At 41.3% G+C, this 72,089-nt stretch overlaps 1 protein-coding gene across 1 annotated transcript; it reads left to right on the top strand.

The window, feature by feature from the left end:
* The first annotated feature begins 12,551 nt into the window (after window positions 1–12,551).
* On the top strand, window positions 12,552–56,608 carry LOC126095486 (myrosinase 1-like). The gene is made up of 7 exons (XM_049910276.1): window positions 12,552–12,687; window positions 19,469–19,599; window positions 32,848–32,985; window positions 39,763–39,910; window positions 47,441–47,556; window positions 56,275–56,409; window positions 56,498–56,608. The coding sequence occupies exons 1-7, from the start codon at window positions 12,552–12,554 to the stop codon at window positions 56,606–56,608; spliced, it is 915 nt and encodes a 304-aa protein (XP_049766233.1).
* The last annotated feature ends 15,481 nt before the right edge of the window (window positions 56,609–72,089 follow it).

Genomic DNA, 72,089 nt, shown 5'->3' with positions numbered 1-72,089 from the left:
CTGCGCATGTATTAATTTCCCTTTTGTATGTGTAGTTAACTTTTATTTCAGAAGTTGGATTATGTCTTTATGCGACATCGCCTCATCCCAGTATCTCGTCTTGTTCAAGTACCATTCAAAATTTTTCCTTAAACTGCCATTCTTAGCGTTGTATGGTTCACGATCATGTACTTGTCTGTGAAGAAGCTCCTTATTCGATGCAGACAAGTACTTGTTCAAAGAGAGCTATCTTGAACTATTTTTAGTGATAGATAATTTTGTTTTGCGTCTGTAGCCCATATGGCTGCATCTCCTAGTATATATGCTGTTACTAATTTAATTATGTTCTGTTCACTCTACGACTGATGTCAGTTACCTCTGCATCCTCTTACGAAAACAACTGGTTGTGGAGATTTGTTCCCTGGAACGCACTTCTGTCTTTCTTCCATCAGAGTGGCCGACAAAGTCTGTCCAACACCTGCTAGTGTTCACTGTGTATGTCACCTATGTGCACCCTTAGTGGTGATGGCTAATGTCTGGTGCTTTTGACTACTGGTAAATCTTGCTACAGATGACTAATCTACGCATTCACTTTTTCGTGACATTATTGTATTTCTGTTAGAGTTACTCTTTGATTAGTTATAATTCCTTCTTTACGGCATCATTCGACGCGCTGCATTCATACACGAATTCTTGGCTTTCCACCTGTGCAGCCACACGTAATTCACTAATGAGTGTCTCATTTATGTGTGCCTCTTGATTTAGCAACCTAGATGAAAAGTCGTTTTCAAGCACTCAGCATCGCCTATCATAGATTTATTTATTACCTTTCTCACTTGCACAACGAAATTTTGGATTTGGTCTAACAGTTACAGAACAAAAGTTTCACTCTGCAGTGGAGGGTAACTAATATAAAACTTCCTGACAGATTAAAAACTGAGTGCCAGACCAAGGGTCGAAGTCGGGACTTTGCCTGACGGGAGCAATTGCTCTGCTAACAGTCACCCATCCACGATTCACGACTCCCGCGCAGAGCTTTACTTCCACCCGTACCTCGTTTCCTACCTTCCTCACTGCACAGAAATCTGGCAGTTGTTGCACAGATGTTTACATCGCGGACTGTGCAATCTTTAACACACCGACTTCGTTAGAAAATTGCTTCATTGATCATACTGTAATTTCGTGCATTTTTCTCAACTAAGTTTTGCGTGAACCGTTAGTGTAAGACTTTCGTCAATCTGATGCATATGTTCTTTTTCTACCTTATCCCGTGTTAATTTTATCTGCTTTGACATTTTTTGGATACTCTGTCTAGTGTTAATTTAATCTGATGTAACTATTCTCTGCATACCTGGCCAGAATTCTCTTTCATATGCGTACCCACAGGTTTTGTTAAACGTTCGAAATTATTTTACATGTGGTCATGCTGTCGTTTGTCACGATTCAGAACTATTCTTCATAATATTTTCTAATCTATTTTATAAAATTGTGAACGGAACTGTTACTGGAGACAGTTTTTGAACGGTTTCAGGTCAAGGCAGATGTACCTGACTTCTGTCTCACTGTCTCACCGGCTGCCGCTCCTGTAATTTCGACATTTTGTTCAATCATGTCGCCGTTTCCGACATTTCTTTGTGTCAGTATTTCCTCTACGTGTTTATTTTATCCATTCTACCAATTTTCATCATAACGAAACTACATATTCAAAACTTTAATCTCAATAACTCTACCTATGTTTACGTGCGTATGAACAATGCCGTTATCAATTATGAAATGTTTCACAGGACTTTCCAGCAGAAGCGCACCACATTACGAAATAGATCAAAGTTGCGCCGACTTTTAATTCTGCGCGCTACAAAGGCGGCCATCTAAGTGCCACGAAACTTGAGCGTACAGTAAGTACAATTTCAATATTTTTAATTACCCATTGAAAAATTTCTTGATGGGTTATGATACAGTAGAATCTCAAGACTGGTAACTCAAAAAACAAGTGGCTAACCAAGGATGCCCTCACTTGGTATTTTTGTTGGTTATTGCGATGGCTGCAATATGTTTTCGTAATACTGGGTATTCTCCCCTATGAATTTCAACACAGGCATATGTTTGTCTCTTTGGAATTCCTTTTATTCTTACCTTTCCCGTGGGATTTGTTTGTATGTTTTTCCTTCTTCAGGCTTCGTATCCAGCGTAATACATTTAAAAGAGAAAGTATTTGCAATACTTGTACATACAATTAGTGCACTCGCTAGTTTCCGGTTGTAATGTAGCTCTCCCTGGTTGAAGAAAAAAATTTGCAAGAATACGTAGTTGTTACCAAAATAAATACATTCCAGTTACGGAAGACTTGCCTCAGAAAACGCACTTCACAACTACGATAGCACGTTGCGGTTACCAGTTTCACGCACATCTGAGATATGCTTTATTTGGTTAACTTACATACATCAGATTTAGTGTCTCACTTGTTACATCGGGCGGCCGGAGTGGCCGTGCGGTTCTAGGAGCTATAGTGTGGAACCGAGCGACCGCTAAGGTCGCAGGTTCGAATCCTGCCTCGGGCATGCATATGTGCGATGTCCTTAGGTTAGTTATGTTTAATGAGTTCTAAGTTCTAGGTGACTGATGACCTCAGAAGTTAAGTCGCATAGTGCTCAGAGCCATTTGAACCATTTATTTTTCTTACGTCCCGATTTTTTTGATGTCGTCTCGATGTATCAGGCCGTAGCATTGACCGTCAGAATATTTTATATTGAGTTCCATTCGGAAAATGGCAGAAAGTGTGAAATCTGACTTCACAGAAAAATTATGTAAAAGTTTGACTTCATACGTATGAAATCGTAAATTAACCCGATGGCTGTAAGCCACCTACCGTTTTCCTTCCAAACAATGTGTGCACAGTCATGATACAAAGATCTCAAATGTTAAAACTCTGAATCATTTCCAAAGGTCTCTAAAATGACTGCTGACAAATTTGCAAGATATTAACTTATTAATGACTAATTATTAATTATTAATTACAAATTACATAGAGCAAGTAAACATACCTCTGCTCGCTGAGGAAACACAAGGAAAGAAGTAGTCCATATCAGGAGAGGAATACCATCCTCCCTACCTTCGTTTTAAAAAGAAAATACATTTAGATACAAACTTCGCTGGTTTTTAGAATACACAGTCCAGAAATTTATGTTTAGAGTTTGCTCTACTTTGGTTAACGTTACATATATTTTCCAAGACACCACACGCATACGGCATGATTAATTCGTCACAGCACAGAGAAACAACGAAATTTTATACATTTTTCACAAGAGTCGTTCCACAGTCGTTTGCCGGTAGAGGGCTCCGGACTGCATTGTGTTACATGCCGGTGTGTAACGCACTGTGTCGAAGCGAAAGAAATAGCTTGTTGCTACCGAATTTGTAGTCATCTGCACTTCGAGATCCCTCTCCTTCAAAATGGCAACCACACACGAGCACAACGACGTCTGAAATAATCCGACGCCTTGTCTTCACTGCCATCGATTATCCCCCATCCAATCCCGACTTGACCCCATCCTGTTTTCGTTGTTTACAAGACTATGAGAACCTTCGAGGACTACATTTTGATAGCGGTGCAAGCAGATGTGAGGTTGTGGCTTCGTCAAAAATGTCAGAATATCCGCAGTGACGGTATCGACAAATTGGTATCTCGTTCGGTGGAATGTGCTCGTCGCCATGATAACTATCTGAAGAAATAAATTTCTAGACATGAATAATAAAGACGTAGATTGTTAATAACGTTTGTTTTGCACTGACGGAAGAAAGTCGCAAACCGAAGGAGGAGTTGTGCGACCTGAACGACAGTCGGTAGGTGTATTTCTCCGTATGAAAGATAATGTCTATTAAAATTTCGCGCCAGTCGCATTATATTGCCGCTAATGGCGCCAATTTGAGGATGCAAATCAGGTTTGTTGTAAGTACAGGTTGCTACGGTCGTCAGACTTAGTTACCATAGACACTCGATGTGATGAGTTGATGTTATTTAAGAATGCCTGATGTCGATAAATACGCCATTTATCAACAACCATTGAGTTTGAACGAAGCCGTGTAATTGGGTACGAGAAGCTGGATGTTTCTTCTGCGATATGGCAGGACTTGGCAGGAATGTCCCCACTGTACCTGATCCTTCGCAGCGGTGCTCACGAGAATGCACGGTCGAAAGAAGAGCGGGCTACGGATTTGTAACACTTTGTTGTGTCACTTTGGTGCCAACTGCTACTCAAACCTGCTGCTCCAGATGGAGTGCAATGCGTCTTCAGTTATTTGAACCTGTTTGTAACAGGCTTTTAGTTTTCCGTGATCTTTTAACATGGCCGTAACAATTGGTGACAGTGTTGGCTTAACAGTCAAACATCGGTGGATCGTAAAAAATACAATTTCCTGTTTCCCTCGCTCCCAGAACAGTTCTCAGTCAATTTCCCGTTAGATGCTGATTTTTCTCTGTTTTTTCCTTATTGCCACTTAGCAAGTTTGCTGCAGCTGTCCGTTTTCCGTGATCGAGCTATTCTCTTAGTTAAATTATCATCTAATTCACTGCCCCCACCACTGTATGTCTGTGAACCCGTCCTCAATCTACCTGCCATTAGCGCTTTGTAATCGTCTGCTAGTGGGCCGTATTCCTTCAGTCAAAAATTTTGGCTTACGTATCCAGTCGAATGTCAATCTGCCCTCTGCCAGACAGCATCTGTGCCAGTAATCGTTAGAGTGCGTATTGATTCAAGCGCATTTATAATGGTAAACTGTTCCGCTTCGTTGTTCGAGAGCTCATTATCGAGCTTGAGCTTCAGGCTGATAAGTATTGACATTCCTGAGTTCGCTCTGTCGTCTGATTTGCCTCCATCCGTGTTTACGTCAAAAGAGTAGTTTTTTTGTCTTCTTTGTTAGTGATTATGGAAAAGTCTTGTGCGTGCGGCACGCTTTTGTATTCTGGGGCGATGTCTGTAGTTTGCTTGACGCCTTTGAAGTTGACTATGTGCTCTTCAGATACTGTCCGACCTCTGTTAACTATGAGTCTAATTTATTCTGCTGCCGTAGATGAATAATTAAAGTCACAAAGATATCTACATCTACGTTTAAACTCCACAAGCTTCTTACTGTGTTTGGCGGAAAGTATATTGTGTATGAATGTTAGTTGCCCACTTCCTGCTCCAGTCGCAAATGGCACGCATGTATAAAAATCGATGGGATATCGTTGTCCGAAATCTAATCTGTCTAACATTACCCTAATTTTCTTTATGCGAGATAAATGTAGTTGGAAGCAATATACCGCTTGACTCTTCTCGTAAGTTACACTATCCGAATTTCAACGACAACGTCTGCCACTGTAGCTGGATAAGCGTAGCAGTAATGCTTTCCCGTATACCACTTGAACCTGTAACGAGACAAGCAACTCTCCATCGGATCCCCTCTATTTCTTGTATCTTTTCTTTCCGTAGTGGTTCCCGGACTGATCAGCAGTAATCAGGTATTGGTCGACCAATGGTTTTCTTAGCTATCTCCTTCGTGGATGGACCACACTTACTGAGAATTCGTCAAATGCGTCTAAATCTGGAATCTGTCTCAGCTGCGTCTCATTTTGTGAGGTAGTTGCACTTTAAATCGCACGTACTCTTTCCCCTACCTGTTTTCTAGTTAATTCCAGCGTTCTTTCTAAGATTGTATAATCATACAGTAATGGGGCTTTCTAACTGTTTATGTGCCGTATGAAACACTTGTTTATGTCGAGTGTAAACTATGAATCCGAGCACCAGGCGTTGATTTGTTGCCTCCCCCCCCCCCCACCTTTTTCATCGATTCTCACATTTGATGTGCATGCTGCATCTTGAAGGTATTTGTAACTATTGACTATAATGTGTATTGTGTGATTCTTTTAGTGCCTCTTGAATGTCCCCCCGCCCCCTCAACCAGCATGATACTTATTATGATGAAAGTCTATTCTGCTAAATGTGTTCCAAAGGGTCTTGTTTGGATCAATTATAGACTTTGTCTACAGCGGCAAGTTACTGTCATTACACAAAGAGGATGAGAGGGAATGAAATTCTGTGGAAAAATGGTTCAAATGGCTCGGAGCACTATGGGACTTAACTTATGAGGTCATCAGTCCCCTAGAACGTAGAACTACTTAAACCTAACTAACCTAAGGACATCACACACATCCATGCCCGAGGCAGGATTCGAACCTGCGACCGTAGCGGTTGCGCGGTTCTAGACTGTAGCGCCTAGAACCGCTCGGCCACTCCGGCGGGCGAAGTTTTGTGGACAAAGTACTTCGCTGGGCCAGGTTATCGCTCGGTGATTAATTCGCGTTACGTAACCTTGTAGGTACTGGCGAAATCGCTTGCGCCACACGTGTGTCTCGCTCATAATTTTTCAGAGGCAGTATCTCAGAACTTTGAATCACGGTCGAATTATCTATTAACGGAGAAAACTCCCAAGTGTCGCAGGAAATGTAACAGCCTACTTACAGTGTTAACTCTCTACATGATAAACGACGGAAGAGATATATAATAAATAATACACGATAGTTCAGAACCTGTCTTTCAGTATGCAGTACAGTGAACAGACTTTTCCGTAATATTTATTCCTGTTGTCCGCAACTATTAGTACTGGAAGTGTGGCGGTTCGGTTATTTGGTGCGATTTGCTGGGAAGTGGGTCCGACTGCTGTCTGTTCGATACTCCCGTTTCTGAGCGCTTTATTAAACATGTGGTTCTGAGGCAGGTGAAATGTCCATCAAATGAACAGCTGATAGTTGACTAAAGTATCTAATTACGGCCCTAAATGTGCATCTGACTGGATCCTAAATAAAGCTCTTCCTCACCTAACCAAGTCGGAGTTACATGGCACCATATTCACGTAATAATCTTCACTTCAATAATAATCGTGCACTACCTTTAATATACTGAAGGTTCAGGCAGTGTCCCGAACTTTCTCAAAAAAAAAGAAAAATGACGTAATGCTGAAATAACGTACTTCAATAAACAGTCTTAGGAAATAAACATTACAGGCACTGCGCCTCGTTAACTCCTGGCTATCCTTTAAATATTTCAGACAATTTTAACGAGGCGTTCATTCAAATAAGCTGGCCGAGCATAACTAAAATCATTACGTCAATCTGCTACATACACACATCAAAGACAGACGTATTATAGAATGTAACTGAAATGTTCATTCAATGGTGATGGCCCCTGGACGCTCCTTGCCCTCATACCCAGTGTCACACTTCCGTCTCCACGCAAAATGCGGATACCAGATACCTGATTCACCAGTGACTCTAATTACTTTGTGGCGGTGCGTCATTTATTATACCATTCATCAAAATGGTTACTACGAGATTCATCCTCCACTTGTATCTTAATTCTGACGTTCATAAGAATTTTTCCACGTCGCCCTAGATTTATTCCTTACTTTGAGGAAAGCAGAAAGGCTACTGGTGAGCCGATATTATTAGTGTAATATCACACTGTGAGAAGAGTACAGACCTGAAGTGTTCTTTTTTCAATTGGTGCCACCATTTCGCAGTCAAATAGTCGAACAATAGAGTAGAACATACATACAAATTTTATTCTATTAGAAGAAACCGTTGCTGTACATATCAGTAAACGACACTGCACCAGACTATGACCACAAGACACAAAGGAATGAAACATACTAGCTGCCAGTGATCATTGATTTATATCAATGGAGCAAGTGGAAAATTTTTGCCAGACGTGGACTCGAACTCAGGTCTTCTGATTACTTTTTCTTTTTCAGAGGGGTGGCATCGAAGCGATGGCGGCGGAAGGGGGGGGGGCAGAGTGGGCAGGGGTCCTAACCTGAGGCCTGGCCACAATGTCCCGCTCGCCAGTCAAGGTATCAGGGATGGTGAGAAGAAATTAACTGTGGGTGTTTTCTACGTATTTATTTGTCTTAATATATTTGTAATTTGTATTTACCTTATACCACAACGAAAATAAATGTACCTAGCACCGCACCGTGCTCTGAGTAAACAAAATAAACATCTCGGTACTTTCCTACCACCGAGGTAATATATGTGGGGACACGAAGAATGTGCTTCGTGCACGATGCAGGAGGGTGTGTTGCTACCTTCCTTAAGCTTCGTCATCCAGGTACGTCTTCACGCATGTCGTATGTTATTCCATCGATAAGCGGACATGTTCTTATCAGCTCAGTCAATGGGGGTATTTTCCTAGCTGTTGATGATCCAGCAGCGTGGAGGGTCGCGTAGGGCACTCCCTCAATAATTAGAAAAATATTGCCCATATTTGGGGTTCAGTGCAATTTTGCAATGACGTTCTTGTAGGTAGTTACAGAAGTCTAATACATCTTTAGGTCCATCGTGAAATAAGAATTGTACCGCGTGCCCACTGACTGCATTGGTTTTGGTGCGCGGGAAATACTGTTCATCCGGAAATAGTAGAAGCCGAAATGTGATGTGTTCCGGAGTCAGTCGTAGAAAATACGACAAAATTTGTCGCACCAAGCGCGATACGTCTTCTGCCGCGCCACATGTGAGACGGTGCTCATCTGTGTCCAGTATACCGTAATCGACTCATAGAGGCGGGTCCGCCAAATTTATTTGGTTGAGGCCAGATCAGGTGATCTATTTACCGATGACTGTGAGGTACCATGTGGATCGGACGCCTGTATTAAGTATAACCTCGTGTATCGTCCGCCACATAACCTTGCAATTAAACTGAGTGTTTTTGGCCTCCACCAAGTTTGGTGGGCGCCTCTGCAGTAGGACGCGATATACATATCCCTCGCCGACGCTTGTTTTGTTGGTGGTACTGTGATACGGACGTAACTGTGTTCAATGTAAAAGTTCCCCTTAGTAGTGGAAGGGTGGGGGTATGTCTTGCGTCGTCAGTGGGGGAATAAGTGAGGACGGATCTAAGGACTCCAGCAGCAAATCTGTCAAACTTTCCGAGTGGTGGCGCCAGAGCTTGATGTGCGAGCTAACAAACAGGGTTATCGCTCTTTCATGGATATGGACAACGCCAAGACCTCCCCTTTCTGGCGGAAGGGTCGGCGTCTCATAACTGATTTTGAAGAGCATGCCTCTACTGACGTAGGCTCCTAATGCCGCTAATAAAAGTCGAGCCATCAGTAATGGTATTGGAAGGACGCGCGCTATGTGTGGAAGGTGCGATGCTAGGTAAACATTGACGAAGTGTGTTCTTTGTAGAATGTCGACGGTCCGCAGACGAAGGCTGGATATCTGGAACCGAATTTATTGTAATACCTGCCGGTACTTAAGCGCCTCAGCGCGCCGTATATCGCCCTGAAACTGTGTTCCGAGACATTTGATAGTGACACTGAGCTGTACGGGGTCGAAACAAGCTGGGGTCAACCCCTCCACCATGGCCATGGCGATCGATTTGGTGACGTCGAGACTGCTGCCGGAAGCCACACCGTATGTGGTAATCGAATCTAGTACGCTGGTTAAATCGTCGCGATTGCGGAGCACGAGAACCAGATCGTCTGTATATGCTGTACAGCGAAAAGTGCCGTCACATAAGGTGAGTCCGGTGACGTATCGACGGTGACCGCGGAGACTAGTCAAGTGCGCTGACCACTACACCATTCGCACACAGCGATCACCATAACCGCACTGACAATATTAGCGCGCCTCCCTTCAGACCGAAATTTTCAAATTATTACACACGCCACTGACGTAGTGCCCCCGTTCATTAGCTTCATTACTCGCGGCATCTCCCCAATTCACTTAAGAATTAGAGTTTGGTATATATCTGCAATGAAAGGATCATTGGAACTCATTACCTTAATTAATTATACGTATCGTGTCTGTTCTTTCGGTCTTGTTTGAAAGAACAGACACCAAAAATAGTATAGTATGACCACAGCTATCGCGTGATTGAATGTCGTTTGGTGGCAGTGAGGGTACATGGCGTGGTGGGGTAAGTACATAAATGGAAAAGAAACTACTTTAGGACCATTCTAGCGACGGTACGAGCCAAAAATACACTGACATAAGCGACGTTAATAGACGGTGGATAGCTATAGCCCTGCGCTTTGGGAGAACATCTCAGGAATAGCGAAGCCAGTTGGTTATTTGCCTCCTACTGTCTTGAGCATCTACGGAAAGTCGTTGAAATATGGGGAAACTACGGGTAGGTTCATCACAGAAAGTGGAAGCCGGAGATTTCCCCACTTTGTGGTACAGGATAGGCAGGTATCTGTGGCAGATCTGACCACAGAGTACAGTGCTGGTGGAAGCACACGTGTTTCGGAGCACATCGCTTAATCCACACTGTTAAACGTAAGGCTCCACTACAGACGATCCTTATGTCTTCCATATTAGTTCAGTGACATCATAAGCTACTATTGCACAGGATAACAGAGATTTGACAGCTTATCAGTAGAAACAAGTCTCTCGTCAGGTGAATCAAGTTTCTTGCTCGACTAGATCGACGGTCATGGTAGGATACAACGTCACCCAGACAAACGGCTGACGATGGGAGAAGTATTATGCGATGAGGAAAGTTCGTCTAGCCTTCCATGTGACCTATGGTAGTAATCTAAGTCATAATGGCGAGAGTGGATTACGTGAACAGCGTTACTGACATCATGCACCCCTTCATTCCTGATGTGTTACCCATCGATGACGGCATCTTCCAGGAGGATAACAGTAACTCTTACAAGAGCAGAATGTTGCTGCTGAGGTCAGAGGAGCGTGTCAGAGAAGTCTCATTGGTGTCTCAATTTAAAAAATCGCCTGATCTCAAACCAGTAGATATATCTGCGTCGCTATCAGGTGGCATCTGTCCCACAAACAGCCAGTCCATACTTTGCTGGAACTGTGTGACTTGTGCTTTGACGTCTGGTTCCACGTATTTTTCAGAAACCTATCATAAACTTGTCGAATACACGCGATGCACAACTGGTGCTTTATTATGGTCCAAAGGTGTTGCTCTGAGCACTATGAGGTCATCAGTCCCCTAGAACGTAGAACTACTCAAACCTAACTGACCTAAGGACATCACACACATCCATGCCCGAGGCAGGATTCGAATCTGGGACCGTAGCGGTCACGCGGTTCCAGACTGAAGCGCCTAGAACCGCTCGGCCACAGCGGCCGCCCCAAAGGTGTACTAACATGTTATTAAGGAGGTGGTTATAATGTTTTGGGTAGCCAATGTACGTCGTTTTGTAGTTGATCCACTTTTGACCAGTAACGGACTGGAAATATCATTCAACGAGGCTAGACGCTAGGCAAGCTATAAGCTCCAACGACTGCCACTAAGCCAATCCTTCGACAGCATGCGTGACTTTGTACGCTGACGGACAGTGGGAAGAGAGTCTCGCAATGTGATTGTTACTCAGTGAGTGCCACAATCACTGGTGAAGAAGATGGAGCTAGCTACTGTTTGGAGACGTCTTAGCTTCTAAAAATTCGATGGTCTGTTGCCGCGATGGGTGACGGTTTTGGACATGCTTTTCCACCTGCAGTTTATTTCCCTCCTTGAATCCTCTTAAATCTCCAATTATTTCGGTATGAAGGAGAAAAAAGTGGTTCAAACGGCTCTGAGCACCATGGAACTTAACATCTGAGGTCATCAGTCCCCTAGAACTTAGAACTACTTAAACCTAACTAACCTAATGACATCACCCACATCCATGCCCGAGGCAGGATTCGAACCTGCAATCGTAGCGGTCGCGGGGTTCCAGACTGAAGCGCCTAGAACCGCTCGGCCACTCAGGCCGGCATGAAAGAGAAAAATAAGCTGCAAATGGGAACCCTTGTCCGAAACCATTATCCACCAAGGCAACACAGCATGACATTTCTAGGAGACAAGGACTGTCTACGCAAAAGCTGGCTACATTTTCTCCATTGGCGATAGTGGCAGTCACTGGCTATCACTGGATAAGGAATAACATTGCCAGACGTTCCACATACGGGCCGTCAGCGTACGAAGTCACGTTTGCCGCTGAAGGGATGAGCTAGTGGTAGGCGCCGACGCCTGTAACTTCGACGACCTCTAGCGTCGTTAGATGACGTTTCGGACACGGGTTACTATTCTCACCTCACCTCTAATTTTGTCGTAACTTTTCTGGGACACACTCAGTATATAAAGGAATCCGAAATCAAAGAACTATTAACGCATTAACAATTGTAAACGGACGACAGCCATCATGTACAGAGTGTTGGGAAAATGCTATTATGATTTCTCCATATGAAGTATCTTCAAGGAACTTTCCCAGAAATATGTAAAGATCTTACTCATAGAAGTACCAGGCAAGTACTTTAATAGAGGACAGAAAATCGTTTTACGATGGATGTGTAACAAGATCTAAAGTTTTTTCAGGAATGAAGTTTATTCCTGTGGGTCTGATGGATATGCACAGGACTACAACAAACTCTGTGGGCGGTATAAACAGGTATAAGATTCGTGCTGAACGCTGGCATAATAATGACGTCAGTAAGCAATTGTGGTAATAGTTTGTTACTATCATCATAATGGTCACAGAAGTAAAATTCGTAACGATTGACTAGACAGGCATACAAATTTAAACCCATGTTGGAAAATACTACAAGTGATATTGGAAATCCTGTGGCATCTGAAGGGCAAATATTGTACGGAGATGAATTACTTATAGGATGTTTCAAAATGATACTTAAATACTTCGAGGTTTTTAAAGGTATGCATCGAGGTACGTAGTTGCGAATACATTTCTGAAAATATCATCCTAATAAAAAGCATGTCTTCCGAAATATAGGGCATTGTAAACTTCCAGGACAGATGCTGGAGGATTCTAAACTAAGTACTTTGTGATGAAGAACTACATGTCATGAATATTTAGCTATTATTGAAGTAATCAACGTACCTCCTACAGCAGTAACAAGCCCAAATCAACTGCTCAAAATGACGACTACGTGTCGTAAAACATGCATTCCACTGTAGTCTGTTGTACAACGACACAGGCATCTAGGAATCTTAGCAGTCAGTTCATCCTCAGTTTATACTGAACGATGTCACTTAGTACTTGAGGAAGATATCCACCGGTGGTGACAAGGTATTGTTCTTCACAGTAGCCTCTAAAATGTCGATGCAGAAACTGCTGCTTCATTTGCGTTGCTCATTCAAAAGCTCAAACCGCTGGAATTACAGTATTTATTTCCTACCATTGCTTCTGTATCTCATAACCTTTGGGATTCTCTGCTGTTAGCGTAATTTTTACCCTATTTGTTCGGGACGCACTATATTTAGTTGGACGCTAATTGATATGCCACTTAAGGGGGTCGTATTACAATCTTCGCCAGTGTACATTTCGGCACTTTGTAGGTCTTCAAATGCAGCAATAGAACTTTGAGAAATTCGACAGTTTTCACTGATGTAACAGAAAGAGAACATAATGGACTTATATGGTCATGAAATTACAAGAAACTGATATTAAAAAGTACCAAATAATGCCTTTCCCAGTCCCTAATGTTCAAGTAAATAAAAGAAATACAGTAAGTGCTCAATACCTAGAAACTAACCACTATGGCACTCACTTCATGACGTCTGTTATTAGGTAAACAATGTCCCACCTTTTACGTATTCTGCCAAGTTAGTGACAGTCTACAGCCTAGAAATATCTCCTGAGAAAGAAGACTAGAAACTCAGAGATAGGAGATGAAAATGGTGTTCTCTATATTTAGGATGCTCTCTAGGGTCCTTGGATGAAATTTCGTGACAGTGGCCTCAGTTTCTTTAGCGACTTTATATCTTAAGGTTTTCCAGTACCATTCTGAAACAGCCAGCAAAATGCCACGTACAAAAGGAGTTTCTTGTCTGTGCCTACCAGTCTTATAACCACTTTAGTACTTATTGCGTGAAGGCTGCGTACAGTAGAGGTAATTATACAGAATGAGCATACAATGCGAAATGTCATGCATTGCCTTCTAAGTATCCCAACACTATATTAAACTCCCATGTGTATGGGTGGAGTAAATGCATAAATCCAGCAATCCTATAGATCTTACATAATTACGTTTTGGCTCAAATGGCTCTGAGCACTACGGGACTTAACATCTGAGGTCATCAGTCCCCTAGAACTTAGAACTACTGAAACCTAACCTACCTAAGGACATCACACACAACCATGCCCGAGGCAGGATTCGAACCTGCGACCGTAACGGTCGCGCCATTCCAGACTGAAGCGCCTAGAACCGCTCGGCCAAACCGGCCGGAAATTACGTTTTCCTTGCCATATACGAATCTCAGCTTTATGTACAATAATTACAGAATCTGAAGAAATGCATTAAAATCTGTCCCGCGGCCGGGACTTAATCCAGGTCCCCTGCTTTCTAGCAGATGTGTTAGCCATTTCACTACCGTCACAGTGTATATAACACAGGCGCACAGACTGCGTTGGTCCAATGACTTCCATAACAATAACTTCAATTCACGCCTTCAGCCTATTTTCACTTTCTTAAATGGTTAGTATTGCCGAGGCGGGATTTACCCATTATGTAAAAAGCTGGGGGCTATCCAGTACCGAAGAGCCTCAGCAAACATGACGATTTAAGAAGAGGAAAATAGGATGAAGGCATGAACTGAAGTCTGTGTTAGGGAGAGCACTGGATTAGGGTCCTCTGTGCAGCTGCTTTACCTGCACTGCTACAGTGGTGTAATGGCTAACACATCTACGCAGTAAACAGGAGGACTGGCTTCAAGTCCTCGCCGTGGTAAAAATTCTGGTGTATTTCGGCAGCTTCTGTCATTGTCCAACAATTTTGTTATTGTGAAGGTCTTAACTGTAATATTGGCTGACAAACACAACATTGTCTAGGTATTCATTTTGCCAATTTTCTATTAGAAATTAAAACAAAAAGATAACTGTATTTGTAGTGGAATACCGAAACAAATTCTTTTCCATGTATTCGTGAAGATACCTTTCAAATTATATGTAGAGCAGCTGTACATAGAAATACACACCTTGCTCAAATGTATAAGTACAGTATCACAACCAGTTTCCGTACACTGGCAGCAACTGCTTCGCACGTACACAGTGCGATTTTGTAAACGTCTATACGGCAACGCATCTCTGTAGTTTATACACATGGCTACTACGTTCGTCTACAGCCGCTCGCACTTCGCAATTGAAAGCTACTAAAAGAGCTTTCAAATGTCGGGGACATTCTTATGCTGACTCAGCCGTAGCAGCTGTAGCGTTGTGAGTATGTAGGAGAGTGATGTGGCTGCCCAGAACTGGCAGGGGGTAGGGTGAGTTTGATTGTATTGGCCAGGGCCTCAGGGAGTGGGGTGGCCACCTTAGCCAAAGTGCTGCGGCTGGGTAAGCCTGCATGGGTCAGCCAGGTGAAGAGTCGAGCCAATCCCACTATGTGGAATTTTGATGACTGTAGGTCGTTTAAGAAGACAGACAATACTCCAAGAAATGGCGGAGCATCGCACAACCTTAAGGCAGCTAAGTTACAGCTCTTTGAGATTCGACAATAATACACAGCCAAGTATTAATGCAAATTTAAATACATTGGTGACCTCAGATAAATTAGGCACATCCAAAGCAACAACAATATTTTCAGTATTTTCAATACTGTGGAAGTTAATATTTCACAACGAATAAACATTTCCACAATTAATCTCTGAATTAATAACCTTCAAACACTTCATGCATTTCCAGTATACGATATTTCAGATAATAGGATTGCCCTAGAGTTATCATCTCTCAAAACTTAGAGATCTGTATCTATTTGATATCTTGACTTATTATGTTTCTTATATATTTCATTATGCAAATGTTGTTAGACCATCATATCTTCCTCAATTACTCAGCAAATGAATAAACATTGATACTTCATATTTGGTATACCTGTGTATTTCCTTAATGAATGGATTACTATTTTTCCAGTAACTTTATTAAATATAAGTTACAACTGATAATACAAAATCATGGTAACTGAGGGCGCAGCCAGTCACATGTGTTACCTGAAAACACTTTTCTAAAAGAGTGCGAAAAGACTTATCTGGAAACAGGTCTAAATAATTGCTTAAACAATGTTTAACGATAGTCTGCTGCCATTAATTATGAGCACACTTACTCAAGAAAACTGGCTTATCTATTTACGAACAAACTTAAATTTATATTTATCAAGAATAGTCTGAGTGTGACTGAATGTTTGTAACATTTCATTCCTTAAATATTCTTTCAATACATTAGTTTAGCCTGGTAAGTGGTCAAGTTGAGACAAATCTTGCCTGCAGAACTTAAGAACAATGTATTTTTGGCGGGAATGGACTTGAGCCAATGGAAAAGAAAGCGGTATTGGAACACTAACGGAGTCAAGTAGAGTCTGGGACTTTTTCGAGTGCAGAACTCAAGGGATTCATTCAACACTTTTACGCTGTTTGCTTAAAGGATGCAGACATACCTGTGGTAATGCGTGGCATTTGATCATTTAGGTGACTGATTGTTGACAGTGAATGGCCACTACCGTACTTTAACTTCTTATGTTACTTATTTTTCGAGTGCTTGAATGTCCTCCACTGTAGGATTCAAAATTTGTCCGCTTGTGTTACACAACTGAGGACAGACAGTGTATGAGTTCCTCTTCTTTGTATTTCGTGAATCATCATACCGAACTCTGGACTGTTTTGAGCTGGTGAATATTTCGTCTAATGTGATTGATAAACTGATTTAGTTTCCACGTATATTTGATGACCATTTAGTTAGGGGATTGTGCTACCTTTCTCGTAACGCTCTAAATATAACTTTACTGCATTTTATAAGCGTGTTTCCTGTCTACATTTTAACTAAATATCGTAGGACCACTTCTCGTTTATTTCATATGTCCTGTCATGAATAAACATTATTCAACGTAATTCCCTCTCGTCTACATCGATTACAACCGTTAGAATTGAACTTTTGTTATTAAGATATTTACTTAACTTCCGTTTTGCATTTCTGTGTATTATATTAACTCGCAATTCTATCCGATACATAAAGTACTTTAGTGCAGGGTCACAGCTACGAGGTTACTATTTGCATCGAATTAGCTAGGGGGATGAAGGTAGACGTATGTTGCTTTACCCTATGACTACACCGAGCTCTTCTTTTTAAACAGAGCCGCACTTACCCACGGTAAACCATTTACCACAGGTAAAGAGCAAACAGGTTTTCTTCTATGGACCGCTAATTAGAAAATCATGTTCACAGCAGCAGTGGACTTGAGGTACCATCGCACAATGCCTTAGTAATAAAAAATAAATGTACCAAAATTTCATCCATGATGCGGCATTTTTTCGCTCATTTCAGTTTTTATGACGTTGTATCTCTTCAACTATGTGTCATATAATGATTTATTTGTGTAGGCACGGAATATGTGGATACTATCTGCAAAATATATTCTGAACAGAGTTAGTAGCAAAGAAGTGATAAATTTAAAGGCAAAGGCTATACACAATGCACCAGCTTTTTCGTATCTCGAAGGGTTTATAACATCATCCCGTGAATCACCCCGATATAATTTTGGTGGTGCATTTAACGGCATATGTAGATACTGTCTGCAAAATGTTTTCCGAATAGAAATAGTAGTAAATGAATAATAAATGTAAACGTCATACATGACGCAACACTTCTCGAAGCATTTAATTGTTGATGAAGTTTTATCTACTGAAACATGATCGGTATCTATTTGTTACTCTGCAGTAGTTGGTGACTGACAGTAAAATATATGTGTACGAAGTGTCGTTGAAATCGGTCAAATTGTTTAAGAAGAGACGTGGAACATACAAACATAAACACATACACACTTACAAGTACATACGATGGGCAGTAAAATGAAAATCGAATACCCGCCATTATGTGACCGTGGAATGATTCCATTCAAAAGTAATCACCACATGCGTTAGGAATTTTATCCCCCTGGGAGAAGAGCCGGTCAATTCCGTATTCGTGTAGGATGTTTGACTGCTGACAGTTCCACATCCGCACCCACACTTGCATATTTCCAGCTGAAACCGACGGTCACGTGTATCCTTCTTCAGGCCTCCAAATATGTGAACATCGCATGGTGAGAGTCCAGGCTGTTCAAAGGATGCCGCAGTGATTCACAATCAAACTGCTGAAGGGCGGCCTTCATTCAGCTGGTGGTGTGAAAACGGACGTTGTGGAATGTAAGGGCCATCTAGACGAGCGTGAATCCACAATAAATGTGCAATACTGTGAAGACACTCAGCAGGAGCTACGACACGCGATGAAGTCGAAACTCCCAGGAATACATCCTGTTGCATCATTACGCCCACCACATACTGTCACATGGACGACGGCCAACCCTCAGCGGTTTGGTTGGGAAACACTGCAGTATCCCCCATACAGCCCTGATCTTTCACCGTGTTATTTTCAGGACTTTGGCGACCTGAAGAGACATCCTTGGATGTCGTTTTCATGCGGAAGTGTAAGAGCGATACTGGGTGATGCGAATACTCGTACATCAGCGGCCAAACTCTTTCTACTAAACAGGGATTGATCGTTTCGTCTCCTAGTGCAATCAATATCTTAACATGTACGGTGATTGCTTTTGAGTGCGTTCCACGGTGCTCTTGTGGCTTGTGTTTGGTTTTCATTTTACTATCCCTCATTTATCCATTTATATAACATGTGTGGATTAAAATTTTTTTAGGATAAGGTGTTGCAATTAAAATATTACTAAACAAGTACCCGATTTATGAAATATAATGACTCTTTATTTTTAGGAAACTGTCCGTTCATAGAATTTTTATGACTCACACAATTGTTCCAAAACTTTTAGCCAGTTGTTGCCTTTTTAATTTTGAATTATCATTTAGCTAAGCGATCAGTCATTTATTTCCAAGTAATGGTTGGCAAACTTCCTTTTTCCCAGAATCAGCGTTGCTAATGATCGGACTTACGCATGATTCCCACGAGAGTACAATAAGTGGAACTGATAAGAAAGTCTCTGCTGATATCGCTGTGTAATCCACAACTCAACATGTTACTTCAGTACCTCTCCGATAATATCGCTAAGAACATAGGCAAACCCTAGAGTAATACGCTGATCAACGGAAGATAAAAGAATATTAACTGATGTTATCAACTTCCGGATGTACAAACAAACGATGAGGTTGCTGATCACTTTTACGGCTGTGTCAGCCGTTGTTTCCGCACAGACAGCCTCTAATCGATTCCCGGATGACTTCATGTTTGGAGCTGCAACATCCGCATATCAGATCGAAGGAGGATGGAATGAAGATGGTGGGTTCAGATGCATGAAGTGTATTCATCAGCAAAGTGGCAAAGAAGGAAAAAAGCTATGTATTCGAGCACGTGTCATTAGATTTAGCGTTTATAAAGTGTGTGTTCAATATACTGCTTATTGTTGCTTATCCAAGAACCAGGCAATAACCTACTCTATGACAATACTTAATAGATGTGTTACTTATTGTGATGTTGTTGTTCGCATGTACAGACAAGGGAGAGAGCATCCAGGTCAACTTCTTCCACAACCATCCGCTACTCATTCTAGAAGACAACGGGGACATTGCCTGCGATTCTTACCGTAAGTACAAGGAAGATGTGCAGATGCTGAAGGCGCTCAGCGTAAGTACAATTTCTAGCGGCAAGAATGCTAACTTCTTCTTTCATGCTAACTTCTTCTTTGGCATCGATTTAAAAAAACTGTAGACTTACTAACGCACTATGAGCTCCGTACACAATATATCATAGAAACTACGATTTTAAAAAAGGTGCACCTGGTCATTTTCCGACATAATTTGCTTTTGGTAAACGTCTATGGGCGAACTTATTGCTGAAACTGAAATACCTACAAAATTATTAAAACCATGCGTAGGAAAATCTATAATCAGGAATGACATTTGTTTCAGATTCATGTCGCTTTCTGACGGGAATGCAGCAAGCAGTTAGTTTAAATAAATAAAATACTATGTTCATTCGAGAAATAGTTACCGCATTTTGACTGTAGCAGACAAAGTAGAACAAAAATAAAAGAATTTCGTTAAAACAAAATCGAATGTAGGGAGGATTGTCATCAAGGGACGACGTAAATATTCATGGAAATAAAACTCTAAACGTATAGGACGGGAAAGGAATTTTAAACTTGTAATTAATAGTCTGAGCCAAACCATGGAAAATTAGGATGAATAGGAAATCCGAAACCAGCTTGTCACATACACAAATTAGCGCTTTAACCAGTGTGCCATATACCCTTTCTTCCGAAACTCTCGATATGTATGCGCGTAGTGTCGTGATATACAGTGGTACACGCACACTGATCATCCAGAACATTATGCCCACCTATCTAATAGCTGGTACATCCACCTCTGGCACGAAAAACTGCAGCGTCGCGCCGTAGCGTGTAAGCAGTGAGACTATGGTAGGTCGCTGGAGGGATTGTGGCAACAGGCGAGCTGCAGAGCCAGCACATCTACTGGAACTCGCCACTGTGTTCCTAGAATCCCTGCATCACACTCCTGGCCTTGTGACATGTCGCATTATCTTGTTGAAAAATGCCACTGCCGTTGAGAAACATGACCTCCATGAAGGGGCGTATGTGGTTTGCAACCAGTGTACCATACGTCTTGGCCGTCATGGTGACTTGCACGTGCTCCATTCATCCCATAGATGTCCACGTGAATGTTCCAAAGAGCATAATAGAGCCGCCGCCGGCCTGTCTGAGTTCTGCAGTACAGGTTTCAAGAAACTGTTGACCTGCAAAATTACGGATTCGCGCCTTCCCATCGGCATGATGAAGAAAGTATCGGGATTCATCAAACCATGCAACGTTCTGCCACTGCGGCAAAGTGCAGTGGCGATCGTCACGTGGCCATTTCAGTCGTAGTTGCCGATGTCGTGGTGTTAACATTGGCTCATCCATGATTCGTCGACTGCGGAGGCCCATCGTTAGTGTTTGGTGCACTGTCTGTTCAGGGATCTGTTCAAGCACACTTACACTCGGCCACGCATTAAAGTCTGATGTCAGTTCCGCCACAATTCACCGCATATCCAGGTTTACTAGTCTGCCTAGCCTACGACGTCGGACATCCGTATTGTGAGGTGTCTGCCGAACCCCATGACGTCTGGAAGTGTTTTCACGTTTGTTTCGCCAAGTGTTGAAGTCCCTCACCACAGCATTCCTCGAACACTTGACAAGTCGTCGCGAGCCTCCGGGACATCACAATCTGCCCTCGATGAAACTCAGATCGCGCGCCTTCCCCCATTCTGCATACGAACCTCACACTCAGTGATAGTAGATGCACCGAGTGTGTGTCTGACTAGCAGTCATTCACCGTCAGGCGAATCTGCTCTCGCCTGGACAGCCTTTTACCGGTAGTAAGTCGATGTTCACAATGCTCTAGTTCATGAGTGTACGTGTGTGATGTGTGCTTCTGGAGTACCTTGGTGCCGCGTAGTCTACGCGTTTAGTTACTGTCGAGAAGGTCTATGAACTTTCACCGTGAATTTTGTAGGCCGCAAGAGCTCTAGCGCCAGAACCTGAAAAAAATTATGCTTCCATTCGAATTCCAATTAGGCGTTCATACGGGGAAGTATGTACATATACATCTACGTGATTACTCTGCTATTCACAATGGAGTGTCTCGCAGAGGGTTCAATAAGCCACCTTCAAGCTGTCTCTCTACCGTTCTGCTCTAGAAAGGCACGCGGGAAAAATGAGCACTTACATTTTTCTGTCCGAGCCCTGATTTATCTTCTTTTATCGTCATGATCATTTCTCCCTATGTAGGTGGGTGCCAACAGAACATCTTCTCAATTGGAGGAGAAAACTGGTGATTGAAATTTCATGAGAAGATCGCGTCGCAATGAAAAACGCCTTTGTTTTAATGATTGCCACTCCAATTCACCTACCATGTCTGTGACACTATCTCCCATATTTCGTGATAATACAAAACGAACTGCCCTTCTCAGTACTTTTTCGATCTCATCCGTCAGTCCCACCTAATGCGGATCCCACACCGCACAGCAATACTCCAGAATAGGGCGGACAAGCGTGGTGTAAGCAGTCGCTTTAGTAGACCTGTTGCACATTCTAAGTGATCTGCCAATGAATTACAGTCTTTGGTTTGCTCTACCCACAATATTATCTACGTGATCGTTCTAATTTCGGTTATTTGTAATTGTAATCCCTAAGTATTTAGTTGGATTTGCAGCCTTCAGATATGTGTGACTTATTTCGTAATCGAAATTTAGCTGATTTCTTTTAGTACTCATGTGAATAACTTCACACTTTTTCTTATTCAGGATCAATTGCCACTTTTCGCACCATACAGGTATCTTATCCAAATCATTTTGCAAGTCGTTTTGATCATCTGATGACTTTACAAGACGGCAAATGACAGCATCATCTGCAAACAATCTAAGACGGCTACTCAGATTGTCTCCAAGACGTTAATATAGATCAGGAGCAACAGAGGGCCTATAACACTTCCTTGGGGGATGCCGGATATTACTTCTGTTTTAATCGATGACTTTCCGTCTATTACTAGGAATTGTGACCTTTCTGAGAGGAAATCAGTCGCACAATTGAGTCGATACTCCGTTGGCGCGCAGTCTGGTTAGAAGCCGTTCGTGAAGAACGGTGTCGAAAGCCTTCTGGAAATCTAAAAATATGGAGTCAGTTTGACATTCCCTGCCGAAAGCACTTACTACTTCATGAGTATAAAGAACTACTTGTGTTTCACAAGATCGATATTTTCTGAAACCGTGCTGACTATGTGTCAATAAATCGTTTTCGTCGAGGTATTTCATAAGTTACGAATACAGTATATGTTCCAAAACCCTACTGCAAATCGACTTTATTGATATTGTACTTTAATAAATTAAATGCATTTGCGTTTTTGAAAGTTTATTTCGAGTTACTACATTTCATTAAATCAGTTTCGGTTCTGAAACTGCCGGTTGTTTGTAAAAATTCGTCGACAATTAGTACAGAGGAATGAGTATTTATAGTAATCCAGTACTACGTAAGCTGTATGTTTAGTCCGTAATTTTCGGTCTCCACTGTCGAATCCAATCATCCATTTAATAATCACAAGGTAGCATTGTTATGTATTACACAAGTTTCCCTATCGCATTCTTCGCTTCTACCACTGCCTATTTCTAAATCTCTGTTCATGACCCTTATAGATTTTCAGAATGTTAAATAACTTTCATGGTCTTTTCATTAAATATCCTCTTAGATTACAAAATGGCAATGAGGTTTTATCCCAAATTTTCTCAATTTTTTTTTGTTTAATCCACAAAGCTCAAAAATATTATCCGTATGTAACCATCCTCAGGCCCATTATTTGTTCTTCCATTATAATGTGTTAACCGGATGTTTACAGTTTCAGATATGTTTTATTCGGTGGGTACAGCTTTAACACATGATTAAATAATGAAATATTACCTGTCAGTCCCCAAACATTTCGTTGCAATCATTAATACTTCGTTGTCACAGGCGGACGTGTATCGATTTTCCATATCCTGTCCACGGGTGTTGCCTAACGGGGACCTCGACGTCATCAACCAGGCTGGTATCGACTACTACAACAACCTCATCAACGAACTGATCACCAACGGAATTTAGCCTCTGGTAAGTAGAGAATGATAGTATTAGCATACTCTTTGTCGTGCAGTAAACCTCTCTGCCATTTAGAAACACTAATAAGAGGCATATAGTGTAATTACAACTGATCCCAATGCGAAAGAAAGAAACAACATTGATTCTTTATAGCTATGCCAAAGTTAAGGCGAAACAACATGCTAATTGTTCCCAAGCGTAATGTGGCTGAAACTGTTTTACCTGTCTGGATGTCTAGCTCACAACGTAAATGGTCATAGACCATATTCAGTAATCTGTTTTGCATAAAATGACTGATGAACTATAATTTTGATTGAAACACTTGAGGCATTGGGATTATACGTACTGAACAGCGCACTTCAGAATTATGCGCTGGCTCATGGTCAAAATTAACGGTAGCTGCTTACAAACATACTCCGAGAAACGAGTCAATCATGCATGTCTTTCACAGTACGGCGGACGTTGTGTCCAAGGAGAGCAGAAAGGATATAACAAGAGATTCAGGCATGCAGCCGTATGTTATTTTCTCTCTAAGTCAACGGGCCATGCGATGACCAGAAAGCAACTGTCATTAGCAACCATCACAGAAGCGGTTTCTAGATGCTCCATTGCGTCAGTGAGAGTGCTACTGTCGTCAGCAACCATCGAAGAAATCTGTTTCTAGGTGCTCCATTGCGTTAGTGAGAGCGTATCAGTAACTTACTTTCTTTTAAGATGCGTACCTTCGTACAATGCAGTGGAATGCTACTGAGTTTTAGCACTGTGCCCAACGAATCCAGCTGAAAATTGCTGTTGCCTGGATTAGTCTCAGGACAACGGGCATGAACACTTTGTCAGTATTTCCTCTTTGGAATATTGAGTAAACTTGCCATATTTATTACTTTTCTTTAAAGTGTAATTTAATGAAGGTGGTGGTAAATATTCATACCAGTGAACAAGGAACAAAAATATTATACATTATTGGGGATCCCCTCCGCTTCGCATGGGTTTCTTCAAGTACCTACGACTGGATGACTTATCTGGCGTAGTTGTGATAAATTATATGCAAAAACGTCCTCGTGACTCCGTCTCTGTATTAGTGGAAGCTTTATTTTAAGTCCCTTCGGTTTTGCCTGTGATTAAACTGAACATTCATACAGAAGTCGCGTGAGGGGCTTTAATTTATAATATGTAAACGTATAGAAAATCTCAGTGGTGTATAGGATGGTCAGAAGCAGTTTGAAAAAACTGTAAGGATGTTGGAGGGTAGTTTGTGCTGAGAAATAACTGTTCAGGAAAAATGCATTACGTTGCGCCATTTCAGAGTTAATTAGCAGGGAAATTATGTTTTTGGGGAGTAGTCACCATCACGTAACTATGCCTAGACATACCACGGAATTCTGCACATGTGAGGCAGAATTGAAGTTTTTGGGGGTTTCTGTAACAAAAAAAAATTATAACTGGTGTTTCGGAGGTATATGTTGATTGCTATATGATGTTCCAATAACGTGTCTTCGATAAGAAATAGGTATGTGCACATTTTAAACATATGGTTTTTATCTTCATTGGGATTTTTATTAATGTAAATCCACAATTACTGCTAATGTAGACCTGCATGCACATGTGAACAAGCAAAGATGCTAGAAGTCTAATGAGTGGCGGACGTACATAACGTTTTTGCGTCGTCGTCAGACATGTGCAAGGTATTCATAATAGGCAGGATGACCATTTTTTTCTTCACTGCTTCGAATGTGGCTTTATTACGTAATAACAGTTAGTCTTGCAATGACAGTTTGAAGAGTGAGTTGATAGCGAAAATGTACCCTGACTTCATTGTACAGCTTTCATACACTCCTGGAAATTGAAATAAGAACACCGTGAATTCATTGTCCCAGGAAGGGGAAACTTTATTGACACATTCCTGGGGTCAGATACATCACATGATCACACTGACAGAACCACAGGCACATAGACACAGGCAACAGAGCATGCACAATGTCGGCACTAGTGCAGTGTATATCCACCTTTCGCAGCAATGCAGGCTGCTATTCTCCCATGGAGACGATCGTAGAGATGCTGGATGTAGTCCTGTGGAACGGCTTGCCATGCCATTTCCACCTGGCGCCTCAGTTGGACCAGCGTTCGTGCTGGACGTGCAGACCGCGTGAGACGACGCTTCATCCAGTCCCAAACATGCTCAATGGGGGACAGATCCGGAGATCTTGCTGGCCAGGGTAGTTCACGTACACCTTCTAGAGCACGTTGGGTGGCACGGGATACATGCGGACGTGCATTGTCCTGTTGGAACAGCAAGTTCCCTTGCCGGTCTAGGAATGGTAGAACGATGGGTTCGATGACGGTTTGGATGTACCGTGCACTATTCAGTGTCCCCTCGACGATCACCAGTGGTGTACAGCCAGTGTAGGAGACCGCTCCCCACACCATGATGCCGGGTGTTGGCCCTGTGTGCCTGTGTCGTATGCAGTCCTGATTGTGGCGCTCACCTGCACAGCGCCAAACACGCATTTGACCATCATTGGCACCAAGGCAGAAGCGACTCTCATCGCTGAAGACGACACGTCTCCATTCGTCCCTCCATTCACGCCTGTCGCGACACCACTGGAGGCGGGCTGCACGATGTTGGGGCTTGAGCGGAAGACGGCCTAACGGTGTGCGGGACCGTAGCCCAGCTTCATGGAGACGGTTGCGAATTGTCCTCGCCGATACCCCAGGAGCAACAGTGTCCCTAATTTGCTGGGAAGTGGCGGTGCGGTCCCCTACGGCACTGCGTAGGATCCTACGGTCTTGGCGTGCATCCGTGCGTCGCTGCGGTCCGGTCCCAGGTCGACGGTCACGTGCACCTTCCGCCGACCACTGGCGACAACATCGATGTACTGTGGAGACCTCACACCCCACGTGTTGAGCAATTCGGCGGTACGTCCACCCGGCCTCCCGCATGCCCACTATACGCCCTCGCTCAAAGTCCGTCAACTGCAGATACGGTTCACGTCCACGCTGTCGCGGCATGCTACCAGTGTTAAAGACTGCGATGGAGCTCCGTATGGCACGGCAAACTGGCTGACACTGACGGCAGCGGTGCACAAATGCTGCGCAGCTAGCGCCGTTCGACGGCCAACACCGCGGTTCCTGGTGTGTCCGCTGTGCCGTGCGTGTGATCATTGGTTGTACAGCCCTCTCGCAGTGTCCGGAGCAAGTATGGTGGGTCTGACACACCGGTGTCAATGTGTTCTTTTTTCCATTTCCAGGAGTGTATTACGGTAAATACGTAGAGAAAGGGAAAAGTAGGATTGCTCGGTAGTTCTAAACACTAAACTGCTGGAAATCTATGTAATGGGACCGATGTAAAAGCATGACAACGAGAAGGAAGCGCTTGGTCATTGGGAACAAGTTTACAAACGAACAGCGTCCGTGATCTTAACAAAACAATTCTTGCAGCTTTGGCAAGAACTTGTGTAGGGGAACCAAGGGAAAAGTGTATGTGGAAGTACGAAACGTCTCCCAGTTTTGTTTCTAATAAAGACTACCACTGGCAGTAATGTCGCACATACTTTGCTATCTACCTCGGTGGGACTGCTGGTACTACCTATATCTGGCCCACACTTCCACAATTTAAGAATTTTCCTGGTGAATACGTAGCATGGAGCAGTACTCGTGCAAGTAATCTGTTGCGCGTGGTACATGTCAACTGAAGTTAAATGGGCGTCGGAAATCTTAGTTGTTAATCTTTTCTTGTGATGTTGACTCAAGGGACAACGGTACACTGGATAATAATATCTGTATGACCGCTTTCTAACTAGCTCTGAACAAAAATCTCTACGAAGTAATTACGTCGGGATGTGGTTTCCATAACTTTGTTAAATGTAGCGAGTCTAGCTCTTATCTACAAGAATAAAATTACTTCATGTATAAATTTCAGGCTGCCTGGATAACTCCCCATAAATGAGCGAAAAAACTTGTGGATCTTCCTGCAATAATACCAAGATAGACTGGTACTCTTCTTATACCTTCGGAGGTGGGCGTGGTTACATAAGATATTTCACAACTACAGCTCTAACAAAGCAACCTAAAATTTCGTTACCGGAAAAAAATTGACGATACCGCCTTTTTATCTTTGTTGTCTACATAGTTCCGCATAGTCAGCGCGTACACAACTTTCCCACTAGAGCGCGCCCTCTAAGCACCACAGTGCTGGCGCAGCGCTCGTCCGTCTCCGCACTACAAGATGGCGCTGCCATAGAGATGGACCAAATTCTGCTTCCGCCGATCCGCGTATTAATATGTAACGCAGCCAATGAGATTGCTGCTAACGTAGAACCTTTTCTTCTCGCAGATCACACTCGCGCAGTGATACATGAACGCGCGAGGTATTATAACGAGTGTACAGACCTCCGATTAGTCAGTCTGCATTAGTCTGTACCAGTCTGTACGAGTTCTACATTGGTCTGTACCAGTCTATAGTCAAGTTTCAGTCTGCGCCTGATAAGATTATCGTATTCCTGTACATAGCCATAAAGATAAATGTATAGACACTTTTGTCAAGTACCAGGGATATATGTGAGAATAAGATTAACGTACCAAGACCAAAGGAACTTCAGACTGTCAATTGTAAATTGCATCCAGAATCAAGTTAAGTAATTCTTATGCTTGTTATTATTTTAATAAATGTGGGTGAAAATTAATCAAGTTCTGTTTAAAGTTGGTCACTGTCAATCTGCTACTCTAAGCGTGCAAGTGGCATTTCTATCGTCTGACCTAACGACAGAAGATAAACACGCCACGATAAGACCATGAGACATATTGCTGACACTCGCCTACTTCGTTAGAGTGACAAGACAAATAATCAGATGGTGTGTGTACTGAAGGTCTTACAGTACGCACACCACAATCTTCTTAACACTAAAACTGTTTATTGGGCTGGATGTGATATTTAGATCTTTTACCTTTCGCTGCTGGACTTCTCGAGAGCTCTATATACGAAAATAAGCTGATCTTCCATAGCCGAAGTAGAGAAGTAATTAATATTCGATGTAGCCGAACTGGGATGTCTTTTCTAATTTACATCTACATCTGTCCACATACTCTATAAGCTACCCTGTAGTGCATAGCGGAACTACCTTGTACCACTAACAGTCTTCTTCTTTGCTATTATACCTGTAAACTGTGATTCTGCCAGGCAGCATAGCACCACACTGAGGCGACAAAGACATGGGACAGCGATACACACATATACAGACGGCGGCGGTTTCACGTACACAAGGTACAAAAAAGGCAGCGCATTGGCAGACCTGTCATTTGCGCTCAGGTGATTCATGTGGAAGGCTTTCAGACGTGATTATGGCCACACGATGGGAAGTAACAGACTTTGAATGCCGGATGGTAGTTGGTGCTGGACGCATGGATCACTCAGTTTCGCAAAACTTTAGGGAATTCAGTATTCCCCGATCCCAGAATACCAACTTACAGGCATTACCTCTCACCATGGACAACGCAGTGGCCGATGGTCTTCACTTAACGACCGAGAGCAGCAGCGTTTGCTTAGAGCTGTCAATCCAGAGAGACAAGCAAGACTGCATGAGATAACAGCAGAAATCAATGTTGACTATGGCAGCAGACGACCGACGTGAGTGCCTTTCCCACCAACACGACGTCACCTGCGGCACGTCTCCAGGCTGGTGACGATATCGGCTGCATCCTACGCAACTTGAAAATGGTGGCCTGGTCAGATTAGTCCCGATTTCACTTGGTAAGACCTGATGGTAGGGTCAGAATGCGACGCAGATCCAGAAGTCGCGGACCCAACTTGTCAACAAGCCACTATTCGAGCTGGTGGTGCTTCAATGATGATATGGATCGTGTTTTCGTGCAACAGACTGGGTACCCTGAATTTTCCGCTGCTTGGAGACCATTTTCAGCATTCGTGGACTTCATGTACCCAAACAAGCCTGGAATTTTTATGAACGACAATGCGCCATGTCACCGGGCCACAGTCTTTCCCGATAGGTTTGAAGAACATTCTGAACACTTCAGGCGAATGGTTTGGCCACTCACAGCGCCCGACATCGAATCCCATCCAACATTTATGGGACATAAACGAGAGGTCAATTTGTGCATAAAATCCTGCGTCGGCAATACTTCAGCAATTGTAGACGGCCATAGAGGCAGCATGCGCCAGTATTTCTCCAGGGGACTTCCAATGCCACGATGAATTCCTTCCATTTTGATCAACGGCACTACGCCGGGCTACAGTATGTCCGACACGATATTAGGAGGTAGATTTACATTTTTCTAGATTTAGAGCAAGCTGCTATTCGCGAGAAGAAATATAACTTTTTGTAAGTCGTGTTGTATCCACTTTAGCCGTTGTAGGAAACTTCCGTCGCCTACAATTGACCGGAAGAGAAGAAGTAGTGTTGTTCTACAGTTGTTCTTGACCTGCCAAGGTACTGATGCCTTTTGTTCATTTTCCTTTCCTCAGAGTAATAAGGAATATGTTACACTGCTGAGATGATTCATTGGTTGAATCGAAACGTTAAGCTGTCTGCTCCACGATGCTTTGCAAGACGACTAGGCATCGTGGGGGAGACGTATTTTACTCACCATTTTCTCTGACTGCCTTCAACAACACAAGCCCTTCATTACACAAACACTTTTGCTTAAAAATAACCTTATCTGAAAAAGTGATACATGACATGAAAGTATCATACACACCATACTGTTGGCACTTGCCGTGAGCCATACGATCCAATTTTCACGTTTTGCTGTTTTATCTTACACTGAAGATTTCCGTACAGTGAGTTCGTAAATTATACGAAAAATAACTACCGCATTTGTTGTAAATATATAAACCGTGAATTTATGTTTACTTGTTTACTCCTGCGCAATTGGCCTATTACATGTACAATTGAAAAAGGCTTTACTATTTCATATTTTTGCATACTTTAATAATTACTGATTTTATACGCTACTATTCGAGAACTTTACTTGCTACTATAGCACAACTGCTATTGACCTCAGCTCTCATTATCAAGCTTATAGTTTTTGCATTATAGTTAACAATACTAAGACTCTCGCCACTGGACACAGCACAGTGGTTAAGATAAAGTATTAGAGTTTGGAATTCTCCACCTGGCGGTCCAGATTTAGTTTCCCGTCGTCTCCCTTAATAGATTACTGTTTCCACTGAAGAGGATACATCGGATTTCTTCCAAGTCCTTTCTTATTTCAATCTTGTCCTCTGCCTATAGATACTTCGCCGCCGATGATCCTTAACACTACTAAATGCAGGGTGAACCAAAACTCTACCGACAAAATTTCGGGAGCCGTTCAGCGATATTTCCTGAGTATTTTGGGTTAAGGGACGTATGGGCTTAGCTACCTCGTTACGGACTAATAGCATTTCGTTTGGTTCCTTTCCGTCGTTTGCCTTTGTATAGATTTTCTCTTCTGACTGGTTTGTGCCGGAAGTGCATTGAATATATCTCCGTAACACTGCAAATTGCGATGACATGCACTGTGTGTCTTGATAGGAAGCACTTGTTCCGTTCACTGATGATACATGTTTTCGGCTTGTTGGCAATGGTAAAACACAAGTCACTCTTTTAGCTTAAGATATTATTTATTATGGCCCCAATGTGACTCAATTTTTCCGGCTGCATTAGTTGTTTGCTAGAACTGATACACTGCAGTACCTAGAGGTTTACTGTTCGTGAGTTTGCCAAAATGCAGTTCGTATATGGGGTCACTGAATGCAGTGGAAGAATGCCTCAATTCCACCATGTAGAGATATTTACCATCAATGCAACCCAATTACAGTATATTGCGTCTGTTTCAAGGTCGTTGTCTCATTGCATTACTCTGTGCTTTGCGTTGCCGTATTACAGACTGTTTCACAGTTGTGAAGATATTTCCCCATAAATAAACGTATTTGAGCGGATAAATCATAAATATTTCATTAGTGCACAGGGTGAACACTAATAAAACCCGCAAAATGCAGGGACGGACTACCGACTGGAAATGGAGGAAAAAAGATCTTATTAAATGCGTCCGGAAATGGTCAGTTGAAATGGCAGATGTCGGTGACGAATGAAACGAGGCGTGTGTTACTTGTGTGTTGCAGACGGTATGGTTAACGCAGCGTACTTAAGCAGCAGAATGGACCGGTATTCATGTAGGGAACAAGCCGACAAGGTGTCTGGGTACGGCCAAGCAGATATAAACGGTCGGAAGGCAGCACGGCTGTACAAAAAAAGTACGCTCACTGACACCAGCGACATTACACAATATTTCAAGTCCTTTCTGGACGTTTGTCTGATCATGGGTCCTTTCAGACAGATGAACGTTGTGTGGTATAGTTGGTGCCTGCGAGGGTACTTATTTTGGTATAACCGCACTGCCTGTGGACCCGACGTGAATACCGGACCATCCTGCTACTTAAGTACGCTGCGTTAATGACACCACCTGCAACACACAAGGGACACACACCTCATAGTCAGAGGAACTTTCCTGCAACATACAAGCAACACATGGCATGTGGACAGAGGAACTTCCATTATTCAGAGCCATCTGCCATGGGAACGGTGCATTTCGGGATACAAGTTCATAGGACGTTTATCCTCCATTTTCAGTCTCAAATACGTACCTGCTGTTTGACGGTTCTGTTGATGTTCACTCCTCATAGCGTACCAACGAAGACCAAGGGTATCTTATACCAAACTGCTCACATAATATCCCTGAACAACGATTGATATTTTGTTGGTGCAATTCTAGGTCACTCCGTATATACGGAAACAGTCTTAAAAGCTTCTAAGGATGATGCGGGGAATATTGTGCCAAGAAATAATTTTTAAAAAAATTCGATATGTTAAGCCTTGCCCTAGTTAATTAGTATTGAATTTAGCCATTGAGGCCATTGCGCGCGAATCCAATCGACCACCCAGAGACGGTGCCGCCAAACGTGTTCTTCGCTTGGTTTCCTAAAACCGAGCGAGAAAGCGATAAAATTACGTCGTTTTATAAAGTTTGACACCGCTGTATGCCGCCAGCAGGTAACAATGTACCACAGGGTCCTGCCTCAAGCACTGCAGTACATCGGAGGCTGGCCCATCGAGTTGCGGGCAAACTAATTCGTTGAATACGCCAGGGTACTGTTCGAAATCTTTGGAGATAGGATGAGCAAAAGTTTCAGTGTACTTGTAGCCTCATGTCACTCTCACTTTACCTGGCAGACTAATTGACTATCTATGGTTCCACAGGTGAAATGGTGGATCACCTTCAACGAGCCCAATCAGTTCGCGAATGGTTACGTCGTGCCGTGGACCGCACCAGGTCTGCGAGCTCCGGGCATTGGCGACTACCTGGCCGCACACACCGTCATCAAAGCTCACGCCCGAGTCTGGCACCTCTACGATGAGCAGTACAGAGCCACACAGAACGGTCAGAGTCTCATGACAACATGGATGTCCCTTTCGATACTGGCAGCTCTTGTATCAGGCAAATACAATGGAAAACCAAATCATTACCACTGCCCAATTAAAAGCTGCTTTATGGTGTTGCATTAAATAATGTGACAAGGTACGTACATACAAACATATATCTAATATAGCTCACCACTACATGCCCTGAGAGGAGGGTGTGCCTGTGTAAAAGGAAACGAACAATACTGTGTGGTCGGTAGAGAAGCAGTAACACCAGAGTGGGTCTATCAGTAGAGCTCAGTGACTTCGGATGTGGAGCTGCCATTCGATATCACTGAGTACTAAATATGTCAGCACTATTTCAACCCTTCTCAAGCTGCCCTAGGCAGCTACTGGTTATGTGACTGTGACTGTGAAGTGGAAACTCGAAGGATCAACGACTGCTAAACCAAGAGATCTTGTACATATGGGCGGGGATCGTCAAGAGCGGAGGATGGTGATTGAAAAACTTTAATGAAATCAGCGGAATAAATCACTCATGGGTTCCAAAGTGCTGCCAGCAGTCCAACTGGCACAGTACCTGTGCATAAAAATGGGTACAATAGTACAGCACCTTCTCGTAAATCATGCATTTCCGTAGCCAGCACAAAGCCCGTTTTTAAGTGGTGTAAAGAGTGAAGTCACTTGGTGGAGGATGATTGTAAACAAGTGATTATGAGTGATAAATAGTGCAACCGAGTGGAAGGGTTTGTGTTTGAAAAATACCTGGAGAACATTACCTGCCATGATTTGCAGAGCAAGCAGTGTATACTGATTAATGATGGGGACGAATTTTGAGATTATTGTAGGGTACCCACATTGAGTATAAGAGAGCTGTAAATGGTACATAAATACATTTTACAACATTGTGTACTCCGCACACTAGAAGCATGGTTCGAAGACGATGACTGTATCAGCATGACATTGCAACCCGTCATAAGGCAACATCTGTGGTTTGTGGACAATAACATTCCTGAAATGTTCGGCGTTGTCTGAAGTCCCCACCTGAACTCAAAGGAACACCTTTGCTACGAGAACATCGAATTCGCTCCAGAACCAATATCCAACATCACTATATATTCTAATACAGCTCGTGGGGAAGTATGAGCTGTCATCCATATACCTCAATGAAGGTGTCCCCAGAGAGGAGAGTTCAAGCTGTCATAAACGTGAAGAGTGAATACCACCTATTTTAATATTAGGATTCTTTTGACCAGATTTGTAAGCGAGGTAGCGATGACCGTGGAAACAGTCAAGCATCGTCACTGCCTGCAAGTGGAGAAGTCCTCTGACAAATGGCTTTGAGAAAGAACTGATTGTTATGGCCTGACTCATGGGAATAAGAGTCTCGGAAACTGCAGTTTTTGCGCAGTTTTCAAGGACAATGTCTGAAGGTCGTCGAATTACTAAGTAGGTGACAAGGTTTTCTAAGTCCATGCTTCATTACGGAACGTTGACGTCAGACACTTAACAGTTCTGTATATGACCATAGACGGGGATATGCCGCAGATCTTATGACAGAGTGCAACGCTGATGCAATTACGTGTGTGTCAGGGCACAAGGATTAGTGTACACTGTTGAAAATTAGTCTCTGCATCAAAAGACACTGGTGGGTTCCCATCTTAACCTAATGACAAGGCCAATTAGGATTGTATGTGGTTCTCGCAGTAATCGAAACGTGTCTCCTGGTCGGTAGAATAACGTTTCTTGCTAACTTGGTCTAGGGTTGTGCCTGAATATGATGTCATCCAGGCACCACATGCTCATAGGCCACTGGGGCTAGCAATAAGCTATGGAGGACTTTCCCCTGAGCTTACATTGCACACATACCATTAAACTAAGACACCACTAAAGTTGCGGACTATGTAAACTTTTCTTCACTTCCCAGACTGGTATCGTGGTACGGTTGTTTGGGAAGGACGAGAGTAAATTCACATTGATTCCTTGGGCAGCAAATTAGCCTCATTCTAACCTGATGAAAATCATCTCTGATGACACCCACAAACCACCGCTGTTGCGTAGACATCTGATGCCATGTATCTCTGGAAAAGTTGGAAGGACGTGTCGATTCGATGAAAACTAAAACATCTGCTGTGACGCATTAAACAGGCCTACCAACATGCTATTAAGCAGGTGGTCATATTGTTTTGGATCCTCATGGAAGCACAAAACATGGATGGATGAGTCATTCTAGAGTTGATGACAGTGGTTAAAGATATGTTACCGACTGAATTAGAGCCATCTTCCTAACTTTGTTTTCTCCTGACAGTGGTGGCGATATATTTTAGCACGGACTGCTCGAGACAATGAAAGTACAGGGGAAACATCCTCACACATTATTACTGAACTGCGGCCTTCGTAACAAGGAGATTGGTCGGGGCTGGTCTAAGGCATAAACATCTTCCTCGACTACATTTCTATTGTGTCCTCACTTCACTGTAACTAAAGGTATTGCCAGCCGCGGTGGTCTAGCGGTTCTAGGCGCTCAGTCCGGAACCGCGCGACTGCTACAGTCGCAGGTTCGAATCCTGCCTCGGGCATGGATGTGTGTGATGTCCTTAGGTTAGTTAGGTTTAAGTAGTTCTAAGTTCTAGGGGACTGATGACCACAGATGTTAAGTCCCATAGTGCTCAGAGCCATTTGAACCATTTTTGAACTAAAGGTATTTCTTACGTAATATGTTTCTTACGCAGATCAGTTCTGCCTCGGTTAAGCTTAAAGTAATATGCAGCAGGCAGCCAACACTGGTTGTTCATTGGATACCTTCCGAGCAACTGAAAGTAATATGGCATGTCATTCAGTATTTGACAGTTGATGGCTCTTCTCTCCCGCACTACTCGAAGAATTGAAGTGAACTGATACTTGGTTGTAGACAATGTATGGTTTGTATTCCAGGTTGAGAAATCGGATTGGTGAACCTTATTTCCATTCGCAAGGTGTCATTTCATTATAAAAATCAGTACTTCTGTAGCAACCACTGCCCGTTGAATGGTAGATTGTTCCTCATAAAATTATGGCCACAATTTGCGGCTCATGGGTCCACATAGACGATAACCACTGGCGGCCATTCTACTCCTTATCCGCTACCTGTCAACCAGCGAAGAAGTATGATTACTCATCGACTGTTGGGGCCCAAAAAACAATCCGCGAATAAGTTACTGTACTTTGTGTTGTCTACACGCCTATACACCTATTTCGTGAGAGACTATGATGACCCATATTATCAAAAATGTGGTACTCACAGAAGTTAACATGTGACTCTAATTTCCGCCGAATTCTGGTACTGAAGTCGTACCTCTGACAAAGTGAGATTTGTAATGGTCAATGCCTGCACAATCTCGGAGATCGGTGAATCGCGACCTAACCGTAATAAAGCGCGCTGATGTCCAAGTGTTGCACTTTGAGTACTTGACTATAACGGTGTAGGCCTTTATCAAGTTCACGATATGGCAGTTATATCAACCAACAAACACAATAACACAAAAGCTACCTTTCACTCAGTAGTTGATGGGAAAACGGTGTTTTATTGTAGAAAACGTAGGTATTGGCAACTTAAAATATGAAATAATCAGCAAGAAGGTATTGTAATTGGCGCAAGATGGCAGGAGTTTCCGCAGTGTATGGACATAGGGAAAACGTAGAAAGCTACAATCGAAAGAAAAGTCATACTGGCGAGCAGTATCTTTCTTCATGAATAGCTACGAGACAATTATGTATATTCCCCATTGAGAACTATGTGCATTCACTAGAAATATTTCAAGAGTTCACTTGAAGTGTTCTTCCTTCCTCTATCTCTTTACTTCGCAAGTTTCTTTCACCATATGCAGCGTTGTTATCTGCTAATATGTAATTAAATGACAAGTAGACTTGTGAACACCTGCGCACTGTACTTCAGAGTGCCAAGTCACATGTACATGTCCTCGAGTGGAAGAAACAGTTACATGCTCCGCTGCAGAGCGAAAATTTCGTTCTGGAAACTGCCCCAGGCTAAGCCATGTCTCCACAATATCATTTCTTCTAGGAGTGCTAGTTCTGCAAGGTTCGCAGTAGAGCTTCTGTGAAGTTTAAGAGATAGAAGACGAGGTACTGTGGGGCGTAAAGCAGTGAGGGCGGGACTTCAGTTGTGCTTGGGTAGCTCAATCGGTATAGCACTTGCCCGTGAATGGCAAAGGTTCCGAGCTCGAGTCAGGGTCTCGCACATAGTTTAAATCTGCCCGGAAGTTTCAAGTTTTATCTTCATCAGTTTTATGTAAAAGCTTTACAGGCCTAATCTTAGTGCATATAATTTGTCCCATTAATGCTAACTGTATTCACGAAGGAATCAGACCCTTATTTTCTGTGAGAGACACTTGCGAAGTTACACGAAAAGCAGAGTCCACTAAGAATCTTATTTGGTTTTACAATATTCATGTTCTGTTTCGGATTTGTCGACCTGGAGAAAGTGTTTGACAATATAAAATGGTGTAAAATGTTCGATTTTTTGAGAAAAATAAGGGTAAGCTATAGGGAAAGATGGGTGACATAGAATATGAGCAAGAGCAAAGAGTGAACAATAAGAATAAAAGATTAAGATCGATGTGCTCAGATTAAAAAGGATGTTAGACAGGGCTGTAGTCCTTCTTTCCCACTGTTCGATCTCAACATCGAAGAAACAATGCCGAAAAGATATCAATGTTAAGATTTACTGATGACATTGATATCCTCAGTGTCAGTGACTTACAGCGTCTACCGAATGGAATGAACAGTCTTATGAATACTGAATATGGATTGAAAGTAGATCGAGAAGAGACGAAAGCAAAGAGAAGTAGTAGAAATGAGAACAGCAAGAAATTTAACATCAGGACAGGTGATCACGAAGTAGGTGACGTTAAGGAATTCTGCCACCTATGCAGCAAAATAACCAATGACGGATGGAGCAAGGAGGACATCAAAAGCTGACTAGCACTTTCAAAAACGTCATTCATGGCCAAGAGATGCTTGTTGAAATGACGGACTTTAATTTCAGGAAGAAATTTCTGATATTGAACGTTTGGAGCTCAGCGTTGTATGGTACTGAACCATAGACTGGGTGAAAATTGTAACAGAATGGTATCAAAGCATTTGAGATGTGGTGCTACGGAAGAATAATGAAAATTAAGTGCACTTAAAAGGCATTGAATGAGGAGGATCTCTGCGAAATGGCGAGGAAAAGAAGACATGTAAATCAATGGTAAGAAGAAGGAACAGGATGGTACGACTCCGTCGAGACATCAGGGAATAACTTCTATGGTACAAGAGGGAGGTGTAGAGTATAGAAACGGTAGAGTAGCGTAATAATTGGACCACACACTCAAATAATAGAGGGCATAGGTTGCAAGTGCTACTCTGAGATGAGGAGTCTGGTACAGGAGAGGAATTCTGATGACCCAAAGAAAGGTAACTTCGGATATTTTAGAATCAGGAAAAAAGTTCGCCAATGGTTCGTTAGTTATCTAGCAACTGTGAAGCAGAAACCTGTCTTTGGTATACATATGGCATAGGTTTGAATCTTATCACAAAGTTGTAAGCTCTTGGATGCTACAGGTTCAAGTTCTGAGTCTTTTATTTTCCTTAATACACACTAGTAACAAATGACCATATATAAGAGATTACTACTTTTTCGTATTCTGCCCATGACGCAAGTTTAGTTTTTAAAGACGTGAAGGTCAGTATAAATAATTCAGAAAAAAAAGGCTCTGAGCACTACGGGACTTAACATCTGAGGTCATCAGTCCCCTAAAACATAGAACTACTTAAACCTAACTAACCTAAGGACATCACACACATCCATGCCCGAGGCAGGTTTCGAACCTGCGACTGTAGCGGCCGCGCGTTTCCAGACTGAAGCGTCTAGAACCGCTCGGCCACACCGGCCGGCCAATTCAGCAAAAGCTGTAGTAGTCTACAGCTATTTAACTGTTGCTTATGTGCATTAAAGCTCGTTGCTTACACTTTCGGTCCTGAAGTTGTGTAATATATGTTTTTGTAGACTAAATGTTGTAAATGAAACTGAACGCATTATGTACATAAGGATTGGAGGTTATATTTTTAAAACGACATTCAGAAGTACTTAGTGATGGGCATGAATATAAATGGCGAATTGATTTGCTCTTCTAAATCACGAGATCAAGGTAGATAAGCCATTTCCACTGGGTTTACAAATCTAGAAATAAAATTATTTATTACAGCACTTTGTTTGTATTTACACCATAATAATTTCATATAACGAAATAAAAGTTTTGGTAACTATGTGAAGAAGGACACAAAATAAAAATATGGGTAAAAGTCTGTTTTATGTCGGAGAACTATGGATAAGTTGAAATTATAGTTTTTGGTCCATCAGTATTATTATGTGCACCAATTTAATGACTTCACACATTGATCTATGTAACATAATCTAATTTATACGCACGTGGTTGCTTTGACATACATCGCAGGTATCGTAGGAATTACGCTTAATATGGATTGACCTGAACCAGAGACTAACTCGACAGAGGATGCAGAGGCAGCTGAAAGAGCACGACAGTTTGTGGTGGGTACTGTAGCTCTGTGGTCAACCAGTTGGATCCCCTGTAGCTTTTAAGTGTAGTGTTAGTTTGTTAGTGGTAGTTACAGATACTATTCACGTGACTTAAAAGGTGTGTATGTAGGACATTGATGAGTGTGAGAAAACTGACATGTAATTCTGTATTGCAGATGGGAATGTTCGGTCATCCTATCTACAGTCAGGATGGGGACTACCCTGCTGTGGTGCGACAGCTAGTGGATGCCAACAGTGAGGCTGAGGGACGACCCCGATCAAGGTTACCAACCTTAACACAGGAAGAGATCGAGTACATTGGGGGTGAGTAACCAAATGCACAGCAGTAGAAGACCATTGGGGTTCAACAAGTGGGCACACAATGATGTCTACTTCTGTCACGCATGGTCGCAATGTAATTAGTTATTCTCATATGTTTTTCCATCTTAGGTCCGTTAATTCTAGCGATAGTTTGCTACTGAATCATGTCGCTACGTAAATGTGATAGACAATGGACTTTGCGTCCCTTCAGAAATTCTTTGCAATCATCAACAAGTTTCGTTGCTGACATATTGAGCAGAACAGTGATCTTGCTAAATCACACATTTGGAAGAAATAAAAACTGGTTTACCGGGAAAACTTCCATTTAAACATCATTTAGTTTAGTTTGTTTCACACTGTGACGCTGTATGTGTGGAAGCATTCTTGACTGCATATGGAATGTCAAGAAAGGTTCAAGACACAGATTTTTGAAACCTGTTCCTTTGTGATCCAGCAATCTGTCAACCACAGTTTTGGACGCTACACGAGTATTGATTGTAAAGGCAATATACTGCCGACACCTTCATTCATCTCCTACAATACTTGTCTAAATTATTTCACTGTATTTGCAGTTCGCTTCATGCTGATGGAGGGAGGGACTCTTGCTTGTTTAACCACTCCCTGTACTGAAAGTGGACCTCTATGTCAGCTGCCTTCCGAGATTCCCGGTCGTTTATGAAATACAAAATCCTTAACTTTACCATTAACTTCACGAGGGGATTATAATGATAGGCTGTCTGAAGAAGAAGTAAATGTTAAAACTGGGCTTAGGTCGTAAATAAAATTGTGAATATAATAGCAAATGAAGCAGTTTCGAAATAATTGACAATCACTGACGTTCTGCGAGCATAAGATTAATATACACAAATCCTTTCACTTTAGATTCTAATTGATACACAAATACTAACGAGTGTATGTTTCAGTAGGTCTCTGATATCTCGGTACTTATAGAAAAAAACGAATACATGTTACTTGAAGTACAAATGCAAGATACATTTTATGTTTCCCTTTACTATATGCTGTTGAATAATTGCTATAAAACTCATTCAACTCGGCACAGATTGTTCCAGTATTGTTTTCCTTGAAATGCGGAAAACGTATCATCGCACTACGCTCCGTTCTATCAGTGGGCTGCCAAATTTCGTTTTTGTTTCTGCAGCGGCGTGCTATTGTACTGTGTTACGGTGATTACAGTGTGTACCTGAAGTAGAGACCCACATCTGCAAACACACTCGAAACTATTGTCGCAACTTAATTATTTTCGAGATGCATATTACAGCTTTATGACCACCCCCTGTGTGTGACAAAAATATTACACCACATCATTTGAACCATTCCGTGTTACGTCCGCCTGCGCAACCAAGAGTGTAAGACGAAGAGAACCTGTAAGGATTCTCGTCTCTAAGGAAACAGTAACTATTTTAGAGGATTAGGGAAACAGATTCAACACTGTGACTCGTTTCCCGGGAATTACGCGCTCTGTAAGAAATACTGTGGGATCAGCAGCTTCATCCCTATCAATTACAGAAAGCATCATGTCTTTCTACTCGGGACTTCTATCTTCTCGTCCTATAGCGTCCATGAACCATGCAGCTGTGTATGACCGATTCTCTCTTTGTCGCCTTTTTCCTTACCTCAGATGGAACTTATTTCTCTAGAGACGATATCCCTATAATCGCAGCACTCAGGTACCAGTCGGTAAAAATCATGCCACTACAACATTGCGTAACTGCTGAGAATGATTTACATTGAACCTGTGTAGTCACTCGTGAGTACACTGTGTGTCTGCGAGACATCCCCTCCCCCCCCCCCCCCACGCAGATTTTTTTTGTTTTTTCGTCTAACATATACGGCTTGAACTTCGTTCCATATCCCCTTCTTTATGACCTTCCACTAAGGAAGGGATTCTATTTGTGTTTATCTGCTCTGCATAGTAACTAACAGTTCTTGATAAAACTTTACGTAGTTTTCGTGTTAGATTTCTTAGTGTTTTCTTGATCGTTTAGAACAGAAAGCGCCCTAAAACCGTCTTTTGTTTGTTTCGCGGCCGTTAGCCACTAGTCACTTGAATCAGCAGTTGTCTTGTGACAGCCAGAGCGAGAGCACCAGCAGCAGCGAGTACTGTTTGTATAAAGCGTTTTTGTACTTATTTGCTGCGCTTAGCTTTTAAATAGTTTTTCTGGGAAAACCTAGCGTAGTTTTCGCGTCTCGTATTTCAGTGAGTGTTTCTTGATTATCAGAGTAGCTCATCAGAAGATTATCTTGGGAATTTGTCATCGTATAGAGTAGGGTAAACATAGTCATGTGTAGGGACTGTGGTTGTTGTGAGCGGACGCAAGGAGAATTGGCCACTCTTCGGGGGCAGGTGGAGGCTTTGTCTGTTAGGCTCATCGAGCTCGAGGCGCAGGCGTCGGCTCGTAGTGGCGTTGGGGCAACTGTGGTGAGACCTATGCCTACTTCGGTGGCCTTGGAGTCACATGGAACCCCTGATGTCGCTGCGTCTTCCGGCAGTGAGCATCTTACCGGTCAGCCATCACTCCAGGGTGAATGGCGGACAGTGGTGGGCTCGCGCGTGCCTGGCCGAAAGGCGAAGGTGGGATCTGGCCGCGTGGCAGCTGCCTTACCCCTTTCCAACAGGTACGGGGTGCTTCCTAGTGGTGATGACATCGTTTCCGAGCCACCACAGGATGCCTCGCCTGTTGGGCCAGTGGCCGATTCTCCGGCAAGGTCCCGACAGTCACAGAGGGCGGGCCTATTAGTTATAGGGAGCTCCAACGTTAGGCGGGTTATGGAGCCCCTCAGGAAAATAGCGGGTAGGTCGGGGAAGAATGCCAGTGTGCACTCGGTGTGCTTGCCGGGGGGTCTCGTCCGTAATGTGGAGGAGGCCCTTCCGGCAGCTATTGAACGCACTGGGTGTGACCGGCTGCAGATAGTAGCACATGTCGGAACGAATGACGCCTGCCGCTTGGGTTCTGAGGCCATCCTTGGTTCCTTCCGGCGGCTGGCTGATTTGGTGAAGACAACCAGCATCGCACGCGGAGTGCAAGCTGAGCTTAATATCTGCAGCATAGTGCCCAGAGTCGATCGCGGTCCTCTGGTTTGGAGCCGTGTGGAGGGTCTAAACCAGAAGCTCAGACGACTCTGCGACTATAATGGTTGCAAATTCATCGACCTCCGTTATTGGGTGGAGAACTGTAGGGCCCCCCTAGACTGGTCAGGCGTGCACTACACACCGGAAGCAGCTACTAGGGTAGCAGAGTACGTGTGGCGTGCACACGGGGGTTTTTTAGGTTAGAGGGACCCCCCCTTGGGCGAAACGATAAAATACCTGACGGTTTACCAGAGAGGACATTATCATCGTTGATAAAGAACGTCCGTCCTCAGAGACCAAAAACAGGAAAAGTTAACGTAATATTGGTAAACTGCAGGAGTATCCAGGGCAAGGTTCCTGAATTAGTATCTCTTATTGAAGGAAATAGTGCGCATATAGTATTAGGAACGGAAAGTTGATTAAAACCGGAAGTGAACAGTAACGAAATCCTAGACACAGAATGGAATATATACCGCAAGGATAGGATAAACGCCAATGGTGGAGGAGTATTTATAGCAGTAAAGAATTCAATAATATCCAGTGAAGTTATTAACGAATGCGAATGTGAAATAATCTGGGTTAAGCTAAGTATCAAAGGTGGGTCAGATATGATAGTCGGATGCTTCTATAGACCACCTGCATCAGCAACCGTAGTAGTTGAGCGACTCAGAGAGAACCTGCAGAACGTCGTGAAGAAGTTTCGTGATCATACTATTGTAATAGGGGGAGACTTCAATCTACCAGGTATAGAATGGGATAGTCACACAATCAGAACTGGAGCCAGGGACAGAGACTCTTGTGACATTATCCTGACTGCCTTGTCCGAGAATTACTTCGAGCAGATAGTTAGAGAACCAACTCGTGAAGCTAACGTTTTAGACCTCATAGCAACAAATAGACCGGAACTTTTCGACTCCGTGAATGTAGAAGAGGGTATCAGTGATCATAAGTCAGTGGTTGCATCAATGACTACAAGTGTAATAAGAAATGCCAAGAAAGGAAGGAAAATATATTTGCTTAACAAGAGTGATAGGGCACAAATCGCAGAATATCTGAGTGACCACCATCAAACGTTCATTTCTGAGGAAGAGGATGTGGAACAAAAATGGAAAAAATTCAGAAACATCGTCCAGTACGCCTTAGATAAGTTCGTACCGACTAAGGTCCAAAGCGAGGGGAAAGATCCACCGTGGTATAACAATCATGTACGAAAGGTACTACGGAAACAAAGAAAGCTTCATCATAGGTTTAAGAGTAGTCGAATCGTAGCTGATAAAGCTGAACGAAGCGAAAAAGAGCGTAAAGAGAGCAATGAGAGAAGCATTCAACGAATTCGAACATAAAACATTGGCAAACAATCTAAACAAGAACCCTAAAAAGTTTTGGTCATATGTAAAATCGGTAAGCGGATCTAAATCCCCTATTCAGTCACTCGTCGACCACGATGGCACCGAAACAGAGGACGACCGAAGAAAGGCAGAAATACTGAATTCAGTGTTCCGAAACTGTTTCACTGCGGAAAATTGTAACACGGTCCCTGACTTCAGCCGTCGCACGGACGCCAAAATCGAAAATATTGAAATAAACGATATCGGAATTGAAAAACAACTGCTATCACTTAGTAGCGGAAAAGCATCCGGACCAGACGAGATACCCCTAAGATTCTACAGTGATTATGCTAAAGAACTTGCCCCCTTTCTATCAGCAATTTATCGTAGATCGCTGGAAGAACGTAAAGTACCTAGCGACTGGAAGAAAGCGCAGGTCGTTCCCATTTTCAAGAAGGGTCATAAATCAGATGCGAATAATTATAGGCCTATTTCGCTTACGTCAATCTGTTGTAGAATAATGGAACATGTTTTGTGTTCTCGTATTATGACGTTCTTAGATAATACAAATCTCCTTCATCATAACCAACATGGATTCCGCAAACAGAGATCATGTGAAACTCAGCTCGCCCTATTTGCCCAAGAAATTCACAGTGCCGTAGACACTGGCGAGCAGATTGATGCCGTATTCCTGGACTTCAGGAAGGCATTTGATACGGTTCCGCACTTACGTTTAGTGAAAAAAATACGAGCTTACGGAATATCGGACCAGGTTTGTGATTGGATTCAGGATTTCCTAGAAGAAAGAACACAACATGTCATTCTTAACGGTTCAAAATCTGCAGATGTAGAGGTAATTTCGGGAGTACCGCAAGGAAGCGTGATAGGACATTTATTGTTTACAATATACATAAATGACTTAGTTGACAACATCGGTAGCTCCGTGAGGCTATTTGCAGATGACACGGTTGTCTACAAGAAAGTAGCAACATCAGAAGACTCGTACGTACTCCAGGAAGACCTGCAGAGGATTAATGCATGGTGCGACAGCTGGCAGCTTTCCCTAAACGTAGATAAATGTAATATAATGAGCATACATAGGGGCAGAAATCCATTCCAGTACGATTATGCCATAGGTGGTAAATCATTGGAAGCGGTAACGACCGTAAAATACTTAGGAGTTACTATCCGGAGCGATCTGAAGTGGAATGATCACATAAAACAAATAGTGGGAAAAGCAGGCGCCAGGTTGAGATTCATAGGAAGAATTCTAAGAAAATGTGACTCATCGACGAAAGAAGTAGCTTACAAAACGCTTGTTCGTCCGATTCTTGAGTATTGCTCATCAGTATGGGACCCTCACCAGGTTGGATTAATAGAAGAGATAGACATGATCCAGCGAAAAGCAGCGCGATTCGTCATGGGGACATTTAGTCAGCGCGAGAGCGTTACGGAGATGCTGAACAAGCTCCAGTGGCGGACACTTCAAGAAAGGCGTTACGCAATACGGAGAGGTTTATTATCGAAATTACGAGAGAGCACATTCCGGGAAGAGATGGGCAACATATTACTACCGCCCACATATATCTCGCGTAATGATCACAACGAAAAGATCCGAGAAATTAGAGCAAATACGGAGACTTACAAGCAGTCGTTCTTCCCACGCACAATTCGTGAATGGAACAGGGAAGGAGGGATCAGATAGTGGTACAATAAGTACCCTCCGCCACACACCGTAAGGTGGCTCGCGGAGTATAGATGTAGATGTAGATGTAGATGCACTATCCATGTACGTATGCATCGTAATCATCAAGGGAGCACCCAGAACAAAAAGTTTTCAAAGCGCAGTGTGTAACCCGAAGTTTTGAGGGGGCTGCAGGGTTCTACTACATGATGTGGCACTCGCATCAGTATCTGAGTAGCGCCAGTGAAATTCAGTGAAGGTGGTACTAAGAGTGCTTGTTTTCGACATATGGTAACATTTGAAATCGAATAGATTGGCACAAAACAAGGCCTACTCCATTTATTTGCTCACATCACCACAACTGCTTTCCATCTTGCATAGTGAAGAACGGAAAATAATTCCACAATTAGTGCATTCGAACATAGCTGAAGGCCTTCACAAAGGTTAACCAATGCAGTAGTAGCACGCTACTTTATGGACACCTTCTGCCTTTACATCAACGTCTACATCTACATAGATACTCCGTAGCTCACCGTACTGTGCGTACTGGAGGGTACCTCATACCACTATTTGTCATTTCTCCTCCTGTTCCACTCGCAAATAGAGCGAGGGAAAAGCGACTGTCCTTACGCATCCGTATGAGACTTAATTTCTCGTACCTTATCCTCGTAATCCGTACGGTCGACGTCAGTTGTCGGCGTAGATTCACAATTAATGGCAGTGTCTCTCGAGAAACTAAAGTAATGCGATTACAAAATATTCATGGAAAGGCTGAACAATTACAGATCCATTCTGCACGTCACAATATTCTATCGTCTTGTAACACATAGCAACTGTTTCTTGCAATAGATGTGTTCTGTACCATTTAATGCATGGCGTTTACCGAGCGTATCCCGTAACACAGGAAGCTGGTGGTTTTCAATATTTGGATCATATAATCTTTTACAAACATATGAAATGCAAATGTCTGTAAGTATTCGATGTCCATTTTTTAATTCATTGCTTATTGCTGGAGAGAAATACTTGATAATAAAATATTTGTTAATGATACAAAACAATTATCATATGATTTCAGTGATGAAATGTAAGGTAATTTAGTGGTGACAAGATAAAACTGTGAACTGGAGAAGACATGTACTCCACAGCAGCCTTTAGCGCGTTCTTACTACCATTTGCACTTTTCGAGTCGATGTCAGGGACTGAATGAAAGATTCAATCGGCATTGGTTACTTCCGTATGTATCTGCTTCATGATACACATTCACGTAAGTCATTATTCGTATTCAGTTGTTATAGCATTGTCACTACATAATAGCAGCATCCCTTACTTGAGCGAGTGTCAAACAAAACTTTCTACATTTGTTCGTAACTCTAGAGTTTTATTTCGGTTTATCAGTTAGTTGAAGTCAGGGGAAATAATCCTTGTTACAGGTACGGCAGACTTCTTTGGGATGAATCACTACAACACTACTTTCGTGACGCCAGGCCTCAGAGGCCACAACCCTTCCAAAAAGCGGAACACCGCCGTAATTACGTCGGCTCCTGAGGTAAGTTGAAAGTATTAGTTGTACAAGCGTCGCATTGTGTTAGTGGAAAGACATTTGACGACATCCGAGTGTTCACAAATTGACGATTACTAAGACAAGAAAATGGTGATAGCACATTTGCTATAACTCATGGTTCCATCCAGCCAGGGGATTAGTCTTTTGCGTTGAAACATTGCAGGTCGTCATACACTGAAGCGTCAAAGAAACTGTAACAGGCATGCATATTCAAATTTAGAGATATTTCAACACGCAGAATACAGCGCTGTGGTCAGCAACGACCATGTAAGACAAAAAGTGTCTGATGCAGTAGTTAGATCGATTACTGCTGCTACCATGGCAGGTTATCAAAATTTAAGTGAGTTTGAAGGTGATGTTATAGTCGGCGCATGAGTGACGGAACACAGCGTGTCCGAGACAGCGATGAAGTGGGCATTTTCCTGTACGACGATTTCACGAGTGTACCATGAATATCAGGAATCCGTAAAACATCAAATCTCAGACATAGCTGTGACGGGAAAAAGATCCTGCAAGAACGGCACCAGCAGCGACCGAAGAGAATCGTTCAACGTGATAGAAGTGCAACCCTTTCGCAAACTACTGGATATTTCAAGGCTGGGCCATCAACAAGTGTCACCGTGCGAACCACTTCAACGAAACGTCATCGATAAGGTCTTTCGGAGCCGAAGGCCCACTTGTGTATCCTTTATGACGGGACGACACAAAGCCAGTCAACACCGACATTGGACTGTTGATGACTTAATCATGTCTCCTGGTCGGACGAGTCTCGTTTCAAATTGTATCGAACGGATGGACGTGTACAGGTATGGAGACAACCTCATGATTCCATTGACCGGGTCTGTCAGCAGGGCACTGTTCAAGCTTGTGAAGAGTCTGTGATGGTGTGGGGCGTGTGCCGTTGAAATGATACGGAACCCGTGATACGTCTAGCTACGACTCTGACAGGTGACACGTACGTAAGAATCCTGTCTGGCCATATGCATCCATTCAATGTCCATTGTGCATTCTGACGGACTTGCGCAATTCCAGGAGGCCAATGCGACACCACACGTCCAGAATTCCTACAGAGTGGCTCCAGGAACACTCTTCTTAGTTTAAACACTTACGCTGGCCACTCATCACACAAACATTACTGAGTAAATCTGGGGTGCCTTGCAACGTGCTGTTCAGAAGAGACTTCGACCCGCTCGTACTCTTATGGATTCATGGACAGACGTGCAGGATTCATGGTGTCAGTTCCCTCCAGCACTACTTCAGGCAATAGTCGAATCCATACCACGTCGTGTTGCGGCACTTATGCGTGCTCGCTGGGGCCCGCTACAATTTTATGTATGTCTACCAGTTGCTTTGGCTCTTCAGTATAGAAAGGCATGGGTTACAAACTGGAACGGAACATTTCTTAATCACTGAAGCTAATAATCATGATGAAACACTGTAATTTCGTACTCATTAATCAAAAAATCTACATTCTCGGTTGCAAGTTTAGTCAGTGTCGATAGCAGATTGTCATAACTGTTTTTCATCTACAATGGCTTTCCAAATAGTTTATAATAAATAGTGCATGGTATGCGACATAGGATCAGAATCAGCTTTAATTTATTTATTCCTACATTTTTGCTATTTTGTGAATCCCTGCAGTTATTTATAATTTATTGAAAAGTTTATAATAATAATAATAATAGTAATTATTATTATTATTATTATTATTACCTCAAAAGATAGTTAACAGGCCTAATTAGTTCTGTGCATTTTATCATTGCACAGTAAGTGCATTTCACAAGCTGACAAACTTAACAATAAAGTGATCCTTGAATTTAACGGTTAAATATATATTTATAAATTGTCATCTTTGTTTTCCAGTCTCTTTTTCCGTAGTCCCAGCTATACAAATTGTGTAACCCAATAACGTCTTTTGCGATTATAATCAATGTCTTGGTTGGACTTTTATTAGAGTCACGAAAGATGATATGAACATGTATAGCTTGCAAACATAATTACTGACCACTGACTCATACTCAGAAATGACTAACCCTGAGCCTCAATGGAAGTTCATAATTTTCCCAGAAGAAGCAACAATCTATAGCCATTTCATAATTAACGAGTACACTATGAAAAATTAAGATTGCCCCACATATAACATAGATTGTTAAAGTAGAACTAAAAATTCAAAAGAAGAAGTACAAATGGTGTCAATAAATAGCTCAACATTTTCTAAACTTTTTAGCTTTGCAGACCACCTACTTTATAAAAAAACCTTAGAGGCCCTGTAACCGAATATACAAGTATACAACTATACAATTGACTGATACAATAAGGTGTGGTCAAACAATACCGGGAATTGACTGACGCTACAGCCATTTGATGTAATTTGTCCGAAAGCCTCATTCGTTGAGACATGCAGCGTCAAAGTGGAACACATTCTGAGTGGTCAATCCGCGTCTAGAGACATTAAAACGTGGTATGCTTACGGTGTCCATTGTGCATCTTGGATTTTGAACGATGCCTAAAGATTAAATTGCAAAAAAGCGACAAAGACACTCATGAAATGTTGTAGTTGCGTACGAAGATAATACTCTGACGCTGAAGATTGTTTGCAAGTGATATAAGCGATTTAAAAGCGGAAAAGAGTCGAGGGAACAACATTCAGGACGTCCATTAACCACAATAACAAGACAATATGCAAAAAGTGGCAAAAATTATCCATTCCAACAGGCGAATAAATATATGAACGATGCCTAAAGATTAAATTGCAAAAAAGCGACAAAGACACTCATGAAATGTTGTAGTTGCGTACGAAGATAATACTCTGACGCTGAAGATTGTTTGCAAGTGATATAAGCGATTTAAAAGCGGAAAAAGAGTCCAGGGAACAACATTCAGGACGTCCATTAACCACAATAACAAGACAATATGCAAAAAGTGGCAAAAATTATCCATTCCAACAGGCGAATAAATATATTAGCGCTTACTGAAAATCATAGCAATTGATGCAGGTCCGTGAAAAGCATTTTAAACGATAATTTATATGTGAAGTAAGTGAGTGCAAATTATCTTCCTAGACTTTTGAATTATGAACACAGGGGAAGTCGTGTGTCAGTCTTCACGGAATTGAAGGTTCGTCTTTATTCAGATCCGGACTTCTTGTCCAATTTTGTAACTGGATATAAAATTTTTGTCGTTGAATATGACCCTGAGACGAAAATTTAGAGTTACCAATGGAAAAATAGTGTATCTTCTCACTCTAAAAGGGTATGGCAGTTAAAATCCAAAAGTCATACTCATTTTTTTCCATATTGACGGCATAGTTGTATGAGCGTATTGCAAAGTTTGGGAAACGATACATGAAGGAAAAAACCAGAAACATTGGTTAATAGCTTCCTTCTTTAACACGACAGTGTGCCATGCCAAATCTCGCTTTTGATTCCCGAGTTTTTGGACGGAAAACGTGTTTCTGTCTGTCCACATTCACCTTACTCACCTCATTTAGCACCATGCGACTACTTGCTTTTCCCAAAAAGTAAGACCTTGCTTAAAGGAAAATGTTCTGACACTGACCCAGACATTGAGACGGTGACGACAGAGCAGCTGAACGCTCTTCCAAAATAAATCTTCAAAAAATGCTTCCATGTTCAACGTTGATTCGACAGTACTTTGAAAAAGACTTAATAAAATTCCATGTACAATTATTATTTCGTTTATAATAAAATTATTCATTGTGTATTTCGGTCACACCTCATATATGAATCGTATTCACTATGACAGAAGGCATAATTATTAAAAGATACTGTACACCCCCCAAAAGCATGTAAAATTATTTGTCTTTTATAAAGGCAAGGTGTTTTCTGTCTTCACTTAACTGTCTTAATTTCTTACATTGTTTGTTCACAATCAGTATCTGGCTTACTGCCGTTAATTGTAGCCTCAAATCACCTTCTACATTCAGTCGATTCCTGTAATGATTAAAAAAAAAAAGTTGGAAAGAATTGTTCACATAAACATGTTGGTGAAAAGCCTGACAATGTCTCAGCACAATTTTGACAATTACTGCATACTATTTCCAAGCACTTGTCCAGAACGAGACAAATAGTGCTGTTTCAAAAATCGATTTTACTGTCTTGTGACGTGATATTTTAACTAACGAGTCTTCTTTACTTGATGACATTTTCAATTTTTTGTAGGTAACATTCTTCAAAAGAGATTTCTGATGCATTGTATTCCGCCCTCATTTTTAGGGAAGTAGTTAAAAAATAAACATGAAAAGGCTTAAATACTGCTCTAGTAAGTATAATTAAGGGGTTTCACATTCACATGAATGAAGAAGAAAATACGTAATTATGGTATAAGACACGTAACTAAAGTAAATTAGTATTAGTTTTACAAAAGGTGGTATTTGGGAAATTAACTGTTTTCAATGAAGTTTCTGTTTAAGGGAAATTACTATTTACAATCAGACTTATTAAAAATATTTGCATAAGATTCATGAAAACATATCATTTTAAATTTCTTGAGGCTGGATGTCGAAGATTTGAGCTGATCTCTTATGGTTGTAGCTGTTGTTTTATTAATTTTCTTTTCGTTGGTTCCCAGAAAATCATATAAGACTGGAAATAAGTCCAAGGAATCTTGTTCCACTTTTTAAGCACATCGCTGAAGTTACACTATCATTGCTTCTAGTTTGTGTTTCACAAAATGCGTATGAAAGTCGTTGCCATCCAGAATGTCGAGGACACCGACAGATATGCAATCCGCCTAAACCAGTTTTCATCGATCACGAACGCTTAGCAGGAACTTGCATGATTTCCATCACAATCTCCACCAATAAATAAAGTCCTGACAACACTTCACGTCTCGCCAGCCAATAAAATTGGTTAAATAAAGTTGACGATTTCTACTGCATCGCCAAGATCTTTACGAGACATTCGTCCAAACCTTTATGTACAATAGCCTTTCAATGCTAACTTTGTCGATTAAGCTAGTATAAATGCTGCGTCACACGCTACCGTCAATTGTCGAACCTACATACTTTCTAATCTACTTTATTTTCTTTAACAGATTTGTCAACCGATTTGAAAAGCCCTTCAGCAACTGTTTTTGTCGAAAAGATAGCCGAAACAACTGTTCTGCTTCAACATTGCCATTCCACTCATGTCGACCAAAACATAATAAATTAGCCTGACCAGGAAATCCTAATCTCTCGTCAAGAAGCAGCGAAAAATATTCGCTTTCTTTCAAGGCAGAAGTGACGGCTTCCTTCACATTTTCAGACATATCATCAGTTCTTTTCACAGTTGCATCTAATAAAGGCATTTCATTTATTTCTTTGGGTACATTCTTCATCAAACAAAGCATACTTATAACTTTTCCTGCAGTAATACTAAGTTCTTCTCGCACGGTGTGAAGCTTACCCTTTATTTGAAATTAAGAGAGGTAGGTAATAAAAGGCTTTGGTACTTAGTACGCTCCACTTTGAAGTCTTTCAAACGGTGGATTTAATGATAGAAAAATTTCTTATGATGACTTCAAAGACATCGGAATACTTTCTTACACATTCAGGATGTTTGGTTGATAGATGCATAACAAGTTTTGATAGTATGATACGTACTTTTCATAGCGTTTCGAAACGAATCGCTCACTGAGATCCAGGCTCTATCTCAGTATCAGAATTCACAATCCCGAGTTTTGAAAAATTGTAGCTATATTTACGAAAATATGTTTTAGTCTTCTTTGCTGTTTCGCTACTCTTTGAACTCGACATTGACAATTTCACTACTCACAGAATCTGATGTGGCAGTTCTTTCATCACTTCACTGCTTCATTCCCACCGAATTTAAGCATCTGTATTGACGTGGGGTAGTAGTAACTAACAGCAGACATAACCCTACGATACAACACATAGTCACTGATAAAAGGTGGATTTACACATGTAAGTGACACAACAGTGCCGTGGGTAGAGCTTGATGCCACCAACGTGGTTGGAAGTAGGAAGTAGGAATTTAAATGGAACTATCCAAAAGCTCCATTGGCGTGGCGTGACCGAGCTTCCACCGTCGCCGCAGTATCTTGGGTTTTACATTAACATATCCCTTCTTCAGTGAGTTTCCTTACATTGTCACAAAAATTCTGAGCCATCGTTAGATGCATTTTGACGCACTGGCAAACTATTGACTTAAATTTTAATTGTACAAGTGAGCCTCAGTAGTTGAAGACTTTTTCTGTCTCCATTTTTAATGATTATCCGCCAGAGCTAGGAATTTTTGAGAAAATTAACACAGAATATAATATTAACGAATCACGACAAATACTTCAAATGGCTCTGAGCACTATGGGACTTAACGTCTGAGGTCATGAAACCCCTAGAACGTAGAACTACTTAAACCCTACTAACCTAAGGACATCACACACATCCATGCCCGAGGCAGGAATCGAACCTATGACCGTAGCGGTCACGCGGTTCCATACCGTAGCGCCTAGAAGCGCTCGGCCACCCCGGCCGGCGAAGCACGACAACCTCAGTCGTTGCAGGCATCTAAACATTTCCCATTATATTTCAGAAGTTTCCAAAACTCAATAAATCCGCGTCCTCAAAGTAAACGTATCGGCGTTCTTGCTTTCTCTGTGTGGTTTTGTGTAAAAGTCTCGAATCAAAGTACACCAGCATTAGTGATACATGTGTGCAGTTTTGTATAAAAGCGTCGAAGAAAGCAAAAAGGTACAAAGAAGCGTCTGATGTCTGCTGTAACAGTGCATATGCAATATACACATTCACATTCCGAATTGTAGTAAAATTTTACTCACGAAAATTACAGGCAATGTCGGGTAACGCCCTTCTCTTTACGACGACTTACCTATAAAATGGCAGTGCCGATATCAAAATCAGTTCTCCATACCTGAGATGATGTAATGGCTAACGCCTTGAACTCACATTCAAGAGACTTTGCTTCAGTCCTTGTGTCAGGCATCCAGTCGTCGTATTTATGCGGTGCGGTCACCCATTCAAGTTCTAGAATGTTTCTTTCACAGGGCCTTGGCCGCTTCCTTCCCCTCCAGTAGTAATAAATCCGAGCAAAGCCTCATCTCTAATTAACTTAGTTCATAAACAGGACGTAAAACTTCAATCTTCATTCGTCTTTCTTCTTTTGTTTCGATATTAAATGACGAAATTCAAGAGAGTCTTTCATGCAGACAGCTGTGTTCGAGAAACTACCAACTAGCGGATGGTGACGCGTTGTGTGTTTACACCATCATCAACCAAGCAAGGTCGCGCGTCAGGCCTACAGCCAAGTACTTAGGGGTATACAATTCCAGCCGCCTGTCAGGGCATTTAATCTAATATTTGATTCTGTAATCATGGACGCTGACGACTGAAAGTCCTGATGCTCCTGACAGTTTTGTTATTTTCTTCCACTCTCGATCAGCGTTCACAGCCCTGTGCTACGCTGGCCGCGGTCCCCATCGGAACCGCTGAAATACTTTAAAAAACATCGGTGGTACTGACTCTGTATAAATAAAGTACCATCTATATTCTGGAACTAATGAGAATTCTCATGTTTTTTTCGGAAAGCAATCGAATTGAGAAGTCTCTGAAATTTCATGTCTGTGAATAGCTCCCAGCTAATAATCTGTTCCAATACATTTAAATAATATATGTGTAATACAATGTAACGCTGGCCAATATAAAGAACTGTTTATAAATCAGTATAATATTTAAAAAACAAATAACTGAGGAATTAGTAGAAGCTATTCACTACATCGAAGCACTTGTGTAGGTACGTTTTAAAAAAGAGAATATACTTTACTTGTTATTAATATCTTCAGCGTCTGCAGTGTAATATTAATTATCTTTGCTAAATGGCTCATAAACGCCTCTAAAATCTTAAAGTAAATGTGTTATACACTAAATTACGAACTTGAAAATAAACATTATACTAAAAAATTTGTCACTACACATGAAATACACCGCACGAAGAGCTTATCTGTACACAGCAAAATGTAATTTAATGCCAACTTTATTTTAAAGCTTATACCAAAGGACTGTTAACAATTACGTCTACATTTTGTACTAATCTAATACGTAATATTATTCATCATGTGCTCCATCACAGGAATGTACGGAATGGCACTGGAAACGAGTGAAACTTAAAAAACAAGTTATTCGGAACGACCGATAGTAGTGTCGAATTGATAATCAGAGAAACCCATTCAAGTTCTGGGGTTAGCAACGCACGCCTGCGTAGTAGCGCTCACATCAGAGGTAACCGCTTCGAATACTGGTTGAAGAAGCAGTTACCAAGAGGAAGAGAGGTGGTGGCGTAAAGTTCCTATCAGTGGACATTGTACCATGGTGGTGGCTCTTCTCCCAAATTTATCTTAGTATAGAACTAACGCTGACTTTTTCTTCTGATAAATATCCCTGCACGCATACATTAGTGTTCACTATAGACATGGGAGGTACCGAGAGAAGAAAGGTGTTGGAATTATTATACTGTGTTACCACCTTTAAGAACCTGCAAAAAACGACTTCCATTTTAAATTATGAACCAATTTAGATGTTTTTCTATTCGAACGAGCATTGGAACGAAAGGATGTGAACAACAAGGCCACCACATTGTAACTGTTATGGAACTAAAACAACTGAGCATCCACATTGTGCAAACAGGTGCAAATAAGAATAACTTATAAAACAAATATCTTAATTTTCAGCATCATGCTTGGGGACTTCGGAATCAACTTAACTGGGTTGCCACTCAATATCCAGGATATCCGATAATCATAACAGAGAACGGTCACTTGAATCTCGGAGGACGCAACGACACTGACCGCATCGAGTACTATACTGTAAGTAGTACTTTCCACACAAGTATAGTAACCTGTGTTATGTTCCGGAACTCATTTCACTACCATCAATGTTCCGTATTACTTGTAGGAATACCTCGGAGCAGTCTTAGAGGCGATATACACCAATAGTGTTCCGGTTATCGGATATACGGCGTGGAGTCTCATGGACACCCTGGAATGGAACAATGGATTCACGTGAGTAATTGTCGTATTTTACGTGTCAGTTGCAGTAATACAGATAAAACATTATAATACGTACTAATCAATAAAGCACTGCGCCATTCTGTGAGCATAGTACCAAGCAGTGCCGAAATGATTGTTCTACCATATTATCTGAAAGGCTTCACTTAGATTGTAGAAGATGATAAAAAAATTAATGACGCAGAGAGGAGAGATAAAGGAGAGGGGTGATATCTACTGTACAAATTTGTGGTAAAGTGCCATGTGCTGGTACATTCACTTTTACGTCTCAACAAAGTGAATCGAGTAGCTCTAGTAGTATAATTAAAATAGTTTGGGTGTTAGGAAGAGTTAAAACAACTAAAAAACCGACGCTTCGACAATCTATACAGCTATCCTCCTCCGGTAACCAGTTAAATCACCCTGAAGAGTGTAGTGGGATGAAACTGAAGCGTCGCCCATCCACCAGTGTCAGCCCAGTTTGCAGGTGAATATAAGTTTAATTTAGTTTTGTCTATGCATTTTTGTAATATTTTGTAATGGTTGTGAATTGTCTAAAGTTTTTGTATTTTTTTATGTTTCATGTACGGAGAGGGCGTCGCAACGAACGGAGACAGCATCTTCGCTGCCGGGACCAGAGAGAAAATTGCTGGCCACTATACGTCGCGGGTCGACAGCCAAAGAGCAACAGAAAATCCTGGAACCGAGTTGTTGCGTCGTGCTTCTAAAAAATAAAATAAATGAAAATTTGTAATGTTTTGTACAACAATGATATCATAGGAAGTTTAATCTTATTGAAAATGTTAGTTTTGTCTCGTCAAGGCTCAGGTTCACGTCTGTATGTAGGAAGATAATAAACTAGCGGATGCTACTAAAGTTGAAATACGTGTTCCGAGGATTTATTTATGAAGAATTATGTGAATGAATTAATAATATATTTGACACGATTATTGAATTTTGACAGCGTTCATCGCGACTGTGAATCTCAAAAAGTTTATTCAATGTGGTTCTAATGTCGATAAATCAAGACAACGTGTATCAATATAATTTCTGAGAAGAAACAAACGACATCTAAAATTGAAAACGTTTACAAAAACCAATTGGCCCGAGTGACGTAATTCTGTGCAAACGACTCACATGATGTTTTACAGTTTCGTTCAAGAACCATTCTGAGACAATTTAAAAAGAATATAAATCATTTTGAAGTGGGTTGTAACTGACGTAGGTGACGAAGTCTACACATGGTCATATGTTGAAAGAAAATCATTTATGAAGAACTTACGTCGTTACACCACACCGCGGCGACCTTAGAAACAGGACTTGTGTGCAACTAAGACACACAGGTACGAAACAATTAAAACATCAAGAGTCCTTCGGAAGTCAACGAGAGTCTTCGTGGAGCCTTTTTACCAGTCAGCGGCGACTTCGCCGGTGTGGGCAGCTGACGGAGCGCAGCCAAGCAGTACGTTCACGCAGTTATTCTACGAGAAGGCGCATCTGTTGGACAGCAGGTGAACGCTGCAAACCCCGACAACCTTTTTTCTCCTAAACTAACGGGCCCAGTACGTCAGCTGGTGGGCGTTCCTCCGGCTGGTATTAGAGGTGTTGCTGAGGGCTTCGCCTGTCAACGGTGGGCCGGGCGTGATTGCAGCCAGTGACGTCTCCGGTGTTCGACTCAGCGTCCTGCCGGTTGCGGGAGCGGGGTCGCAGCATCTCAGCGGCTGCATCGACGGCTGTTACTTCTGCAGCCCATACTCATCACCGAGAACTACAAACTACAATATTAGTGTCCGGTGAGTTTGTTTCAAGTTGGAAGTGGAGTGTTTTACATAGGGAGTGAGCTTTTACAGGATTGTTGATTACATGTCTGCGTGTGTAACTAGTTAATATCTTACAATAATGTCGGGAAGTGAAATGTCAGACGAAGAGCAGTCTTTGTCCGATAGGAGCATGAGATCCCTTTTTAGGGCGATCGCTAAATTAAAACAATCTAACGGGGATTTTTTAGCTGAATTAAAACAGTCTAACGAAGAATCTGCTGCTATATTAAAAGAGGAACTAAAAGAGGAATTAAAACAGTCTAACGAAGAATCTACTGCTAGATTAAGACAATCTAACGAAGAATCTGCTGCTAGATTAAAAGAGGAACTAAAACAGGAATTAAAACAGTCTAACGAAGAATCTACTGCTAGATTAAAAGAGGAACTAAAACAGGAATTAAAACAGTCTAACGAGGAATCTACTGCTAGATTAAAAGGGGAGCTAACAAAATCTACACACAGGTTACAGGAATATCTTAATGAAACCAGTCGAGAATTAAGTGATAAAATAAAGGCTTCTAAAGTTGAAATGCAGGAAAAACTAGTAGGACTTAGTAATAAGATTGCTGGTAATTGTAAAAGGTTAGAAGAACATATCCAGGAATCACGTTAGGAAAAAGCTCGCATGCGAAATGATATTACTGACTTAACCGAGAGACTAGATAATGTCAATATCTTAGTTGTAAATGAAATACAGAAAAATAACGATAAGTTACGAGATGAATTTTCTATGCAAACAGAAACTGTTCGTAGAGAATTATTAGAATCTATTAAAGAGGTCTCTACCAAACCTGTAGAGATTTCTTCAATAGATAATGTAGAATTAGGGACATTAACTCATCAAGTAGAAAAAGATCATTCTGAAATAGAAAACATGAAATATTAAATTACCGAAATATGCGGTAACCTTGAGACTTCCAAAGATAATAACATTGATGAAGGTACAGAGCGTTCACATCGTGAACAAAGTGAAGAATCGATATTAGCTAACCGCGTATCCTATACAGAAATGAGAATACAGGAAATTACTAAACGGTTATCGGAATTAGATAATAATGAAAACATTTCGAGTAGTAGAAGTAATAACGTAATCAGAGACAACAGTCGAATCGTGTTTCCTAGCTCGGACGACAACAATACAAATAAAGAAATCATGGCAAGCAAATCCGACGCAACTCCATCTCTGCAATCTAAACAAAATCCAACTATGTCTCTCGCAGAATGTTTGCATGATATAACGACAAATTCAAATGTAGCAAGTCGATTTCCTGTATTCAAACCAGGAGGCGAACTTCACCCTATAATCTTTATAAAAGCTTTTGAAACTTCATTATCTCCTAAATGGAGTAATGATAAAACGGATTCAATTTGTAATAGGACATTTAGAAGCAGAAGCTGCGGAGTGGGCAGTACTGCATAGAACTGAATTTAGGGATTGGGCTGATTTTGTTAAGCAGTTTAAACAAAATTATTGGTCAAGAAGAAAACAACAACACTTAACTTTAGAGTTGTTAGACACTCCACCATATTGTAAAGGGTGGGGAGGTTATAGGAATTATTTCGAATGGCATTTAAACCGTGCTAAATTAATTGAGAAACCAATTATTGAAAGTCACCTAATACGAGTCCTAATTAGTGGATTACCATTGTATGTAAAGGAAAGAAAAATGTTATTCTACGAATTATCCATCCGAACGAGAAAAGGTGATCGTGTATTAGTACGATCTCATCCTAAAAGTTCGAAGATCAGTAAGGAATGTAGAAAATTCTTCTTTATCTTTGAAGGTACATAAGATTGTACATCCCAAAGCGTTACTTCTTATGGAACCTTTATCAGGTGTTGATGAAATGAAACCCTTCATTCATAAATAAGTTAATATTTAGTATATGTTACATACGGAAGAGCTTTCATAGTTTATTCATGTGACGTTTTTCGTGATAGTTACGTGTTATTTTAAGGAAATAACAGAAAGTTTAAACAAGTATTCTACAATAATCTACTGGTACTTCAAAAAGAGAAAGACAACCAAAAGGGGATTTATATGGAGGAAAATTTGTTATTAGGTCAAAAGGAATTTTGTATATTTTATATTTACTCGGATAGTAGGAGCCAAAGGGGATGGTTAATAATTTTAGGGACCATGGGCGCCCAGAGCTATATGGCTCACGAGAACATAACAGAGTGCCTTTAATAGAGGTTTGTAATAGTGTTAATATAGAACACACCAAACGGGGCTCTCTCGCTTGTTTCTTCTAAATAAATTGCCATTACCCAACAAGGTGTCCGAAGGTAAAGAAAGCCGTGCCGAGATTCTAAAGAAAGTTTTGGTTGATTTCTTCTTGACATCAGGCATAAATAAGGCATAAGGGAAAAGAATGACGTAAAGTAAATAGTACTACTAGTTATTGTGAGAAACTTATTAGTAATATACATTTTTGGAAAGAATAACTCTAGTAAATGAATAAAACTGAAACTAATCTATCACAATTTGAACGCTCTGTCCTAATGTACCACGTTAAAGAACGTACTAAATTATTATGTAATAGCAACTATTAAATGAAAAGTAGTAATCTCCATATATTCGGTTATGAATTACCATAATAGCACAATTAAGAGTAAATGACACATAGTCACAACAATATCGTAGTAAAAGGATTAAATCTATCTAAGAGCAAGGACTCTAGATTACGTAAAATGTGAGGAAAATGTATTAACAGTTAAATATTGTATATAGAAAAAGTTTTATTTTCGGCTAGAACCTGACAAACTGAGCTTGTGGGTGGGGTATGTAGTGGGACGAAATTGAAGCGTCACCCATCCACCAGTGTCAGCCCAGTTTGCAGGTGAATATAAGTTTAATTTAGTTTTGTTTATGCATTTTTGCAATATTTTGTAATGGTTGTGAATTGTCTAAAGTTTTTGTATTTTTTTATGTTTCATGTACGGAGAGGGCGTCGCAACGAACGGAGACAGCATCTTCGCTGCCGGGACCAGAGAGAAAATTGCTGGCCACTATACGTCGCGGGTCGACAGCCAAAGAGCAACAGAAAATCCTGGAACCGAGTTGTTGCGTCGTGCTTCTAAAAAATAAAATAAATGAAAATTTGTAATGTTTTGTACAACAATGATATCATAGGAAGTTTAATCTTATTGAAAATGTTAGTTTTGTCTCGTCAAGGCTCAGGTTCACGTCTGTATGTAGGAAGATAATAAACTAGCGGATGCTACTAAAGTTGAAATACGTGTTCCGAGGATTTATTTATGAAGAATTATGTGAATGAATTAATAATATATTTGACACGATTATTGAATTTTGACAGCGTTCATCGCGACTGTGAATCTCAAAAAGTTTATTCAATGTGGTTCTAATGTCGATAAATCAAGACAACGTGTATCAATATAATTTCTGAGAAGAAACAAACGACATCTAAAATTGAAAACGTTTACAAAAACCAATTGGCCCGAGTGACGTAATTCTGTGCAAACGACTCACATGATGTTTTACAGTTTCGTTCAAGAACCATTCTGAGACAATTTAAAAAGAATATAAATCATTTTGAAGTGGGTTGTAACTGACGTAGGTGACGAAGTCTACACATGGTCATATGTTGAAAGAAAATCATTTATGAAGAACTTACGTCGTTACACCACACCGCGGCGACCTTAGAAACAGGACTTGTGTGCAACTAAGACACACAGGTACGAAACAATTAAAACATCAAGAGTCCTTCGGAAGTCAACGAGAGTCTTCGTGGAGCCTTTTTACCAGTCAGCGGCGACTTCGCCGGTGTGGGCAGCTGACGGAGCGCAGCCAAGCAGTACGTTCACGCAGTTATTCTACGAGAAGGCGCATCTGTTGGACAGCAGGTGAACGCTGCAAACCCCGACAACCTTTTTTCTCCTAAACTAACGGGCCCAGTACGTCAGCTGGTGGGCGTTCCTCCGGCTGGTATTAGAGGTGTTGCTGAGGGCTTCGCCTGTCAACGGTGGGCCGGGCGTGATTGCAGCCAGTGACGTCTCCGGTGTTCGACTCAGCGTCCTGCCGGTTGCGGGAGCGGGGTCGCAGCATCTCAGCGGCTGCATCGACGGCTGTTACTTCTGCAGCCCATACTCATCACCGAGAACTACAAACTACAATATTAGTGTCCGGTGAGTTTGTTTCAAGTTGGAAGTGGAGTGTTTTACATAGGGAGTGAGCTTTTACAGGATTGTTGATTACATGTCTGCGTGTGTAACTAGTTAATATCTTACAATAATGTCGGGAAGTGAAATGTCAGACGAAGAGCAGTCTTTGTCCGATAGGAGCATGAGATCCCTTTTTAGGGCGATCGCTAAATTAAAACAATCTAACGGGGATTTTTTAGCTGAATTAAAACAGTCTAACGAAGAATCTGCTGCTATATTAAAAGAGGAACTAAAAGAGGAATTAAAACAGTCTAACGAAGAATCTACTGCTAGATTAAGACAATCTAACGAAGAATCTGCTGCTAGATTAAAAGAGGAACTAAAACAGGAATTAAAACAGTCTAACGAAGAATCTACTGCTAGATTAAAAGAGGAACTAAAACAGGAATTAAAACAGTCTAACGAGGAATCTACTGCTAGATTAAAAGGGGAGCTAACAAAATCTACACACAGGTTACAGGAATATCTTAATGAAACCAGTCGAGAATTAAGTGATAAAATAAAGGCTTCTAAAGTTGAAATGCAGGAAAAACTAGTAGGACTTAGTAATAAGATTGCTGGTAATTGTAAAAGGTTAGAAGAACATATCCAGGAATCACGTTAGGAAAAAGCTCGCATGCGAAATGATATTACTGACTTAACCGAGAGACTAGATAATGTCAATATCTTAGTTGTAAATGAAATACAGAAAAATAACGATAAGTTACGAGATGAATTTTCTATGCAAACAGAAACTGTTCGTAGAGAATTATTAGAATCTATTAAAGAGGTCTCTACCAAACCTGTAGAGATTTCTTCAATAGATAATGTAGAATTAGGGACATTAACTCATCAAGTAGAAAAAGATCATTCTGAAATAGAAAACATGAAATATTAAATTACCGAAATATGCGGTAACCTTGAGACTTCCAAAGATAATAACATTGATGAAGGTACAGAGCGTTCACATCGTGAACAAAGTGAAGAATCGATATTAGCTAACCGCGTATCCTATACAGAAATGAGAATACAGGAAATTACTAAACGGTTATCGGAATTAGATAATAATGAAAACATTTCGAGTAGTAGAAGTAATAACGTAATCAGAGACAACAGTCGAATCGTGTTTCCTAGCTCGGACGACAACAATACAAATAAAGAAATCATGGCAAGCAAATCCGACGCAACTCCATCTCTGCAATCTAAACAAAATCCAACTATGTCTCTCGCAGAATGTTTGCATGATATAACGACAAATTCAAATGTAGCAAGTCGATTTCCTGTATTCAAACCAGGAGGCGAACTTCACCCTATAATCTTTATAAAAGCTTTTGAAACTTCATTATCTCCTAAATGGAGTAATGATAAAACGGATTCAATTTGTAATAGGACATTTAGAAGCAGAAGCTGCGGAGTGGGCAGTACTGCATAGAACTGAATTTAGGGATTGGGCTGATTTTGTTAAGCAGTTTAAACAAAATTATTGGTCAAGAAGAAAACAACAACACTTAACTTTAGAGTTGTTAGACACTCCACCATATTGTAAAGGGTGGGGAGGTTATAGGAATTATTTCGAATGGCATTTAAACCGTGCTAAATTAATTGAGAAACCAATTATTGAAAGTCACCTAATACGAGTCCTAATTAGTGGATTACCATTGTATGTAAAGGAAAGAAAAATGTTATTCTACGAATTATCCATCCGAACGAGAAAAGGTGATCGTGTATTAGTACGATCTCATCCTAAAAGTTCGAAGATCAGTAAGGAATGTAGAAAATTCTTCTTTATCTTTGAAGGTACATAAGATTGTACATCCCAAAGCGTTACTTCTTATGGAACCTTTATCAGGTGTTGATGAAATGAAACCCTTCATTCATAAATAAGTTAATATTTAGTATATGTTACATACGGAAGAGCGTTCATAGTTTATTCATGTGACGTTTTTCGTGATAGTTACGTGTTATTTTAAGGAAATAACAGAAAGTTTAAACAAGTATTCTACAATAATCTACTGGTACTTCAAAAAGAGAAAGACAACCAAAAGGGGATTTATATGGAGGAAAATTTGTTATTAGGTCAAAAGGAATTTTGTATATTTTATATTTACTCGGATAGTAGGAGCCAAAGGGGATGGTTAATAATTTTAGGGACCATGGGCGCCCAGAGCTATATGGCTCACGAGAACATAACAGAGTGCCTTTAATAGAGGTTTGTAATAGTGTTAATATAGAACACACCAAACGGGGCTCTCTCGCTTGTTTCTTCTAAATAAATTGCCATTACCCAACAAGGTGTCCGAAGGTAAAGAAAGCCGTGCCGAGATTCTAAAGAAAGTTTTGGTTGATTTCTTCTTGACCTTAGGCATAAATAAGGCATAAGGGAAAAGAATGACGTAAAGTAAATAGTACTACTAGTTATTGTGAGAAACTTATTAGTAATATACATTTTTGGAAAGAATAACTCTAGTAAATGAATAAAACTGAAACTAATCTATCACAATTTGAACGCTCTGTCCTAATGTACCACGTTAAAGAACGTACTAAATTATTATGTAATAGCAACTATTAAATGAAAAGTAGTAATCTCCATATATTCGGTTATGAATTACCATAATAGCACAATTAAGAGTAAATGACACATAGTCACAACAATATCGTAGTAAAAGGATTAAATCTATCTAAGAGCAAGGACTCTAGATTACGTAAAATGTGAGGAAAATGTATTAACAGTTAAATATTGTATATAGAAAAAGTTTTATTTTCGGCTAGAACCTGACAAACTGAGCTTGTGGGTGGGGTATGTAGTGGGACGAAATTGAAGCGTCACCCATCCACCAGTGTCAGCCCAGTTTGCAGGTGAATATAAGTTTAATTTAGTTTTGTTTATGCATTTTTGCAATATTTTGTAATGGTTGTGAATTGTCTAAAGTTTTTGTATTTTTTTATGTTTCATGTACGGAGAGGGCGTCGCAACGAACGGAGACAGCATCTTCGCTGCCGGGACCAGAGAGAAAATTGCTGGCCACTATACGTCGCGGGTCGACAGCCAAAGAGCAACAGAAAATCCTGGAACCGAGTTGTTGCGTCGTGCTTCTAAAAAATAAAATAAATGAAAATTTGTAATGTTTTGTACAACAATGATATCATAGGAAGTTTAATCTTATTGAAAATGTTAGTTTTGTCTCGTCAAGGCTCAGGTTCACGTCTGTATGTAGGAAGATAATAAACTAGCGGATGCTACTAAAGTTGAAATACGTGTTTCGAGGATTTATTTATGAAGAATTATGTGAATGAATTAATAATATATTTGACACGATTATTGAATTTTGACAGCGTTCATCGCGACTGTGAATCTCAAAAAGTTTATTCAATGTGGTTCTAATGTCGATAAATCAAGACAACGTGTATCAATATAATTTCTGAGAAGAAACAAACGACATCTAAAATTGAAAACGTTTACAAAAACCAATTGGCCCGAGTGACGTAATTCTGTGCAAACGACTCACATGATGTTTTACAGTTTCGTTCAAGAACCATTCTGAGACAATTTAAAAAGAATATAAATCATTTTGAAGTGGGTTGTAACTGACGTAGGTGACGAAGTCTACACATGGTCATATGTCGAAAGAAAATCATTTATAAAGAACTTACGGCGTTACACTACAAGAGGACCACTGCAGACAATTCCAAAACGTTGCTGATATAACTGTTTTAATTTTGGCAATGGGGCAACCTATCCGATAGGCGTTTATTCGATCTTACATCGGTCTCGGCAGCATATTTCTCTAGCAGCGTTTGTGGAAACAACCTAGATAAGTGAGAGACTCTGATGCACATATTACACCTAATTGCTCACACACTTTATTAGCACTTTTTTTCCAAATGAGTAGCGATTCCGCTACGTTAATGGAGATACGTAGATCCAGATGTTTACACACACACGACACGCAATTCCCTTAACTTACAGGTCTGTGGTTTTCGGGCGCGGAGTTGACTGACGACAGCGTTCCAGATGTATTCCAATGGGTTCCCGTGAGGTAAATTTTTTGTCCAGGACGTTAAGATCACTTCACTGTCACTCTTCTAAAACGACTACAGGACGATACTGTCCTTGCGGCACAGACAGTTATCTTGCGGCAATACGCCATGGTCTTCAGGGAAGACATCAGAAATCAGAAGATACAGACGGTCTTCAAATATGTTTAGGTAGTCCACAGCCATCACGGGGTCCGTGGCAGCCTATATGAAAGCCCCCACAGGATAATACAGCACACTGGCTGGCGTATGGAGCATGGTGGATGTTTTTGTGGGTAGCCGTTGCCCTGTATGGCGGTGTTCCCAGAGATGACCATCAACACGGTGTAACAAGAAGAGACATTCATCTGACCGGACAACACGTTCACACTGAGGTAGGGTCCAGTATCGATGATTCTGTACCCACTGAAATCGTAAATAACGATGAATTGTTCAACATGGAACGATAATGAGGTCATTTGCAGCGACTGTTTTTCGACAGAGTGCGCTGTAGAGTGTGCTTAAAAACACTTCCGCTTGCAGAAGCACTGGAATCCTTTACAGACTGCCATGTTTCATGATTTACAGAGCAGAATTTTCTCTACGCTCTAGAGACTTGGCCGTCCAGCACCTTGTCGCCACCTCGTGGTTTCACTCTCATTCAGCCACTTTCTACGGATGATCACGGCAGTAGCACGCTAACAGGCGGCCAGCTGCTCGCTCGCAATTAGCCGGACCTCAACAATACACCCCATGTCAAAGTTGATTACGTCAATGAATCTCCTCATTTGCAACACGTGTCATTGCTAGAAGCATTCCCCATTTCTTTCTCGGTTTTATGCTGGTAGTGGGCAGAGGTCACAATGTTCCGGTCTTCTGGTCTTCAGTGGGCAATCAGATCTTGGCTATCTTTTCTGTGTTTATTTTCTTGACCCTCACCTCCGGCAGTTACTTAATTGACTACTGTTCTTTTGCCGCGTATAGGTGTTCCTTGTTTATGTTATCTTTTTCCACAGGCCTGCTACCAAACGAAATGGCACAGTTACTACAACACTTAATTCCCATTCTTGAGAGAAGCAGTTCCAATCTCCGTCGAACCATCCACATTTAGGTTTCCGGTAGCCCCCTAAGCTGTTTAAAACTAGTACCAGCATGGTTTCTTTTAGAGGGACATGGTGTTTCTTTCTGAAACTTCCACAGTCGGAACTTTTTCTCCGTTATCAACGGAAGTTAAATGCTTATCTTCCTTTTTTTTTCTTTTCATATATGTACGATTCAACCCACACACAGACTACTGAATGCCGGACTTTATATATCCACTGAATAACATTACTTCTTAATTTCTAATACTGCTGCCGTTTAGGTATCCCTTCCTCCAAACCCGTGCGATTTTGGACTCTTTTCCTGCATTCTGCATCTACATTTCACTACAGCAGATTACTTTTGATGAAAATAGTTTCTATCAGTGGTGTCAGGATGCTACATTCCTCATTATGCCATCTGTAGTACAAGATTTGTCTTCGCTGATCCATGAACAGCATTCATCTCATCTACTGTCTATTCATCAGTTGTGATCTCTTAATTCTGCGCGCTAATCGTGTCGTCTCTACCGCTCTTACTGTTCACCAACAAATAACTGGGCTCAGGAACTGAGTTTTCTGTTCCCTTCAGGTTCGAACTTCCTTTTTTACTTTCTTTTATGCTCGCTCGAAAAAGAAAAGTGCATTTTTACGCAGGGGAAATATTACACATATGGGATTTGAATTGTAAAATTTAAAATTAGAAAAGAATAACGTGTGCGAGCAGAGCAGTGCTTCGACACAAGCGTTGGATCAAATCGTGCTAATACTCTCATCATATGCTACAACACTACCTTTCACCGCACAAAAACACTCATAGTTATCGATACATGTCAACCCTGATCTACGGTGCACTAAATAACATTGTTTTCGCATAACTAAGTGTCCCAGTTTCTTGAGACATGTTAGAGGAATTGAAACGTCTCTTAATTGTTTCTTGCACTTAAGCTAAGAGGTTATTACCGTGACTGTTGTCGTTTTATTAGACCCAACAATCTACGTCAGTACCTCGCTTCTTAGTCAATGAGTTTAGTTTTCTTCAGTTGCTGAAGCAGCCCACTAAACTCCGGGTAGAATATTTCTAGATACACCTGCCTGATTAGTACGTATGACGGTGTGTGCAGTAGCTAAGTGATTATAGCGGCTTTATATCTATCAGCGGCTGTAACATCTAGCGGAGCGCTTTATCGACGCATAGCTACCTGAATTAAGGAGTGTCAGACGTGCAAAATATCACAGACACGTGATATTTCAAGGGGAAAGGACTTCAGAATGACACATGTAACAAACAAAATCCAGGAGAGTCGGCTTTTTATCAGAGTATTCACAATTTGCCATTTGCATGCAGCACCCTACAGTTAACTATTCGTTTAAAATATACCGTACTCGGGTAAACCCGTATCGTGGGATATTTCATGATGTTAACCACCAGTCTTGCAGTACCATAATAGACACACGTTTTTATTTGTTGTTACTGTTTCGGACGTCCTCCTTCTACACTGTATTCAAGAAGTGTACGAATAATATATTCGTTGTTGTTGAAGTGATATATCATATTCATTACAAATATTTGATATTCTTGAATGTTCTTATGTTGGCGGTAAGGATTTATATCGATTATGGTGGAAAGTCATTCCAGTTCATCCATATGAACAGAATAATGCTAGTGTGGAACGTTGTGTAGAGGATACTACACCGCAGATCAAGTTTACATTGAATTATGTTATTGCGGAATGTGTATTCTCTTAACACTAACAGAATTTCCTTGAAATCAGAATTCCTTGATATAAATGCCGTCTCTGATATAATTTTTGTTGCGAGCGTGTATACGATGTTGCTTTCCGCACAAACTGTTTCCCTTTTCTTTCCATTGTTTTATTTCGTGTTGATTGTGAAGGATATCTTGTTACCTGCGGATTTATATATGGTAGCGCATCTGAACACGGTTATAACCTCTTTAATATGTGCTGCTAAAGAATTTCATGCTGCAGCTCATTCCTTTATGAGTTACAGTCTCACGTTATTAAAAGCTTACCACATCATGGGAAGGGGCGTCTAGGCTGTTGGACTGTCGCAGTATCCCTGTCGCATTACATGTTTGCGGTAACGTCAGCAGTTAGAATTTATAGTGTAAGCTTAACCTACAATTCACGCAACTAAGCCCTCAGTTTCAGAAATATTTCGTTATGTACCTTGCGTGGTAATGTGGGATTTAATTTGAAGATATATATATATTACTGCAGATGTCAACAAGCTACCAGTATTGGTGAGGTGAGATATTTGAAACCGAAAACAAAACCAAAATTAATTGAGAGCCAGTCCCACTTAGTGTGTGAATGTTTGGAATACTCAAACGCAAACCCGAGTATGACACTGAACGGAACAAGATTCGTAGTTAATGTCTATTTCAATACAACATAGCTAGCTGTGGCAACTGATACTCTGAAGGTAGTTTAGTCACTGTCTCATCCCACATAAGTGATAGTCCCATAATTTGACATATGCATCGCCGCATCGTGACACTTTAGTGAATGAACACTTTTATATTTCTCTATGCAGGGTTACGTTCGGGCTGTAAGAGGTGGATACTAGCAGTCCAAACAGGATGAGGACACCCAAGGAATCGGTTGGCTTTATGGCAGAAGTCTTCCGTACCAAGCAGCTGCCCAACCAGTACAAACAGTAGGAGGTTCCGCGCTCATCACACGAGGCTTAATTAGTATGTCAACGCAGTGCTTTATTAAACCAGTCCAAAAACGCAGTGCAGTTAAATGATGAAACAGATGTTTTGTCAGCAACTATTGAATGTAAATAGATCAACATTTCTCCTGTGTAAACAAATTTCCCAAAATAAACTTTGTACTTTGATCTCTTGTTCCTCTTTATTTCAGAAGTTACCGGAGTGAATAGATAAAGAATGCGAAAGTTGCATTATAGTAGTCTCACAGCCTCGCTTGTGGAACGAAGTAAGAAAACGGGGAGTCAACAACATTGCGGTCACGTAAAGAATATCGAATACACGTATTCTAGTCTGCAGGAAGGTTTACACTAAAGTCGAAATATATACAGAAATGCAGGTCATTTCTCTTTTAAAGAGTAAAGTAAATGGAAAAATGGTACAAACTGGATGACGGGCTGTCGCCCCTGCTGTTCAACCTATTACTCAAAAGACCACCAGATCTTGGGAGACAGAAATGCATGGAATGAATACGGGAACGAAAGGTAAGCGAATCAACGCTAAGTGCCTTGCTCGAGCTGACGACATAGCGACACTTACCCTGACTCATGACGAAGCCAGTCAGAGAATCTGCATAAGACCGGCAACAAGACTAGAATCTAAAGCCCTTACAGTGCATAAGAAAAGCTACGGATATTTGAGGCAGGACTAGTCCCACAAGCTACAACACATGGTGTTTCGCCTTTCAAGATTGCTCGATAGTATTTATAGGTCGTGCATCATTGTGAGATTCTACATTATTCACATCAAATTGCGCGCGACATAGATTACAGTGATTACAATGGAAGTAGTAGATGGTTGCCTAACTTCAAACAGTGCTACAGATTTGGAGCCATGGAACCTCAGAGTGCCAACTTGACGAAGCACAGCAAACTTCTGAATTGGTCCAAAAATGTATAAATGATGTAAACAGACTTATCCCATTGATCAGCAAGGAATTCGTTTCCATCTGCGATCAATCGGGGCTTGAAGAGGAAATGTGTATGATAAGAACACTGCATATTAGAGGTATCAAGGGAGTTATATGAAGGACAATTAATATCAATGCTTTAAAACATTTGTATACAATTAAGCCGACTATTAATCTCGGTGGTTAATTGGCTGGAAAGTTATTTCTTCTCCTGCGAGATAGTGGAGACGCATCGCCGCCTACCATTCTTTCTCGTGCGCGTGATCTTGCAAGGACAGTAGGGAATATTTACGTCACAGCGAGTGAGAGTAAGGAAATAGTTGTCAGAGAACTACCGCTATGATATAAGCACTGCTTTTGCCCGATAGTTGGTCAACACAGCTTGCTTTTGCTTAATTTCTGTTCTGAGTACGAGAATCATACTCTTTTAGAGCAAAGTATCCCTCCTGAACTGCAGTTCATGCCACCTGGAGCCGAGCCACAGGATAAATACAGCCCCTGGATGTTTGTTTTCTTCCTTGCCTATAAAACATATATAATCATGCTGGCTGCAGCTGCAGCTTAAAGGATAGCACGTTGACGATGAGCTACACGTCGGACTGTTTCCCATTTGGTTGCATTGCATCACAGTCGATCAGTTTCCATCAATCGGTTACACTAAAACATCCTACACGCATTCTTTAGGAGAGGATACCTAGCTAAAAGTCCTGTACGGTTTGTGACTCCCACAGAGTTCGCCTTCGATTTTGATGGTGCGAACCTTTGTGAGCACCGT

This window comes from Schistocerca cancellata, chromosome 8 (assembly GCF_023864275.1).
Source record: "Schistocerca cancellata isolate TAMUIC-IGC-003103 chromosome 8, iqSchCanc2.1, whole genome shotgun sequence".
Lineage (NCBI taxonomy): Eukaryota > Metazoa > Arthropoda > Insecta > Orthoptera > Acrididae > Schistocerca > Schistocerca cancellata.
Note: the sequence above shows the minus strand (reverse complement) of the source record. Positions and strands in the feature narration are given on the sequence as shown.

Coding starts and splice junctions, on each gene's coding strand:
- LOC126095486 (XM_049910276.1), top strand. CDS start 12,552: ATGTTGGAAAATACTACAAGTGATATTGGAAATCCTGTGGCATCTGAA. Junction 32,986..39,762: donor TCATCAAAGCTCACGCCCGA/GTCTGGCACCTC, acceptor TCTGTATTGCAG/ATGGGAATGTTCGGTCATCC. Junction 39,911..47,440: donor AGAGATCGAGTACATTGGGG/GTGAGTAACCAA, acceptor TCCTTGTTACAG/GTACGGCAGACTTCTTTGGG.